This window comes from Triticum aestivum, chromosome 3D (assembly GCF_018294505.1).
Source record: "Triticum aestivum cultivar Chinese Spring chromosome 3D, IWGSC CS RefSeq v2.1, whole genome shotgun sequence".
Taxonomy (NCBI): Eukaryota; Viridiplantae; Streptophyta; class Magnoliopsida; order Poales; family Poaceae; genus Triticum; species Triticum aestivum.
The window spans coordinates 521,429,545-521,501,633 of NC_057802.1; the positions used below are offsets into that span (position 1 = coordinate 521,429,545).

A 72,089-nucleotide genomic window follows, 5' to 3' on the forward strand; every position below is an offset into this window, starting at 1 on the left:
GGAGGGACTGCGGATAACGTCGTCCTCCGAACCCGAACCGCCTGACAGGGACATCTTCCTCCAAATCTTCGGAGGCAGTCCTTTTCTTCCCATGGGGAGAAGGGATATCAGCTTCTTCTTCCCCTTCGTCTTCTAAAGAGGGAGTTCCAGTCTCCCCGGACATAGCGCCCAGTGTACCTTTAGAGTGGAGGCCAGCTTTGGCCTTTTTTCTCTCCTCCTGGTCCTCCTTCGCCGGCACTTGATACGGCGTCAGAGCTAGTATCCTTGTTAACACAGGATCTGTTGAGTCTTCGGGAAGAGGGGCCGAACACCTAATTCGTTACGCGTTCTTTATCCAGCCCTGGTCGAAGATAGGTTTCTTAGTATATTGTTACGGGATAATCAACTAAGCTGTGTTCAGGAGTCGAGTGCTTACCGAGATATCCGGATGGTTGCAGTCGAGGCCGATGTCCTCGGTTGTATCCGGCCACTGCTTTCGGGTCCCGAAGAATAACTTCCACATTCCTCTGTGCATCGTGCTGAAGAAGTGCTGAAGGGTCCGTGGTCCTTCCGGATTGAACTCCCACATACGGAGAGGCCGTTGCTGGCACGGCAGGACCCGGCGGACTAGCATTACCTGGATTACATTGATAAGGCTGGTGTCCTTTTCAAGGAGGCTCTGGATACGGCTTTGTAGCATCTGCACTTCGTCAATTTATCCCCAGTCCAGCCCCTTATTAATCCATGATGCGAGTCGTAATGTAGGGCTAGATCGAAACGCAGGTGTAGCTGCCACTTGGTACCACGGGGTTCAATGATGTAAAACCACTCCTGCTGCCATATGTTGGAAGTTTCCGTGAAGGAGCCTTTTGGCCAGAGAGTATTGGCGAGCTTGCTCACCATAGCACCTCCACACTCCGCTTGCTCCCCGTCGACTACCTTCGGCTTCACATTAAAGGTCTTGAGCCATAATCCGAAGTGTGGGGGAATGCGGAGAAAGGCCTCGCACATGACAATGAACGCCGAGATGTGAAGAAAGGAGTCCAGAGCTAGATCATGAAGTCTAGCCCGTAATAGAACATGAGGCCACGAACGAAGGGGTGGAGAGCGAACCCTAGCCCCCAGAGGAAGTGGGGGATGAATACGACGCTCTCGCTGGATCTGGGTGTGGGAATAACCTGCCCCTTGGCAGGGAGCCTATGGAGGATTTCCGCGGTCAGGTACCTTGCCGCCTGGAGCTTCGTGATATCCTCCTCTATGACCGAGGAGGCCACCCACCGACCTTGAGGGCTGGATCCAGACATGACTGGGAGGCTTGGAGAAATTAAGTTGAAACCTGGGTGCTGGAACTCGAGGTTGGAAAGGTTGAGGAAGAGGTAGGCGTAGAGGAGAAAGACGGGTCTGTGCCCCTTTATAAAGGCGATGAATATCGAACGCCTCCTCATGGGCCTTAATACTTGCCTATTCCCAAGGAATCATGCCAACGGAGCGGTTGGATTACCCACACTCGTATTGATGAAAATCCCGCAATAAAGGGACACGATCTATTCTTTGACAAGACGTACCAATAAAACCGCATCTTGAAACGTGGAGCGGGAGGCTAAAAAAAGGTTCGAAATAATGACCGGGTAGGGACGTGATGTCTCGCTACAAAATTTGTCAGCAGATTGGACTCGTGAAATATTATACTCTCTGCGGTTGTGTGTGGTACTTGTTTTGCAGAACCGGACATGTTTTCTGTTCGGAGACTGTTTTGGAGTATTCGGAGGAGGAACCCGCCTTGCAATGCCGAAGACAATCTGCGCGCCGAACACATCATCATTGAAGCCTGGTTCAGGGGCTACTGAGGGAGTCCTGGATTAAGGGGTCCTCGGGCATCCGGCCTGTGTAGCATGGGCCGGACTGATGGGCTATGAAGATACAAGACAGAAGACTTCTTCCCGTGTCCGAATGGGACTCTCCTTTGCGTGGATGGCAAGCTTGGCGTTCGGATATGTAGATTCCTTCCTGTGTAAACCGACTTTGTACAACCCTAGTTCCCTCCGGTGTCTATATAAACCAGAGGGTTAGGTCCGTAGAGGCAATCACAATCATACAGGCTAGACATCTAGGGTTTAGCCATTACGATCTCATGGTAGATCAACTCTTGTAACACTCATATTCATCAAGATCAATCAAGCAGGAACTAGGGTATTACCTTGAGAGGGCTCGAACCTGGGTAAACATCGTGTCCCCCGTCTCCTGTTACCATCGACGTTAGACACACAGTTTGGGACCCCCTACCCGAGATCCGCCGGTTTTGACACCGACAGCTGCCTCTATAGTCAGGGCTTGAGGCCCTGCCGGAAGTTGCTGCTCCCCAGCAAGCTTGGGGCACCCGACAACGTCCTTGCCGGTGGCCCCTGGGAGCTCAGCCGGAAAGTACTTGCCGGGGCCTCCCTTCCTTCATTTGTTCTGTCCTGCTAATGCTGTTCTCTGCTCGGGGAACATGCTCTGCTTGTAGACCGTCAAAATGCTCCTCCAACTTCCTCACCTCATCCACATAGGCCTCCATCAACGGGCTCTGGTAATCCTTGTCAACTTGCTTGACGACGAGCTGCGAATCACCTCTGATGATGAGCTTCCTGATTCCGAGGTCTGCCGCGATCCTGAGACCAGAAAGCAATCCCTCGTACTCCGCCGTGTTATTCGTTGATTTTTTTCGCCGGGGTACTTCCTCCCCTCTTCAGCCTGAGCACATCTATCGGCCAGAACATAGAGCTCGGCTACATCCTTAACTTTGTTCATCGCTAGCTCCTCACGCATCTTGCGGTTGCGCACATTCTGATGGAATGCATTGATGACAGCGGCAGGATGAACATCTGGAATGTTGTACCGCACATGGCTGAACCTTTGTATGTACTTGCGCAGGGACTCGCCGTCCTTCTGGGGGATGACATGCAAATCACTCACCTGGCCAGGAGCTTGGCGGCCTCCGGTAAAGGCGCCAACAAACTCGTGGCACAGATCCGACCAAGAAGAGATGGAATCCACTGGCAGGTGCATCAACCATGACATGACGTTGGGCTTAAGTGCCAACGGGAAATAATTGGCAAGCACCTTATCGCCGCGAGCCCCAGCGGCTTGCATCGCGATGGTGTAGATGCTGAGGAACTCCGACAGGTGAGTCTTGTTGTTGTATTTTTCTCCGACCTCAGGCTTGAACGTGCGGTGGGTAGGCCATTGGAACTGCCGCAGCTCACGGGTAAAGGCTAGACAACCCACCTCGTAAGGTAAGTCACCGGCACACCCCGGTGCTGGGCGGTCCATAGTGGGTCCCGCGCGCCTATCTGACTGATGGCGCGCGTCCCGCCGCCGCTCGATAGTGGTCCGAGCGTCTTCCTGAGCTCGCTCCCGAAGGACTTGGCGTTGGTCGCAGCGGGCTCGCGGGTCGTACGACGCCATAGAAACATTGTCTCGGGCGTCGTCCCGCTGAACCAGTGGCTGTTGTCGCGGTCGTGGAGGAGGAGAGTGCACCGTAGTTGCAGCATCCCCGGTCCCCCACCGCTGGCATGCACCGGCTCGACAGAACGCCGGCACGAGGGTCCCGCTGGGGGCGGCTCGTCTTTGTTGGCGAAGCTGATGAGGCTCCGGATGGTGGCTCTCCACTCGTCGAGCTTCTCCACAACGAGAGGGAAGTCGAGGAGCAGTTGCACGTGCGCCAACGCTTCCGCTGGCATGGGTGGCAGCGAAAGCTGCATGGACTGTGACGCGCTCTGACTTCTAACCACGTTAGAAGGAGCTCTATCACGGTCTCGCGGTCGCGCGCCACTTCCGTCAGCGTACAGGTGCGCACGCCGGCCTGGTGCGTCCTGAGAGTGACGCAAAGGGCTCTTCCGGTGGTGGCGCCCGGGGGCACCGACGTCGCGGTGTTGCTCATCGCGCACGGCCTGGGAAGGCCGCGGCGCAGGTGTCAACTGGGGTGTCATCGAGGTTGTCGCGCCGCCCGTGGGCAGCACGACCCTGCCCCCGGAGCCAGCGGCGTGTGGCTCGTCATCTTGGACCCGAACGACGCTGCTCGCCTGGCTCCGATTGCTAGAGTGTCGTGGATGCTCGCGGGCCGCGCCTCCGGCACCATCCATGGCCACCCCGTCGCCCGCCCGTGCTGGTGCGGACGGGTCGGCTCCGGACGACCCGATCGCTGTGATCCCCTTCTTCTTGGGGGCCATGGTGATGATGAAGTCGATGCGCTAACTTCCAAACCGGAATTTCACAGCTTGTGCCCCCTACTTGGTGCACCAAAGATGTCGGGGAACGACACCTATGGGATCACAGGGAATCCCTACTATGGTTGGCAGGGCACGGGGCTGTGGAAAGAGCGGGTTTAGAAGATCAACGCGGGGGAATTTTATCCAGGTTCGGGCCGCAAGCGATGCGTAATACCCTAGTCCTGCTTTGGTGTATATTTGGTGTTCTTGAGCTCTTGAACTAGCTGCAATGCATGCCCAGTCCAAAAAGTCCAAATCCTTCCTTAGTACGCCTCGGGCCTCCTTTTATAATCAAAGGGGTCGCCACAGTGGCACACAGGAGGTGGAAAGTATGTACAGTGTACAAGTCTATCGCCTGGCACCATAGGACAAACGCATTTAATGCGCTGCCGACGTGCCCTCTTGCTTTATCGGGGACGGCAAGGAAGCTCGTCCCATCTGTCGCCGCCTCGCCTCGCCTCGCTCCGACGCGCGTCCAAGCTGATGAGGCGTGCAGCGCCACGCTGGCTGGTTGGCTGCTGAGCTGGTGCGGTGGCAGTGTCTTCACGAAGATCTACATGCCACCACGCAGGTGCTTGGCTAGTTGGCCTAGAAGCTGCATGCTGCCACGCAGGCGCTTGCCTAGTTGGCGAGCTAGTCGCCGTGTTGGAACGGCCGCGGGACAACGGAGCCTTGGTAGGTGTGGGCCTGGTTGTGGCCCTACAGATGCCTCCCGGCAAGGGTCTTGCCAGGGTCTCGTGGGCGTCCCCGGCAAGGGTCTTGCCGGGGGCCTTCGTCTTCTGGTTCTCATCTAGTCTTGCAGGCCTTTGGTCTTCACAAAGATCTGCATGCCACCATGCAGGCGCCTCCGGAGCCTTGGTTCCAATGTTGTCGATGGTGTCGAAACTCTTAGGCTCAAGGGTGGCGGCCTTGCTGGTGTTGGGCAAGTTGCCCCGGCAAGGCTCTTGCCGGGGCTGTGTAGGCCGCCCCCGGCAAGGGCCTTGCCGGGGGAATCCACCTTGCCCCTTTGCTCTTCATGCTTCTGGCTTGAGCGCTGCCCTGGTAGTCTTGTATCTTTGCTTCCTCTGCCCCACCAAGCGTGGCCACAGGCGTGGCTACAACTGCCCGTGCACAAGTAAAGGGGTACAGAAGACCCCTACTTTGTACACCAACACACTATCTTGTACTACAAACTCTGTTTTTGCTTACTAGCTAGATGTTAATAAGTGTATAGGGTTTAGGGTAGTTGATGAGTGTTATGCACATGCCCGCTTAATTTATACACGCAAACGTATGCGCATGCAGGTACCACTGGATCTTGTTAGTCATTCAAGTTGAAGAAGGAATAGTTGAAGTACTGGACTCACTACTTAAAACACCTAGTGACTACTCAATCCTGAAGGGGATAGTCAACAGGTAATTTCAATCATTATTGAACTTTATGTCGGCCTCTTTAGTTCGTCATTTCCTGATATCAACTACTTAATAACTCCTTTATTCATTTTCTTTGTCGGCGGGCAGGGCTTGGCAAAAGTACATCAAAACGGTTCCAGGCAAATGGAAAAACAGTTGTATTGGTTTCGACCCAAGGTAAGTAATTAAGTATTACTAGCTAGCTAGCTAGCTACCATCTCTTTAATTCTAGTTTCAATACCATTAATTATCATGCTTGATTAATTATTATCTGATTGAATTCTATTCTCGTAAAGGCCATGAAGCAGGCGGCGGGGACTGATTTATGTGCATACCACGTTTGCGAGAACATTCGCATGATGGCGTCTGAAAGGACCAAATCTACTAGACAGCTATGGGTGCGTTTGCCAGAATACTATTCACAATTTTTACATCATTATCGATATCTAATCACACAACGACTAATACATGCATATTGATCTCCTTCTTAAAAGTTCAATGAGGTGCGGGATAAGCTCCTACAAACGGATCACGTAACGGCAATTCAAGAGGAAATAGCAGGATTTTTGCTCGACCAGGTCATTGATCCCAAAGGAAAATACCATTACCCGCTACCGCCGCCACCGTATACCAAATTTTATATACATACATGTGTATGTGTGAATGGTGGTGCGAGACATTCGATGATATATATATATATATATATGATCGGTTCTACGAGAAATTCTATTTATATATATGCATAACGTGTACAATATGTAGTATCGTAAAATACCAGCAAATGAAAAAGAATTAAATGGAAAACACAAAATTAAAGGAAAAAGAAATCATGAACCCAAAACCCCCCAAACCTTTTAGTACCGGTTGGTGTTACCAACCGGTACTAAAGGTCTCCCCGCCCCCGGCGCTGGCTCGTGCCACGTGGTGGCCCTTTAGCTGTGGTTCGTGCTGAACCGGTACTAAAGGCGGGGGGACCTTTAGTACCCACCCTTTAGTGCCGGTTGCAGAACCGGCACTAAAGGGCCTTACGAACCGGTGCTATAGCCAGGTTTTGCACTAGTGACCATGGATATATTTGGTTGATGTTTAGCCTGTTGTGCTTAACATGCCTTTATATGTACTCATGCAGGACAATATTGAGAACAATGTTGTTTTCCATCGAGGTTAGTTTCATCGCATTGCTTATATGTACTCACTGTTCAGGATATCGATAGCTGGTACCATATAGCCTGGGGCTGATAAGGGATTAATCGTCAAATCAGACATTTCACTGAATATATCTGTAACCCATTTATCAGTAGGTTAACTAGGGCCATATTTAATATATCTAAGGCTACATAGCAACATGCATTGTACTGAATGACTAAATATGCAATCCCAGGCTACATAGCAATAAGGACGAGTGTTACCTTAATGTTCTGATGATGTCTAGATATACATGTAATAAAATCTTATATAATGGGATGGAGGGAGTGTTGTACTAAATCATTTTTCAATTGTTGTTTAGCTTCTAATATTAACTTGGTGCTTTTAGGTACATATATCATTGCCAAAGATCCACACTTTGACCCTTTTGCGTATGGGGCAATGAGATATTCATGAACCAGCATCAAGTGAGGAAACTGATAAAGATTGTTATTGAAATGGGTCAAAAGATGTCAATCGAACTATTTGTTTACACTTTATGCAAGACAACAGTGAACTGCAGGATGGCAAGTAAGAACCCTGTAGCCTTCTTTTTACTGCCCGTAATGAGTTGTGTTAGATGACAATGTCTAAATCTTTTTTCTTTTGGAGTGGATCCTGAAGCGGTTTACTCAAGATTACCTCTCAAACTACATGATTGGCGTCCGGCCATCACAAGGGGTTGGACTACAGTCCTGCATGCCTTCTGCATCCAGGAGAGCACAATAGGGCCATTCCGCTTCACCTTGTTCAGCAACCGGAATGTCTGTCGCCTCTTTCTTTACCATCTGTAATAGTACAAGTATAGAACCCTGGTTCATCATTCTTTATTTGGTGCTTATGTAATTCTTAAACATATGTACCTGTGAATCGAGTAATGCATTGGTTGTTTGAACCTGATGGATATGAATAAAGCTATAGCCTACTTTCAAGTTTAAATTAGGTACAATTTTAAATAGCAGCAATTAAATTAGGGCGAAATTACGGTGTGCAGGTCATTACGGCGCACACGGTTAATAAAGCACAGCGTGTGCGATATACATCATAATCTGACACGGTTCACGGAGAGGAAACGTGTGTAACAATGCACATAGTTGCCGTTTGCAAATCGTGTGTGATGTCAGAGACTATCACATACCGTGCGGGAAAAGTAAATGTGTGTGATTGTCTACCTATCGTACACGGTTTATAATCATGAACTGTTTGTGATGTGCCAGGCATCGTAAATCTCTCGTGCCTGGAATCTGCCTGGAAAGCTCCCGTGCCTAGAATTTGCCTGGTTTTAGGTAAAACCACAAAACTCCGACTGCGATGGCAATGCGAGCACAAACGAGTAGCAAGGATGAAGCGTTTGGGATATTCGAGATATCGGAAACTGATATATAGGGACAACTGTATGCATCAAGGCTCGCTATCCCCGACGGTTTCTGGGTCGTGTGGGAAGGACCCCCCTGTCGCCCACACTCACTAGGCGGCAGTTCCAAATGCCGTCACAGAAAGGGGTTAAAAACCGTTTCTATAGCACCGACGCATACTAGTGCCTGCTGGCATTCATCGCCAACAAACGGGTTGTATCTTCAGGATTCGACTCTCTCAAGTACTCAGGGCCAAACACAGCAATAACAGCCATGCAGAACTTGTACGGGGAGTCTAGGCATGTAGACTCGCTCATACGGACGTACTCGTCAATGAGATCACCGGGCACTCCGTATGCAAGCATTCGGAACGCTGCAGTGCATTTCTGATAAGAGGAGAAGCCAATCTTTCCAAGGGTGTCCTCTTTGCACTCGAAATAATCATCATAGCCGACCACCCCCTGTGACACCCAAAATTTTTATTTGGCTTTTTCAAAACTTTTATTTAATTTGAGGGAGGTGATTTAAAAAAAATTCTTCTAAAGAACTCTCCCTCTCAAAAACTTTCTTTATGACAAATGTTTTGTTTGGATTCACCCAAGACTTGATCTTTGGTCTTGGAGGTTTTTCCATCTTATTTGGACTCAAAACCAAATGCTTTTCATTTGGGAAACTTCTTTTGAAAAATCTTTTTAAATAGCCCTATGGCATTTGGAGTGATCTTTTCCCCTTTTCAAAAATCCCTCTTGCCATGACCCAAGTGGAAATCCCCTCCCAAAAGCTTTTTCGCATCTTTGTGTCATGATATACTTCAAATCCAGTAGTTTGAACCTCCCCATAAATTTTCTTCCATTTAATTCTTATCAAAAATAATTTCTGCCCTCTACTTTGGCTCTTGGAGATTTACAAAGGAGCTACCCTTTCTACTTTGAGTCTTGACTCCAAACCAATTTCCCTAGCTAGTCCTTAGAGCCCTCAACCAAGATCCATGATGATCCACTGGTCTCCAGTTCAAAATTTTCAAATTGTGTTTGCTGCAAGTTTGGACCATATTTGCCAAATTTGATGAAATTCAATTGTTTTCTCCTCCTAAAAATCTGAGAAAATTCAGGCAGCCTCTGGATGCATTGAGAGGTCACCTCACCAAGTCCCAGCTCCAGAAAAAAATTTCTTCATGCCAAATCATTTCGTCGAACACCTGATGGGCACTGTTTCTGTCAAAGTTCAGATATTCACTAAACAGTTTCAGTAAACCACTGTCGTTTTCTTCAGAGCTCGTTCTCGATCTCGCCAGTACCATGGTGGTGCCTTGCTCCCTGTTCCCTCCTTATTATCCCTGCGCCGCACGATCGCCTGGAGGTTTGCGGGCGTCGGCGACGAGCAGGAGGAGGTGCGCCACCCGTGAGCAACGGCAGCAGCGGCTTTGCGGCTGCCAGAGAGAGGCGCAACGTGGACGGTGCCGCCCAGCGCCGCCCAAGCCACCGGAGGCCGCCGCGTGGCCTCCCACTCACCCGTGCACGCTGCCATCCGTCGTCGTGAACTGCTAGGCACGGAGCGCGCTCTCTGCCGCCGTCGTGCCCGTACGGCCGCCCCGTCGAGGATCAGCGCATTACGCCAAGCCCGACCAAAGTTTAGCAGGGGAACGGCACCAGTGAACCTCCCTGATGGTGCCTGGCCACTTAAACCCCCTGCCCAACCCCTGCCTCGCCGTAATCGCTCGCCGGAGCTATCCCGTTCACGGCCACCCCCTTGGATCGCCTATAAAAGGAGGCCCCGAGCTCGAACTCGAACCCACACCACCTCTGCACTCCACCAATACCACGCCAAGCCACTGGAAGAGCCCCGAGGGAGCCTTCTTCCCCAACTCCGGCCGCCTCGACCCGCCACGGGGTCCAGCTCGATTCACCCCCGTGCGTGCACCACTACCCCTCAACTCTTGCCAGTAGCTTCCTAATGCATCCACTCTTCTGACCCGCGCTTCAATTTGGAGTTTGCAGCGCCCATCGGAGTACTCCACCATCGCCCGAACCACCGTCCGCCGGAGAAAGTGTCGCCGTCGACGTGGTGCTCTCCGACGACCAAGTTCACCACCCACCGACGCGGAAGAACACCCTGAAACTCTTGGTACCCTCCGATCTCCCTGCCTCGCCGTGGTTCGACGCCGGCGACCACCGCAGCCTTCGGGCGCCGGCGAACTCCGTTGGGAGTTTTAAACCTGACGGGTGGGACCCCCCCGTCAGCCTCTCTTCTTTCCCCCCCTCGAACCGTTTTCTGTTGGCGCCTTCGGGCAATTGCGCTTTCCCTTTGGGCTGGCGCATTTCTTTCCGAACCATTTCCTGGTTTTTCAAACAAGTCCCTGTTTCTTTTCTGTTTCATCACAGATCAGTCCTTGGACAAAAACCCTTATAACTTTTTAATAAAAGATGCTTTTTGATTGATTCTTTTTCTGCCAGTCTTATAATTTTGTCTAGTTTTTTATAGTATTTATTTGGAAAATTTTTGGAACAATCTTTATGCACGCTACGATTTTCACGTTAGTGTACGGTTCCGTTATACCGTAGGTTCCGGAGGAGGTGACGGAGCCACGAACTTCGCCGAGCTAGACTCCGACTTCTCCGAACCAGGCAAGCATGTTTGAACCTTTGATATGATAGGTGCTTGCATGTTTGCTTGAATGGTTTGTGCATGGCATATGAGCATCGGTGAGTGTTACGTTGCATGCAAGGCAACTGACCGTGTGTTTCGAAGTTACTGTGATCTTCGATGAGAGATGACCTGATCATGTGGTGACATGAAAGGTGGTAAGATGGTATTGTTGTAGCATGCCAGTCTTACGTCATTCGATAAACTCCGACGTTAACGTGGTCTGAGCCACGTTACCGTTCTTTCCCTTTCGTGCTACCACATGTTTTCTGCAAAGAATACGGTTTAGTAAGTTGATAACCTGTTTCCGTGTACACACCAAATGGAGGGGCTGGGATGAGGGTTCCATGGCCCTGGATTAAAGCCGGTCATCCGGTCAGGGGGCATGGGTGTTTCTAGTTGGGACCGAGAGGGGGGCACCCCTTAGAGCGCGCGTATATAAATTTGATCCCATGCTACGCGAGGTTGTAGCCTCCCCGTCTCAAAGTTTTTCTTGAACGATGCCGAGGGTGATTCTTGGCATCAGAATGTTGAATGGGTGTGTACTGGTTAGATGTGTTTCTCCTAAAACACCGTAAACGGAACTAGTCCCTTGTGACTACTGAAATCCGTTGGCTGTAGTTAAGAGTACAAACTCTGCAGAGTCAAATCCTTCCGAATCATCGTGTCCATGGTCAAGGACCATGGCCAGTATATCCATATCTATGTCAGTCCTCGTGGTAAATCCCCGGTGTACAAGCTTCAGTAGTATACCCGGTTGAATCGTTATTCCCGTGGATGGACTAACCTTCTATTTATCTCGTACCTGAATATTCCCTTGCGATGATTTAAATTCATGAGCTACTGAAATATTAAGTTATGAAATATAAGCCCTTTATGTGATGTCGCTCAGACGTCCGACTGTGGCACTCTTGTCATTTATTTTCAATATAAGCCCTTTATGTGATGTCGCTCAGACGTCCGACTGTGGCACTCTTGTCATTTATTTTCAACATAAGCCCTTTATGTGATGTCGCTCAGACGTCCGATTGTGGCACTCTTGTCTTTTATTTTCAATATAAGCCCTTTATGTGATGTCGCTCAGACGTCCGACTGTGGCACTCTTGTCATTTATTTTCGATATAAGCCCTTTATGTGATGTCGCTTCAGACGTCCGACTGTGGCACGCACTGTCATTTATTTTCCATTATAAGCCCTTTATGTGGTGTCGCCTTGACGCCCGACTACGGCATTGTTATTTTCTTTTGTATCCTTTCGAGGAGTCATTCAGACACTCGATTGGCCTTCAGTTTTATTTTGGGATTTCGGGAGGACTACCGCCGGACTTCCCTTTTTATTTCCCATGCATTGTTATCTCATTGTTGAGTGCGCTCTATTAATATGTTCATTTGCATCATGTTTACATTTGTTATATCTTATGTCCGAACTGTCTTGCGAGTACTTTCATAGTACTCACCTGGCTTGTTGATTTGGCCAGATGTTGACGAAGGCAATCTCATGGATGAAGAGTTTGATAGTGAGTCCGACGCCTAGAGGAGTCCCAGTCAGTCCCGTGCGATCCTGGATATTGGTCACTTGTATTATATACGCTTCTGCCACCCACAATAAGTATCCTCGAGCCTCACTCCGACGCTCGAAGAGCTGTTAGATTTCAGGAGCCATGTCACCCACTTCGCTGTGATATATCCACCACCGCGTTTATTGTGAGTCAGTAGTTATGCCACCCTATCCGCCTTTATGTGTAATATCGGCGTGTTTGAAATAAATTGTTGAGCAGTCTCCGCTCAACCTTGTATTATATTTAGTACTCCTGGTTTCTCTTCTGTGATCAAGATTTTGTCTACTAGTGAGAAGGATTCTTCTCTATTGGTCCGTAAAAGGGATCGGTTTCTCAATAAATATTTTATTGGAAAACCGGTCGTGACACCCCCTCTCTAATATGGTTGAAAAGATGACTACTCATACGGAAACGGCGGCAGAATTTCTGATGTTTGAACAACGGGTTTGTTGTGTCAAGGTAGTCCTTCCAAAGAAGGAAATGCCCGCTCTCTCGGTTGCGATTCAACGCCAGAAGGTGCCCCAGAATGGAGCCACGAAACGACGGGCGCTGGCTATTGAGGTGGTGATGTACCAACACGGCAGCCAAGATCTCCTCCTCATCATCGGACGAGGAATCATTGAAGTCGCAAAGGAAATTGTGAAAAAATAACTCGTCGGCGGAGTCCATTTTGTACCTTGGCAAACTATCGAATAGTTTGCAAGCGTCGACGAAGGACACGGCCAGTGACGGGAGCCGCGCTGCCCTCGGGCCAGCTAGCTGCCCTGGCAGCGTCCGACGAGCGTGTCGGCGTCTGATGACCGTGTCGGTGAAGAGCTGGTCGGGACGGCGAGGCGGCTTCTTGGTCGCGGTCACGGCTGTGTCGGGGGAATGGGGATGGGAAGCTTTTGGTTCCCCGGCGGCAAGACGGCGGTGGCGGGCAATGGTGGGAGGTGGCGGCGTTGCAGAGTGGCTGTTGCGGCGGCGCCGGCAGCTGGCAGAGTCACCGGAGAAATGGGCGACGCGGCGGCGACGAAGGAGGCGGGCGAGTGTTTGTTGTTGGAATGGGAGAGGATGACCAATGTGCCATTGACCAGCGGGCCAGGGGGAGGAGTAGGCGGCCGCGCGTGCGTCCGTCGCGTGTCCGCACCGACGCAAATCCGGCTCAAAAATGGGTCAGGAATGGGTCGGCAGGCGGACGAAAAAGCGGACGCGCGTCCGTTTGGGTCGGCGCGTTGGACCGACTTTTCTGTCCGCGCCGACCCAAAGGGACGCCCGCGGACGAAATGGGTCGCCGCGTTGGAGTTGCTCTAAGATCCGTGCGCGTGCGTACACTACCAAACTCGTTTTTCTTGCATCCCCATACACTGATACACAACCTACAACTTGGTGCGTATGGGGACCAAATCAGCACATTGGGTGCAAGTTGTAGGATGAAATAGTTAGCTTTTTCAAGTTTCAGAACCAGATCATCACATCCAGGACAAGTTCCAGGACTCCTGGTGCTATTACCTCTCTCTATAGTACACTACTAAAAGAAGCAAGTTAACTAAAGATATACCAGTTGACTGAACTAAGCAAGTTAACTGCATCACTGAATTTGCTATTTTTAGGAAAAAGCACACATGCTATTTATAGAAAGAAGTACATATGTTGTACCACACATAGCCCTTATGTAGCAACATATCCTAATAACAGCAGCAGCAAGAACATAGCAAAGTGCAACATGGCAACATAGGAACACAACAACATCGGAGCATAGCAAAGCAACATGGCAACAATTTTAGCAGGCCACCCATAGCCTTAACCAGTCACTGGCCTTAACATAGAGGTAGTAGCAGTAGCGGAAGTTCAAACCTTAACAACAGCAGTTCAAACCATACCATTCGAAAGTACAAATAACTTATGTGCTCAACATATATGCAGCACACCTAACTACTAACTTATATGCTGAAACTTGATGCTGCTCAGCATACCTAACTACTTCATCTTCAGTTATGCAGTCTTCAGATCTTCAGTTGTTGAGGTGCTTTAGACGATGGGAGCGGCGCACCTCCCCTGCAAATGGCATCTTCATAGGCCTCTTCCTCTTCTTCCGGCCATCCTGTGCTTGCTCCGTCACGACCTCTGCCACCACCTCCTGCTTGACAATATCAGGCACCTCTGGCAGCAGCTCCACGTCAATGGGGAGGTCCCTGTCGCCCTCGTTGGCGCCGACGACGGGCGCCACCATCACGACCTCGTCTAGCTCGTCGTCAGAGAGGAGCACCACCTCTATCTCCTCCTCGCCTGAAGACTCGCTGTCCGGCTTGTAGCCAGAGTCAGAGTCGGAGTCCAGCTGCATGTACTCCGAGTCGTCGTCGTCGTATGATTCGGCGTTGGAGACGTCATCGTGGACGAGCAGCTCGGGCTTGAAGCGGTCCCAATACGTGGTGTTCACCGGCGCGGGGAGGGCCAGGACGACGCCGTGGACGCGCTACATCATGGACGCAACGCGAAACGGATCCGGGTGTGGCGACGGCGTGGTGGCGGAGCGGTACATCCACCATCGCGCGCGCTGCATCAGATCGTCCAAGCGCGTCTCAGCCATTGCGAAGCGCAAGATCATGGTCGGAGCTCTGCCGGGGGGGCAAGGCGCGACGCTTCTCGTCATCAATCATGACCATGACGAGGCCACGCGCATGGTGGACGAGCATTGCGCCTCACGAGAACCACCATGCTATCTCCTTCAGGTCCGCGTGGAGCGCCTCGTCGTCGCCGGCCAGATCCTCAATGGCCCTCTGCCATGCGGGGGTGTTGTCCATGTCGTCGGCGGCGGCGTGGAGCTCAGTGGCGAGGGTTTTCAGGAATGGGGAGCGGGGGAGCGGGGAGACCGAGGCGACGCTACGTGGGTGGACTGGGGAGCGTAGTGGAGACGAGGTGAGTGGAGGAGTAAAACGGTGGGTGGCCTTAAAGGCGAGGAAACCGAATCGGCAGACCGACCGAGCTAGTGAAACGGTGGGTGTCCTTAAGTACAGTGCGTGCTAGTACCTGAACAAAGCACTAGTACTATCACACTAGCAATGCAGTTACGTTTCCTACCCACAGATCCTGGGTTTGAGTCTAGGCCTGCACATTTTTTTATGTTTTTTCTCTGATCTTTTTTATTGGCAGAAATTTAGTCATTTGTACAAGCTTAGTGACCATCAATACTTAGTTAACTAAAACAAATATAAACCACAACATTTACAACAACAGTGTAATGTACCATTTTCAGAAATGCAGGAATGCAGTTAAGTACAAACTAGATAACTTTTTGAGAAAGGCAGTACACTAGAAACTAGATCATTTTCAGAAGTGCAGTGGACCTCAAACTAGCACATCTTCAGAAATGCAGTTGTCTACAAACTAGAGCATTTCACAACCAACATTCATGTGCCATCCAACATTCAGTAATCCCCTAGTTTTGCATCATAATATTTAGTTACAAAAAAGGCAATTAATGCCAATGTTTGCCATCAAAAAATTGGCAATTTAAGTAAATGTTTGCCATCAAAAAAATGGCAATTTAAGCCACTGTTAGGCTAGTCAATGTCTTACATCACTTTAGGCCTTTGCAAAAAGTTGGAACTGCCAACTCCGACCAAGTCAGGGATCAGGAGCCACAAATTCTTTAGGAGGAGCATTCAGGTCAGGAATTTCCATTCTCCTTTCCCCTCCAAACAGTAGCAGTATGCCCTATCACCTGGCATACCTCCTCTCCCTGATGTTCTTCCTCCTCTTCCTCTCCAAGCATGTACATTTCCTGCCCCTCTTCCTCTCCAAGGAGCTGCATTTGAGCCTCTTCCTCCACCTGCAGATGCATTTGCCCCTCTTCCTCCACCTCCAGCTGCATTTGCCCCTCTTCCTCCACCTCTAGCTGCAATTGCCCCTCTTCCTCTGCCTCCAGCTGCATTTCTCCCTCTTCCTCTACCTGCATTTTGAGTTGCTCCTCTTCCTCCACCTGCATCTAGATTCCTTTGTCTTTGCCTCCCCCTTCCCCTACCAGAAGCTTGAGAGCCTTCTCCTCTCTCAACTACTATGGTTGCCCTTGTTTGCCTACCTAAGTTCATTTCTGTAGTGACTCTTGGCTGAGGTATTGTAGCACCAGCAGAAACAACGAATGAAGACTGCTCTGGTAGTGGGCCATGAACTCTTTGTGGAGCTTTTCTTGAAATCTCTCTTTGAGCCATGCTGTAGACCATACTGGTTGGTGAATGTATTGGATCCAGTATAGGATTAGCCTGATTAGGGAATATGTTCTGCACAAAAACATTGAGCAATTCAAACATGTACAGTAAAAAATCAGACAACTACAGCAAAATTCTGACAACTACAGTAAATTCAGACACCTACAGTAAATTCAGTAAAGTAAAATGTTGTTTATATTGTGTTGAATTCAGTAACCTGAATAAATGTGGGGTCATCATAGTTTTCATCAACCAGCTCTACCCCTTCTTCAATGAGAGCTTCCTGCCATCTGTAATGCCCTTCCTATTGTGATCAGCTCTACCACAAATTGAGCAGTGCATTGTAACACCTTTTTTGTTCAAAACCCTAACACCATTCTTGATCTTCTCCTCAGGGGTCTTCTTCCTATTTTTCTTGGGCCTTCCCAACTGTTTTGTAAACATAGGTGGATGCACCTTATAACCATTCTGTACCTCCCACACATTTGGGTCCCCAAGAGGTGTACAAGAGTGTATCCATATGCTTTCAGATATGTCCTAACAGTGTAGCACTCATGTACCATTGTCTTTGGGTCAATCCTCTCCTCCCTACAACCTCTCTGACAAACTGCATGAAATCTGATCTTGTCATTTTTTAACTTCTTGATCTGCACTCTATTCCTTATTGAATATGCAGTAATAGCTTTCCTCAGCTCAACCACATCAGCAAATACCATCCCTATACTTTAAATACAGGGGATTTCATGTCCACCTTGGAATTGAAAGCTTTGAACTTGTACATCAGTTGCTCTTGTTCTTAAATTGAGAGCTTCAAATCTACATCATCAAGTACATAGTGAGGTTCCACCTCTTCCTCCTCTTGCTCAGCTTCCTCATCAACATCAAAGTCAATGTTGTCTTCATAAAGATCATCATCTCCTCATCTATGTCATAATCACTGTCACTGAAATCTGAATCTGAAAGCACTACATCTTCTGCAACATCAGTCAACAAGTGATCTTCTTAAGCAAAATCAGTCAGCAAGTGCTCTTCTACCGCAACATCAGTCAGCAAGTGCTCTCCTTGTGCAACATCAGTCAGCAAATACTCTTCTTCTGCAACATTAGCCAGCAAGTTGTCTGCTTCTGTCTCATCTACTGCAAACTCTGAAATTGGATCTTCAACATTGACTGAAATGATGTTGTGAGAACTAGCTGCACTGGCTGCAACAACATTTGGGTTTACCATTCTGTCAGGACTCTCAACTGCTGCCATTGTACATATCAAATCTTGCCTGAAATTACTGATGAAATCTAAATGATCAACCATGATTGCAAGCACTGGCTCTTATCATTTGCTGCACATCCTCATCACCTTTGATTCTGAACATACCATCTGAAATTGTTTTGTCAGGCATGCACCAATATATGATGTGTTCATTGACAGGATATCCCAACCATAGCAGGTGCTCTTCAATGGCTGCATATGAGAATGTGCCAGTATCAACATAGTCTAGCACCTCCACTGAAGGATTATAGTACTCCATGTTATTTATTGCTCCACGGAATAGTCCACCATGCTCCAGTTCTAATGTGAAGAAAGGGGTGTCCACACTTAGTCCCATTGCTGAATCACAAACTGCAGCCACAGAGTGCAGAATGTAAGCACAAGCATTAATAGAGATAACTGAATAAATACATTTAACTGAATCTTGCAAGTTAAGTGGAAGTTAACTGAATCTTCAAGTTAACTGAATAACTGATGTTAACTGCATCTTGAACTAAACTGAATAAATTCAGTTATCTGCACAAACTAACTTAACTGAAGAAATACAATAACTGCAACTTGGAAACTGAATTCACTTAACAGAAAATTCAGTTAACTACAGCTTGCAAATTAACTAAACAAATTCAGTAACCAACTTATTTAGCATTGCTAATCTACGAACTAAGTAGTAATGCACTACTTATCTCAAGCCACGCCCTACATTGCCTGGTACTACTACAAAGTTAAGATTTTTTACATTGCAATGCTGTCCCCTACGCCAAAACCCTAGGCCAAATTGCGCATGTGAGTACGAAGACAAGTACGCCAGAACCTGGTAGTAGGTTTATGCACGTACTAGCCATAAACCTAAAGCTTGGCCGAAAGAGCATTCAAACCAAGAACCCTAGCTTCTTGCCTAAAATCCCCAACTTCACAGCCCAAAACCCTAGACTCGAATCAACTACCAAATAACCAGTTTGACTTCGCGGGAAGCTCTACAACCACGAACTACCAATGAAAGGACCTGAAACGAGCTCCAAACTGGGCGATCCAACGGGGAGGAGGAGGACACTGGCGGACGATAAGAGCAGAGAGATGAGGAGGAACAGAGCAGAGAGGATGACGAACCATAATCGGGAGGGTTGACACCGAGCGGCCGAACTTGGTGCGCGGTAGGCGGCGAGTGAAGTCCGGCGACGACGCCATGGCTCACGCGAGAGCAGCCCGCGCGGCCTGTCGGCCAATCACGGACAAGAAGAGCGACGAATGATTGGGGGAGGGGAGGGAGACAAAATAAATGCAAGTGAAAATATTCGACGGCAACGAGGTGTAGCGCGGGTTGATAACTGCTAGGGTAAATGCAAAAAGTGCGGCGCTGACCGGCTCCGGTTGTTGTCGTCTGATTGGCTGAGGACCAAATCTGCACATAGGGTGCAAGTTGTAGGATGAAATAGTTAGCTTTTTTAAGTTTCAGGACTACATCATCACATCGAGGACAAGTTCGAGGATTCCTGATGCTATTACCCCTCTCTCTATAGTACCGCCGCTATTCAAATGCCGATGCCGTCCGTCGTTGTCTACCGAGAACGACCGCCCGTACACGTACGGAGCGGGAGTGGCGTGGCTCGTACTACTGCTCGCTCCTCCACCTGCACGGGCTCGCTAGTAGTTCAAGACCGACGCCGTGCACGACCATACTCTAGTTAGCTTGTGTCTTAATTCATGCCCACTCGCATTTGATGATGATTCTTCGTACTCACGCGACCAGTACAGTACTCCTACTAGATGCGCTAAACAAAAGGGCCAAAACAAAGAAAAACACAAAAGGGAGAGCCTGGAAGGCTGGAACACACACACTCTCTCTCTCTCTCTCTCTCTCGGTTAAAGCTGACTTTCTGCCTCCACTCCAAAAAAGGGGTCTCCGGAGCCAGAAACGCCCAAAACGAAAGCACACGCGACGCCACGGACGCCACCCGACCAGCGGCCGCCGCTCATCGCTCCCTCCGCCCGCGGCGCGAGAGCCGGCCCGACCCCCCGCGACTCGGGCACCGCCGCTGGACGCGACCAGCTGTCAGGGAGCGCGGCCGGCCCGGTCTCCCCCGCGCGGCGGCGGCGGCGGCGGGCGACGAGTATTCCTCTGTTTCTTGGCTGACGGGGCGATGTGGGGTGCCAAGGGGGAGGAGAAGGCCGGCGGCGCCTGCGAGGAATGGAGCTACCAGCTGGGGAACAAGGTGAGATTCGTGAAATCTCTCGTATGGATCCCTCTGGGCGAATGCTCTCCGCCGTCCTTCGATTGAGGGAGGGATTCTTTTGGCGAGTTCGTTCTGGGCGTCATCTCAGCTGCCCCTTCCGGCGCAGTTCCTCCGGTTTGGTGCTTGATGCTTCTTTCATCGCTTTCCTTACACGCCGCGCCTCTAAACTTCAAACACGGCGGATCTCGGCAGCTCCAAAATCCAAAAGAGATGTTTTTACTTGACTAGCGCCGGGCGATGCGGTCAGATCCAGAATCCAAATTAGTTCTTCATTCTCCTCCTTTTTGTTTACTTAGTGGAGAACAGTACTACAGTACTATACTTTACATAGTATAACACTTGAGCTTTTTCTCCGACATTCCGTTTCTTCTTTTTGGTCCAAGTTTTCTTTCTAGTACTAGTACATCTTGTTCCATTCAATACAGTTATGGAGTGTACTTGATCCAAACGTTTTTGTTGGTGAACAAGTTAGGAAGTCTGTACTCTGTAGTACTTCTCTTGTTTAATTTCCGTATTCATTGCACAGGTTAGGAGTAGTTCGGTTGGCTATACTAAGGTAGCGTTTATTTTGCCATCCATGGCTCTGCCCGTTCCTACTTTTAGGTCTGATCTAACTACTCTTTGGGAATTTTTTTCTTTCAAAACTGTGTGTTCTGATGTTGTTATTTGTTTTCCACTATTAAATTTTAGTAGCTCACTGCATTTTCTATTTCGATGGGGAACTCCTTTTTCCTAGCTGAAAAATGAGTTGGAATAGATCTTCAGTGGAGTAACGCAGTTTCCAGATGGAACATTCAAGAGTTGTACTTACTAGTACACATCAAAGGGGTTCTTTGGTTCCTTGTTCTATGTTCCATTATTATTGGTGAAGGAACAGTACATGGACCATTTCAGTTTTAACCTCAACACAATTGGGCTAAGCGACAAAGGGCAAGACCTGATAGTACATTGAGTGATTGAAGTAAAGTTTGTTTTAATAGTTTAACTCGTAGAGCCAGGCGGAATCGAATCACAAACACTCTGTCCCTGAAATTTGGAATTCTAATAGCTTTGATTAGCTATTTAGTTCGTTTAGAATTGTGCTGATTGGAGCTTATTTACAGGATACACTGAGTTTGAAAGCTCCAAAGAAGTCACCTCTCGCGTTGAGGATGGTTGTTCTCACCATGACTATGATCTGTGGGGTGTTTATTTGCTCAATGTGTATGAAGCAGCTAGGCAGCGACAGCTGGTCAAGGATAGTGAAGATTCAAGTTGCAGAACAGTCCTGCAATAAGTCTTTAATTCCTCCTTCTGAGGTTCAGTTTGTGCATTATCCACAACCACTAAATTACAGCAGGTGATATTTGTGCTAAAGCTCGTTTGAGCTATCTACATTTGGCTTGCATAATGATGTCTGATGGTAATTTTATTTTGTAGGAAAGAATGCACCTGTACCCCTGTCCGCTTCTTTGCAATTATCTCATCGCAGCGGTCTGGAAGTGGCTGGTTCGAAACCCTTCTAAACAGTCACATAAATGTTAGCTCTAATGGAGAAATCTTCTCGAAGAAAGAAAGGAGGATTAACATTTCATCTATAATAAAGACAATGGACATGGTGTATAACTTGGATTGGAATAGTAGCGCTTCCAAGAATGAGTGCACTGCTGCTGCTGGCTTCAAATGGATGCTTAATCAGGTGATGATTTTGATCAGTTCTTTTTTTGCTTCATTCTTTTTATTTGTAGGCATCATTATGAGGTTGCTGTTAAAAGCAATATGCACATGTTTTTAGAGCTGTTTAGGGTATTCATGTTAAAAGCAATATACCTAGTACGATCTGCTTGCTGGTTAAATAACTGTCCCTTGCATTCCGTGAATGCTCTGTTATGTGCACATTGCACTCATAATATATCGGTTTTGTTCCTGATTTTTGCATCCTGTTCCTCTTCTCAGGGAATCAGGAATATATTAACCTTGAATATCGTTAGCATAGTCTCCCTGAGTAATTTTGTTAACTAACATCTTTTCTATACAAAAACAATTGTGATACTAGTTTCTCTTTATTTGTTTCCACTACTCCATAGTTACCTCGATGGAGCATTTCAAATTACATTTTATTTTGAACAGTTTACAATCCTATGCATGGCTACATTTCTATTTGCACTGACTAGATCTTGGCAATGCTTATACTGTCCTGTACAGTCCATTTCTTGTATGACTGTTCATTTAAATATTTGTCGTCTCTTGTGTGGAACTCTGGATGAGGTCTGACAGTTCTGAATTTTTTAAATATAGAATATTTTATGTCTAATTGATTGCAATTGTGATGCTGGTATCTTCAGAATGATAAGAGCGGGCATCAAGATTGCCATCAATTGTTGATAGCATTTTGATTGTCTGTTAACCTTCTGAAGATATCAGCATTCTGAGAATTGGTGTCCATCTAGATCCTCCTTGCAAAAAAATTCTGACTACTGTTATCTGAGATATTTAAGTGGTATGCATATGTACATTCTTACGATCTCCATGGTATCTAATTTCCTTCTAGACTTCAACATATCAGTCCAATTATTGTTTTTGGGTAGACATGTTAAATTTTAAGTCATGCACACAGCTTAACCCTTGAGCAGAATAAGCGTTCTTCTGACAATATATGCTTTCAGGGTCTTGTGGCAAATCAGGCTGCTGTGGTTGATTACTTCAACCAAAGAGGAGTGTCTGTGATATTTCTGTTCAGAAGGAATCTCCTCCGTCAGATGGTATCGCAACTAGCAAACAATCATGACAGATACCTTAAGCAATTAAAAGGAAAACATAAGGCCCATGTGCACACAAAAGATGAGGTGGTTCTTGATAGCATATCTTTCAAGTTTCAACTCCCACTTGCAAATTTTTCAGTTTGTGAGTGAAGATGTATCTTTTGTTTCGCAGGCGAATATACTTGCAAAATACAAGCCCAGGCTCAACACAACAACATTAATGTGGAGTCTGAAACAGGCAGATGACTACACTCGCAAAGCTCTTGAAAACCTAAAGAGCGTCCGTCACATTACATTGTACTACGAGGATCTCGTCCAAAACAGAACAGTGAGTTACTCTTGATTAATCTGTTGCATGTCGGCATATGATGTTGTTGTTGCTTATTCGTACCACATTGACTTATACTTGCAGATGCTTGTTGAGGTGCTGGATTTCCTCAAAGTGCCAGTGAGGAAACTAGTCAGCCGGCATGTGAAGATACACACGAAACCACTGTCAGATCAAATTGAAAACTGGGATGAAGTCTACAATGCCCTGAATGGCACCAAGTTTGAAAGTTTCTTGAATGCTGACTACCGAACATGACATTATTATGTCTGCACGTTTCTTGTTTAGATATTGGCTCCCGTGTGTTTCTTTTATTTATTTCGTTATTTCTTTCTTATTAAAATGATAGCCTAGGGTGTGCCTGACAAAAGTTTTGACATGGGGAATGGCGGGGTTTGCACGGTGGCTCGCAAATCACAAGTTCTTTGATAGGTTCCACTAATTGTCTTGTATGTTCTTCTCAATTTTTTTCTTTGAAACTGATCAACAAGCTTCTAACCTCTTGCATCCACTGCTAATTATGACTTCTCTAGTCTTGCCGAGTTTTCTTTTTTTACGATTCTCCTTGCATGGATGGATATCTCTAGCAGGTTCTGAAGACATGCATCAGGGAGGTTTCTAACACTGTTTGTTTCTTTTCACACATCCCCATGTTAATTTAGACATGTTGAAATCTAAATGAGTCGCTTCCCTAAGTCCATTTTGAGAAATACAAGTGCAAATCATTAAAAAAAAGGAATACATGTGAATACAATTACAATGTGGACGGTGAATATTCCAGTCTAAATGAGGCACACATAGTGTCAGAATTGCGGTTTAATCGTTGCTGGGCTGGAGGTACAACAACCTCCTAACTGTTGGATCTTGATATCCAACTACCTGCTGGTTCTTGATATTTAGGACATGTTTGGTTCATGACTAATTTGCCACAACTAACCTTAAGCAAACTGTGGTTACCATAAAAAGTGTGTTGAACATAATGGCTACCGTGAGTGTATCTTGTTGTATGGGAAGGAGTTTTATTTAGTTGGTTTTGAGATCATACTTGCATTTTAACATTGTGGCCTAATTATGGCATGGACACTATGACCATGTTGTTTTGACACACACACACACACACACAGACAATATATAAATGTAATACGCCCTCCGCCCCGAATTACTTGTCTTAGATTTGTCTAGATACGGCTGTATTTACTGCTAGATACATTCGTATCTAGATAAATCTAAGACAAGTAATTTGGGATGGGGGTAATATTTAACAATTTTGGTACTGAAAATATCAATACATTTGCATCAGAATGTATTTCGGGCATACAGTAAAGAGTTCCTAACAACAGTGTTCAGAATCCATGTATCCTTCGTACTGCAAAATGCACGCCGTCCCCAGGTTGCAAGGCTCCTTGTTGAATGAAATGTGTTCATACTGCACGTCTTAAATAAGATACACCAGAAGAAATGGAAGTAGCTTAACATACTCCCGCCGTCCAGAAATGTTTGTCTCGAAAATGAATGTATCTAGATATATTTTAGTTCTAGGTACATCAATTTTTATGCATTTCTCTGACAAGTATTTTTGGACGGAGGGAATACAACAATTCTATGAAAGAATAAGATATGCCGGATGATATCAGGTGTGCAAGAGAACATCAGCACAACGCGGAAACTTCTCAAAAGAGTACCATCCCTTTGTATCCGAGGAAAACACTCGATTTTGAACTATCAAAACGTCATATCATATATTTAGAAACGGAGGGAATACATTGATTAGAAAGGGGTATTACAAAAAGGAGGAGTGCCAAAAAAGAAGGAAAAAAAGGTTGCTTGGTTTATTTGAGATGAGAAAAAACCCGGTCGGTGAGAGAAAACGGGCGGGCCGGATTCCTTGTTGTCCTCTGGACATAGCAAAACCAGAGCTAGTGGTTTCAACCGGAGGCTGCTCCGGAGTACAAGCTGGGTTCCGAGTGCATCGGAAGTTCGCTCTAGAGCATTCGGCTGAGATCAGAGCTACAGTAGTACTGATCTCAAACAACGGTGGATACTTCGAATGTCGAGCCGGAGGTTCGGTCCGAAACTTCCAGATATGCCTTTTTGGCCACAGTGACAAAACTGATGGGTTTATCTTCGGAGTGCTTCTCTTGAGCATTTTCTTGGCTCTTTTTCGTGGAACTTAGGAGGTGGTTTTAGCGTTTGTCAAGGGAATAGGATTACACTCCAAGTTCATTACGTGACCCCTCTTTCTAGTATGACTTATTTAGTCTAGAAGAGTGTTAGTGCTCTGATCACGTGTCGTTACGAACAGGAACTTGGAGTCATATGCCCTTTCATCGTGCACTAGGGTTCCCCCGAACATGGAAATCTCAACGGGGCCCCAAAACGGTGAGTTGTAGCCCACAAATTTTCCCAAATCAATGAAAAAAAAAGAGTTTTGATGACTTCCATGTACCCATGCAACATGGTTCCCTGAGCGTGGCAATTGCCCTGGACCCGAACCGTGAGCTACGATACACGTCTGAATCGGCAAAAGCAATGAGTTTTGGCGACCTCCCGTAGCTGCCTGTTGGGTACCCCGAATGTGAAAAAATCACCTCAAGACACTCAAAACAGAGAGCTGGCCCACAAAACGACATTGAATCGGTGAAAAAAAAAACGAGTTTTGGTGCCCTTCCCATGACTGTGGTGGCGTCCACTATCTATCACAAAACCGAGAAGAAGTCATTTGGTTTTAGTTATTGTTGGATGATATTAAATGACAAATCAAAGTGGATACAACTTATGGCCGATCTCAAGCCCGGCAAGAAGAGGAATGATGGCTCAAGCTTCCACAAATCAATTGGGTTGGACGAAGAAGATGAAGATGTTGTAGTTGAGAATGGAAGAGCCACCGTGCCAAAGGATAACCGGCAAGTCATGAGAAACAAGTGGGAGAAGGTAAGGGCCTCCCGTGATGCCGCGGCTACAAAAATGTCGTCCCCATGGACGGACATTTTTTCGGTGAGGGAGAACACGGAAGAGGAGAGGTACAAGCTCATGCTGGATGAGGATGGACTGAGACTGAAAGAGAGCGGAGAAAAAAATAAAAATTGAGAGGGAGAAGATCGTGTTGGAGAAACAAGAGGCGGCGATCAAATGGGAGCTCGATAAGGCCAAGACAGTTTTAGAGATTAACCTCAAGAGGGTCAAGTTTATTTTGAAAAAACTTCTGAATTATTTTGAACTTTTTGTAAGTAATGGGCTAAACACTCTTATATTTCAAAAATATTTTCAGAGTTTTTTGACTTTGTATTTAATTACTAATTTATTTTTTCATATAGGGTGTATACACCCGTGGACCAAAAGTTTCCCTCCAAGAAGCAAGAGGGTAACTATTTCCCAACAAACAAAGCTATTTTCCCAGTTTCAAAAACATAAGAGAGAGAAAAAGTTTATTAGACGGAGCATCCTACCCGTAGCATCCATGGAGTGAACGCAAGCAACCACCGCGCCGCAGACTACCCCGCCGAGCCGCCGGCCGGCCGACCGGTGCAGTTAATACAGTGGCGGAGCACCTCGGCCTCCCCAACCGCCATCAATACCGTGTTTGATCCTCTCGACAGACTCAACGGCCACCCCAAGCACAGCAGCAGTAGGAGTTCGAGTACGTATGCGATGAAGCATTCGCCTGTAAGGCTGTAACTGCATCTGCAAGTTCTACGGCGTAGCATCCATCGAACTGCACACCTACGATCAGCAGGCCATCAGGGCCGGCGGCGATCAAGTAACCCAACATACGAATGAATCAACCCCGTCCGTCGGCGATGAATCTGCCCTGAATCTTCTTCGCCTCCCAAATACCACCGCCGCACGCAACTTGGGAGCCAGCTGCAACCACCTCGAGCAGAGTCTGACACCGCTCCGCTCAGCTTTCTGTTACCGCCATTTAAAGTTTTAAACCTCCTCGTGTCTTTCCCGCCGCAAAGCAGATCGCCGGAGCAGCACCGTTCTGCTTCTAACTCCCTGCTTGCTTGCATGCAAAGCTTCTCCACACTACTCGGTGCTCGATCGGTCGGACGACCGATCTCCACCTATAAATACACCTCCTCACTTCTCTTCCACCATCATCGGTCGATCTCACACTCCAACGTCTGCAGTACAGCACTGCCTCAGTGCCTCGTATAGCCACTACAGCTCGTGGTGCACTGGTAGAGCAGAGCAGCACGATGGGGCAGCTCAGCAAGAAGCTTCTGCTGGCGTCCATGGTGGCGGCGGTGCTGGCAGTGGCGGCGGTGGAGCTGTGCGGCGCCATTCCGCTGGAGGACAACGACCTGGAGTCGGAGGAGGCGTTGTGGGACCTGTACGAGCGGTGGCAGACGGCGCACCGCGTGCCCCGACACCACGCCGAGAAGCACCGCCGCTTCGGCACCTTCAAGTCCAACGTCCACTTCATCCACTCCCACAACAAGCGCGGCAACCGCCCCTACCGCCTCCGCCTCAACCGCTTCGGCGACATGAGCCAGGCCGAGTTCCGCGCCACCTTCGCCGGCTCCCGCGTCAGCGACCACCGCCGCGACGGCCTCCCCAGGCCACAGTCCGTCCCGGGGTTCATGTACGCCGCCGTGAACGTGTCGGACCTGCCGCGGTCCGTGGACTGGCGCCAGAAGGGCGCGGTGACCGGCGTCAAGAACCAGGGCAAGTGCGGCAGCTGCTGGGCTTTCTCCACCGTGGTCTCCGTGGAAGGCATCAACGCCATCCGGACCGGGAAGCTGGTGTCGCTGTCGGAGCAGGAGCTCATCGACTGCGACACGGCCGACAACGACGGGTGCGAGGGCGGGCTCATGGACAACGCCTTCGAGTACATCAAGAAAAACGGCGGGCTCACCACCGAGGCCGCCTACCCGTACCGGGCTGCCAACGGCACCTGCAACGCCGCGAGGGTGGCCAAGAGCTCCCCCGTGGTGGTGCGCATCGACGGGCACCAGGACGTGCCGGCCAACAGCGAGGAGGCGCTGGCCAAGGCCGTGGCGAACCAGCCCGTGTCCGTGGCCATCGATGCCAGCGGGAAGGCGTTCATGTTCTACTCCGAGGGGGTGTTCACCGGTGACTGTGGAACTGACCTGGACCACGGCGTCGCGGCGGTCGGGTACGGCGTGGCGGAGGACGGCAAGGCGTACTGGACGGTGAAGAACTCGTGGGGGCCATCGTGGGGGGAGAAGGGGTACATCAGGGTTGAGAAGGATTCAGGCGCCGAAGGCGGGCTCTGCGGCATCGCCATGGAGGCGTCCTACGCCGTCAAGACCGACAGCAAACCCAAGCCCACGCCCAGGCGCGCGCTCGGCGCCTGGGAGTCGCAGTGATCGACCCAATCTCTCTGCGTGTCTGAATTATTTCTACTTTCATTCCTAGTTAAAATAGGGTGAAAATAAATTACAGCTGAATTAAGTGTTTCTCCGTCCACGCGCAAGAATTGGACGTGTATAGCGTGGGACCATCAATATTTGTTTAGATTTATATGGATGTAATGTAAAATGTAATAATGTAATGTGCTGGTAATGTATGTAAGCTTGCTAATGTGTTGTGTCTACTCCGAGTTGGTTAGTTCAAATTTTAAATTTAAACTAAAACCATGACAAGAATTATGAAGCAGATGGAGTACTTTATTTAGACTAGACGATATGATCCCGCAGGTTGCTGTAGAAGCGGTATATAGTTTTTAAATATTATGTAAAATACAAATTCAATCCTTATAATTTGAACTATGTCAGAAATTTCTGTGTAAGGAAAAAAATCTTAATATGGAAAATTATGCATGTCACAATCAAATGCAATGCAATTTAAACCCAACTTAGGATGCACTAATGCATGTTGAATGGTAGAGAATTCTCATGCGGTAGATCGCACGGATACTAGTGGATCAAGCTAGTAAATTTAATGGCTACAACAATATTGATGATGTGGAAGCGCACATGTCAAAATAATTAGAAGTAGCGGAGATAACTCACTTAGATATGTAGGATTCTAACTAAATATTATACTACTAAACTTATCCAGGAATCTTGCTAAAGAACTCATCTGACAAGACTCGGTTTGTCAATTTCATCAATCTCAACCTTTGTTTAGTGCCGCATAAGTATTGACTTTTTAAATAGATACAAATACTAATCATGAAGGCTTCACCCTTCTCAAGTGAGGTGCATAGGAGAAGTCCGTTGAGCAAGAAACCGGCAATCCAATAACATCAAAGTGATACGTATGGTGTTTTAAAAATTAGGCTTGATTTATAGATATGAATACAATGTTTTTTGCCGATAACATCATATACATGGGTTGAGCTAGAGAGATTGGGTCAGTTCTACTCTTTTTCTTGGAGTTCTTATAGCATTTTTAGGCACATTTGTATAATTCCCATTTACCAACCATGTGCAGTTGCCCAGTTAATTAGATGCAATTTATTTAGGGATTAATTTGGTATATGCCACTGCAATTCCGGTGACTCATAAAAATGCCACTACGAATTAGTTCTTTCAGAACATGCCACTCCAAGTTTGCAGAACTTCTCTATTTGTTGTATTATGCATAATTTTAAACCAAAATGCCCACATCTCCCTCTCCCGCTCCCTCCCTCCCTCCCTCCCTCCCTCCCTCTGTGTGTGTGTGTGTGTGCATTGCTCATCAGACCTTCAATACTAATGCCTAGAGGGGTCCTCTCTCTCCCTCTCTTCATGTGTGTGTGTCTGCGCGCGCGCTGCGTAGCCGCCCTTCCCCGCCTCTCCCAATTTCGTCACGAAGGCCATTTTCATGTACCCCTCATGCTCCCCATCTTCCACCTCTATTGTTGGGTCTCCTCCCGAGCTTCAATTCCCTAGGCTATTTACAATGTCATGTTGCACCATCCGTCCATCCATATCCGCCATAAAATCTGACGAGAAGCACCACAGAATCCTCCATCCCCCCATGGCCGTCTTGTTGGATCTAAAGAAGATGGGGAGACATGGATGTTGTTGAATCTTGCAGCGGGATCCATTTCGAAAACCGCCACAATCATCGGTTGTTGGCTTTAGAAGAGATGTGTGTGAGTGCATATATTGCCCCTAGCGGATTTTTATGATTCAACACAAACAATTGTGGGACTGATGTGTTTATTGGGTATACACATATGAGTAGTCCATGAAGATTTGGTTTAACCAAAGGATGTCGATTGATGAGTGGATTTTTCACTCATTTTTATACATGTTTAAATAGGATATTCTTAGATATTTTTTGAGATTATCTTTTTCATTTGCCAATTAATGACTAATAAATGCAAATGACTGCAAAACTTATTTTGTTTTCTTCCTTGCATAATTGGGCGATTGTAGATGGAAAATCAAGCCATATATGCGATATTCTAGATGTGAAGATTATTCCCATACGATTGGGAGCGCACAAGAGGTTCCATAGGAGAAGACGGTGCATGCAAAGGCTAATACTAGTCATACCACCTTCGTGACATCATCCTTAACATCTTCCGTAAAGGGACCCGAGCCTAATTCGCAGTAGAGGCGCCCGAAACCCTATTCTTCATCATTTTCCACGCAGTCGTCATCATCACCATTCCCATCTATGCAGCAGGCATCAAGGTCCCATCTCTGTAGTCATTTTCACCACCATAGTTTCGCTCCTCATTAGTTTAGTTACTTGTAATCGAGAATCCGTAGCGATCGGCCACGCTGTAGGATTTTCAACCATACATCTTCTAGTAAATTTCCATACAATGTCTACTGCTTGTAGTTCAATCGGGAGTTGCCCTTAGTTCTTTATGGTTTATTATCTTCTCCATCAGTAGTTAGAGAACTCTGCTTATGGAGTTGCCCTGGGTTATTTTCGGTTTACAAGTTTTCCCGCGCACTAATTTTGAATCCTTGTGGTTGTTGAAGGACTAGGTTCTTACGTGTCTTTCAAGTTGTAGAACTTTCGACACAACCGCTAGTTTTCCATGACGCGCCTATAAATAGCCCCCAACACCCTTCTGATTTTGGTAGATTCCCAAGTATTGTTTTACAACATACACTGTGACTTACCCATTTCTCTCGGGACAAGAATCCTAAGTGAGGAAAAGCCTAAGCGAGAACAATCCGAGTTGTGATTGAGAAGCACAGAAGAACTCCTTCGAACCTAGAAATCCCGCTTATTACTCTTGAAAATTTAGCATCTTCAAAATGGTTAGGCATCAATTTGTGAGTATCGAATTTGTGGATTTTGCCACAAACTGGTTTGTGTCGTTGCAGAGTTCACTGCAAGTGGAAGTGTAGCTTCCCTCCAAGGAAGTGAATACCAGGAATTCGGGATACATTCTCTGGAGATTCGGTTATTCCTAACCTTAGCTCTTTACTTGTTGTTTAATTTGGTAATTTGATCTTGCACTTACCATAGCATATTGTGTTGCTTATCTCACTGTATCATTGTTATCACCTTGTTGCTAGTACTTAAATCACCTTAGCAATTGTTTAGGCTCACATTTATATTCTGCATTTGCCCAAACTTGCTGATAAGTAATTAAAATTTGTAATTGTACCTATTCATCCCCCCTCTAGGTCCATCTCGATCCTTTCAGCAAGATCTATCGCAAGTGTTGTGCTAGATATGAGGAACTTAGCCTAAGGAAAATAAGGTGAAGTCCAAGTGACTTTAGAGCATCGAGCTCGGACTCTCCCATGAAGACGTAGAGTTGTTACCAACAACCTGAACTTCGATAAACAAATCCCGAGTCTTACTGCAATATTATTACTATCTCGCCCACTCTCGTTCATATTAGTTCATATGGTGTTCGTACTTAGTTGATAATATTTTTGCAGCGCTTCAGTGTTGAATCTCTCCCGTTTCAGTTTTCAGTTTAGAGTAAGTTATGTTCTTCATATGCTTGTACTTGTGCCAGCTGTTATTTGCATGTGTCTCTTCAGGTATGTCAGTGCTCAATGATATCTCTTTTACTGTTTTTGTTATTATCATTATCTAGACTTTTCATGTTGCTTCAATATGTTTACTTAGTTTCAATTCTGATTAGTCAAATCCTCTGAATACTCTATTTTCAAGTAATTTTTTATAATGTCCTATTCACCCACCTCTAGTCTATAAACCTCGAATTTCAATGTGAGATTGACTTTTCTCTCCACACGTCACATCACTGGTGATTTATTTTTGGTTCACTAATCATAGAACCCTTGCACGTCTCTCCTCCGACAATGGCGTCGACCACACCGACTATCTCCATGACCGCAAGGCATGGTAAGGGATGTGGTCCTCTCGGGGACACTTGATCATGCCACCAACCCACCACTTCTTCTGTTCGTCGATATACGATGGCAATCATCACCGACTTCTCAGATCAGGACGCCTCTGAAAGGACATGCTTTCCCATAAGTGGTCTTGGTGTTAATGAAAACATGATTAGTCATCTAACCGTGTTATCGAGTCCATAAACGGAGCGTTGGCACATTCTAAGGCGAGCATCCATTGGATGGTAACCCCCCTCACTCAAAAAGAGGAAAAGGTGGCACCTTATTATTTTTATTATTTTGTTAGTAGGTAGGAAAGTTGTGCTATAAATAGGGGTTAAGTTGGTGAATTCATGGAAATCAACTCACAAACAATTAGAAAAATGTATCCACTATCTCACCCGTGGAGAGAGAGAGAACCTTAAATTCTTTGTTTTGGATTTGTTTTTTGGACCTTGGAACCTCCAGCCAACCTCCAGGTTGTCAAGAAGCTAGAACCTCTTGAGTTATAGCTCTTTGGAAAGCTCAGAGTCAGCCGGGAAGCTCTGGGACCGGAGCCGCCAGGCTACCTCTGTACAACATCCAGGTTGTCAAGAGGCATGCAGTTAATGAGTTACTCCCATCTATTTTGGAATGGAGGAAGTACAACTCTTTGGAAATCCCAAAGCCTACCTGAATGTTGCTTGGAGCGTCCGGGGCACACAGAAAGACTCCACAATGATTGGATTTTGGGCCACCTATATAAGCTCGCCTTCTTCCCCACAAGGTAGGTGACGAATCCATTTCTCTCTCCTTCATTAAAAAAATCTCAAACTTTGTTATCCTCCCTAGTACCCCCAATCTCGCTCAAACATTAGGGATAGCTAGATGAGATCCTGATCTACACTTCTATCAAAGAAAAATTTGAACCGCCCTTGGATCCTAGGTAGATCTTGTTACTCTTAGAGTTTCTGGGGACGCTTGGACGGTAATCCTTTGAGGGATTTTCCTTATTACAATTTCTTCTGGAAAAGTTCGTTAATGTTCGATGGCATCTCGGGACCAACCACTAGTGGACTGAGGTCTTTCCTTTAGTGTGAGGTTCAAGGAGAATATGATGAGCATACGACAACATTCGAGAAGCTTTGGCTCCTGCCTCTAGCAGAGATAGGCACTCGCCCAAGATTGTGAACTTGATGATACACACTCATCTCCAACTTTTGGTTAATTTGTTCCCCACTCCTTTACTTTGTGCTTGTGCTTGTTAGTTAGTTGTTGCTCTTAGTTCACATGTGCAACTACCTTTGCCTTGCTATATAGGTTGTTCTCACCTTAGATATCATATCTAGAGAAATAATTTGTCCAAACTTATACTTAAAATTGTGAAGAAAAGCTAAACATTCGTAGTCCCTATTCAAGCCATGTAGTACCCTATTCAAGCCATGTAGTCGACCTATCGATTACTTTAGTGTCTGTCGTCGTTGTGCGAGTGGTGTGATATGTAGATTGTCATCGAGTTCGCCAGTACCTCCATCGATCAAGCAACAGGATGCCACAACGCCCCTTGAGACCATAGTGATATTGCCTCGTGGTCGATGCTAACAGTTGTTGCATCACCTCTTTAGATGTGTATGTAGCTAGTGGCCTCCCATGCCATTGCATTGACTTTTGAAAATTGCAGTTATGTTGCCCCCTTGGTCCGTAGTGTCTTCACAAACGGTCAACACCGCCGCCCCTTGCGTTGACTTCTACCTTGGCACCCCTTGTGCTGTCTCCCTAGGTGCATCATCACCATTGTCCGCGCATGGTCATTGTTACTCCATCGAGTTCTCCCTCGCCTACGTCGAGCACCTCCACCATGTTTCTATTGAGAATTAGCGTGAACCCTTCAAGGTACCCATAGTTCCGCCTACAACCCGTATTTTGACTTTGTCTGGTAAAAGCTCATCACCAATTTTGTTGTTTCCTACTGACTACTTTGTCTACTCTAGTAATTGTGGGCTACATTGTCACTTTTTGCCCCCATATCATTTGGCACCACAATTGTCCTAGAGGCCTCGTCCACTAGTCACTCCAACATAGCGTACAATTCATGATGATCCCCATCTACGCATGCCCGATACTAGCAACATTGAGGTGTTCCTTTGCCGCGACATGACCCCAAGCCTGCCAAACTCGGGGTGAAGTCTCGTCTACAATGGCTTCAACAACATCGTCTTCAACATCGACATCCTCTTCGACGATTATCGCAATAACGTCCGACTTCTTCTCGGGGCATCCATGCGTCCACGACACCACATGTGGCTACCTCGACACACTTACACCTGACCCCCAGAAATCAGCACAAGGGCTAAGAGCATCTACAGCCGGACCTCTCAAATCCGCCTCATACGCCCGGGCGGGCTACCCGTTCAGGTTTTTTTCAACCCAGACGGACACCTCAAACAGGCCTCAAACACTGCTACCTCTTGAGCATGCGTTTGTTTTCCCTTGAAGAGGAAAGGGTGATGCAGCAAAGTAGCGTAAGTATTTCCCTCAGTTTTTGAGAACCAAGGTATCAATCCAGTAGGAGACTACACGCAAATCCCCAGTACCTGCACAAACAATCAAGAACCTTGCAAACAACGCGATAAAGGGGTTGTCAATCCCTTCACGGCCACTTTTAAAAGTGAGATATGATAAAGATAATAAGATAAATATTTTTGGTATTTTTGTTGTATAGATTGAAAAGTAAAGATTGCAAAATAAACGGCGACAGAAATAGCTAGTTGACGGGAGATTAATATGATGGAAAATAGACCCGGGGGCCATAGGTTTCATTAGTGGCTTCTCTCAAGATAGCATATTTTACGGTGGGTGAACAAATTACTGTCGAGCAATTGATAGAAAAGCGCATATTTATGAGAATATCTAGGCATGATCATGTATATAGGCATCACGTCCGCGACAAGTAGACCGAAACGATTCTGCATCTACTACTATTACTCCGCACATCGACCGCTATCCAGCATGCATCTAGAGTATTAAGTTCATAAGAACAGAGTAACGCATTAGGCAAGATGACATGATGTAGAGGGATAAACTCAAGCAATATGATATAAACCCCATATTTTTATCCACGATGGCAACAATACAATATGTGCCTTGCTGCCCCTGCTGTCACCGGGAAAGGACACCGCAAGATTGAACCCAAAGCTAAGCACTTCTCCCATTGCAAGGAAGATCAATCTAGTAGGCCAAACTAAACCGATAATTCGAAGAGACTTGCAAAGATATCAAATCATGCATATAAGAATTCAGAGAAGAATCAAATATTGTTCATAGATAAACTTGATCATAAACCCACAATTCATCAGATCTCGACAAACACACCGCAAAAAGTATTACATCGAATAGATCTCCAAGAGAATCGAGGAGAACATTGTATTGAGATCCAAAGAGAGAGAAGAAGCCATCTAGCTAATAACTATGGACCCGAAGGTCTGTGGTAAACTACTCACGCATCATCGGAGAGGCCATGGTGTTGATGTAGAAGCCCTCCGTGATCGATTCCCCCTCCGGCGGAGCGCCGGAAAAGGCCCCAAGATGGGATCTCACGGGTACAGAAGGTTGCGGCGGTGGAAAAAGTGTTTCGTGGCTCCCCTGGATGTTTTTAGGGTATAAGAGTATATATAGGCGAAGGAAGTAGGTCGGTGGAGCTACGAGGGGCCCACGAGGGTGGGGGCGCCTACCCCCCTGGGCGCGCCTCCCTGCCTCGTGGCGCCTCGTTGCTTCCTTGACGTCCACTCCAAGTCTCCTGGATTGCGTTTGTTCCAAAAACGATCCTCGCGAAGGTTTCATTCCGTTTGATATTCCTTTTCTGCGGAACACTGAAATAGGCAAAAAGCAGCAATTTGCACTGGGCCTTCGGTTAATAGGTTACTCCCAAAAATAATATAAAAAGGTATATTAAAGCACATTAAACATCCAAAACAGATAATATAATAACATGGAATAATAAAAAATTATAGATACGTTGGAGACGTATCAAGCACCCCAAGCTTAATTCCTGCTCGTCCTCGAGTAGGTAAATGATAAAAACTGAATTTTTGATGTGGAATGCTACCTAACATAATTTTCAATGTAATTTTATTTATTGTGGCATGAATGTTCAGATCCATGAGATTCAAGATAAAAGTTTAATATTGACATGAAAATAACAATACTTCAAGCATACTAATAAAGCAATCATGTCTTCTCACAATAACATGGCCAAAGAAAGTTATCCCTATAAAATCATATAGTCTGGCTATGCTCTATCTTCATCACACAAAATATTTAAATCATGCACAACCCCGATGACAAGCCAAGCAATTGTTTCATACTTTGATGTTCTCAAACTTTTTCAACTTTCACGCAATACATGAGCGTGAGCCATGGACATAGCACTATATGTGGAATAGAATGGTGGTTGTGGAGAAGACAAAAGAAGAGAACATAGTCTCACATCAACTAGGCGTATCAACGGGCTATGGAGATGCCCATCAATAGATATCAATGTGAGTGAGTAGTGATTGCCATGCAACAGATGCACTAGAGCTATAAGTGTATGAAAGCTCAACAAAAGAAACTAAGTGGGTGTGCATCTAACTCGCTTGCTCACGAAGACCTAGGGCATTTTGAGGAAGCCCATCATTGGAATATACAAGCCAAGTTCTATAATGTAAAATTCCCACTAGTATATGAAAGTGAAAACATAAGAGACTCTCTATCATGAAGATCATGGTGCTACCTTGAAGCACAAGTGTGGAAAAAGGATAGTAACATTGTCCCTTCTCTCTTTTTCTCTCATTTTTTTTCTTGGGCTTCTTTGGCCTCTTTTTTATTTGGGCTTCTTTGGCCTCTTTTTTTGTCCGGAGTCTCATCCCGACTTGTGGGGGAATCATAGTCTCCATCATCCTTTCCTCACATGGGACAATGCTCTAATAATGAAGATCATCACACTTTTATTTACTTACAACTCAAGAATTACAACTCAATACTTAGAACAAATATGACACTATGTGAATGCCTCCGGCGGTGTACCGAGATATGCAATGACTCAAGAGCGACATGTATGAATGATGAACGGTGGCCTTGCCACAAATACAATGTCAACTACATGATCATGCTAAGCACTATGACAATAATGGAGCGTGTCATAATAAACAGAACGGTGGAAAGTTGCATGGCAATATATCTCGAAATGGCTATGGAAATGCCATAATAGATAGGTATGGTGGCTGTTTTGAGGAAGGTATATGGTGGGACCGGCGCAAGGTGCGCGGTATTAGAGAGGCTAGCAATGGTGGAAAGGTGAGAGTGCGTATAATCCATGGACTCAACATTAGTCATAAAGAACTCACATACTTATTGCAAAAATCTATTAGTTATTGAAACGAAGTACTACACGCATGCTCCTAGGGGGATAGATTGGTAGGAAAATACCATCGCTCGTCCCCGACCGCCACTCATAAGGAAGACAATCAATAAATAAATTATGCTCCGACTTCATCACATAACGGTTCACCATACGTGCATGCTATGGGAATCGCAAACCTTAGCACAAGTATTTCTCAAATTCAGAACTACTCAACTAGCATGACTCTAATATCACCATCTTCATATCTCAAAACAATCATAAAGAATCAAACTTCTCATAGTATTCAATGCACTTTATATGATAGTTTTTATTATACCCATCTTGGATGCTCATCACATTAGGACTAATTTTATAGCCAAAGCAAATTACCATGCTGTTCTAAGGGACTCTCAAAATAATATAAGTGAAGCATGAGATATCAATAATTTCTACAAAATAAAACCACCACCGTGCTCTAAAAAGGTATAAGTGAAGCACTAGAGCAAAATTATCTAGCTCAAAAGGTATAAGTGAAGCACATAGAGTATTCTAATAAATTCCGATTCATGCATGTCTCTCCCAAAAGGTGTGTACAACAAGGATGATTGTGGTAAACTAAAAAGCAAAGACTCAAATCATACAAGACGCTCCAAGCAAAACACATATCATGTGGTGAATGAAAATATAGCATCGAGTAAATTTACCGTTAGACGAAGACGAAAGAGAGGATGCCTTCCGGGGCATCCCCAAGCTTAGGAATTTGGTTGTCCTTGAATTTTAACTTGGGGTGCCTTGGGCATCCACAAGCTTAGGCTCTTGCCACTCCTTGTTCCAAAATCCATCAAATCTTTACCCAAAAACTTGAAAACTTCACAACACATAACTCAACAGAAAATCTCATGAGCTCCGTTAGCGAAATAAAACAAACCACCACTTAAGGTACTGTAATGAACTCATTCTTTATTTATATTGGTGTTAAACCTACTGTATTCCAACTTCTTTATGGTTCATACCCCCCGATACTAGCCATAGATTCATCAAAATAAGCAAACAACACACGAAAAACAGAATTTGTCAAAAACAGAACAGTCTGTAGTAATATGTATCAAACGCAAACTTCTGTAACTCATAAAAATCTGCAAAAATAGGATGACCTAGATAATTTGTTTATTGATCTACTGCAATTGGAATCACTATTTTATCACTTTCTGGTGATTTTTAACAATTGTTTTCGTGAGCAGAAAGTTTCTGACTTTTTCAGCAAGATCAAATAATTATCACCCAAGAAGATCCTATAGGTTTGACTTGGCACAGACACTAAATTAAACATAAAACCACATCTAAACAGAGGCTAGATGAAATATTTATTACTAAACAGGAACAAAAAGCAAAGAACGGAAATAAAATTGGGTTGCCTCCCAACAAACGCTATCTTTTAACGCCCCTAACTAGGCATAAAAACAAGAATAGATCTAGGTATTGTCATCTTTGGTATGCAATCCTTCAATCAAACACTTATAACCCTTAGGAGTTTCCTTCTTTTTATTAATGATCAAACTCCTAGGCAAGAAATCAAGAAATTCATTTGTAGCAAAAGGTTCCTTAATGATAGCAAAAAAGTTGGGGTGAACACTTATTGATTTGAGATCCGCAGTTTCCTTACTAGAAGATTTACCCTTATTTTTAGGAACACACATAGATTTGGCAACTTTGGTAGCAGGAGGATTTGAAGTATTTCTCACGGCAGAAAAGGCAGACCCTAAGTTGGTAATAATATCCTCAAGCTTATCAATTCTAGTGGAATCTTGATCTAGTTTTTCATTAACTATGGGTTCTTTTTCCTTAAAAAATTTCAGAGTAACTCCTACCTTAGATCCATATTGGGTAATTTGGTTATGGATCTTTTTATCCAAATTCTCAATCAACTCTACAGTGGCAACTTTATTTTCAATAATTTCAAGCCTTTGCATCACGTGTTCCAAAGTTAAAATAGTTCCATTAACCAAAAGAGGTGGTGAGCCAAACAAATCTATCATAGCATTATAAGGCCTTGTACAATGGGAGGTGCTTAGAGAAATAAACCAGGCTTTCCTTAAGCACCGCTGCTTATTTGTACTAGGTAGACGTTTAACTAAGCGTCTCTCCTGTAGAAATAGGCACCGGTGCTTCAGAAAAACTCGGTTTATTTTTCTAAGCACCTCCCATTGTACAGGGCCTAAGAATCAAAAGTGTGGCTACCCAAGAAATTCCCTCCGGTAATGGTGTCAAGAATACTAGATAATACTCCGCACGTTGCTGCGGGAATTTATAGTATTAAATTTCAAAAAAAAGAATATATGTGAATAATGCATCTCCACATTCTCCTCATATATGAACTGTAGTGGATCGGTGGTGGAGCCAACATCCAATGATCCAAACAATGGTGTTCATAGTCCTTGAGTTTTACAATTTTTCTCATGTTTCCTGATTTCTTGTTGTATATTGTTCTATATACATGAATGGTACAAAGGTATTCAGAAGTTTTGAAAAATAATAGGTGTATTTTTGTACACCCAAGTCCATACGTAGCTTTGCCCATAAATGTACACCCGAGTCTGTATGTAGCTTTACCCATGTAGGGAATTTAGTAGTAAATGGAGATTGGCTGGATGGTATAGTGCCTTTTGGCGTTCTGAATTCTGTGTAATAATTTGTTGCTTAAACATAAAAAATAATTTGATATAAAGAAACTATTATAAATTATCTAAAAGAAATACTTTTTATTCATGCGAATACATGCATCGGGAGTCCTATTTTTTACTACAATTGAAGATGATCAACATAGTGATCACTTATTCATGATTTAAGCAACAGTACTCTTCATTCTGGGAGCAAAGCAGAGTCGTTCATGAGATTCTTGCATGCATGGTTGACACTGTCCTGCATATGGCCGAAAAATAGCATTATTGCAAAGGTTAAACTTGTACAGTCAAACTTAGTGAGATAATAAATATTAGACTAAATGACTAACAGGATAGCTCAAAGAATTTTCATCTCTATCCATCTTTTCCAAAAATATAAATGGAAATTGCCTTAGGGGAAGCAGGTATTTTCAGGGAATTGCCTTGGTTTATAGTTAATTTGAAGAAATACATTGGATGGAAGAATCAAGGGGACTAAACTTTTATGCTATCTACTCAAAACAAAAGTTGCAAGCTTATCCAATGTAACTACCTAAATTCAGAGATGGGGGTTTCATGTGAACAACAAAATTAACATAAAAGAAGGCTAAAAGATGTGTGTGCTCCTTCAGTGTATCAGAAAATTAAGAGATGAGCGTGAATAGCAAGATACGTAAGAAACAACGAATCAGTGGTGGCTCTTGCCCATAAAACCTCGGGCTCCTTTCGAGTAAGAACGTAACCTAAAAAATTGAAAGCCATACGATCAATGATAAGAAGAAGCATGGGAAGATGAAAATTGGGAGCGGACAACTATTCCAGAGTGCAACCTGGTGGCAGAGACAACGACTTGAGCAGGTGGGGGCATCAAATGATGATCACACTATATACAAACTAAGAATTGGTGGTCATGGGTGATGTACATGCGTCCGTAGCCTTGATGGATCCTCGTTCTGATGGTCAGTTTAAAGAGATGAATGAAACTGAAGCTGAAACGATGGACCCGTTGAGCAGTTTCAGCAGGGGGATTTAATTGCTGTGGAGAACTATTTCAGATCAAGGTTGGAGAGAGACAAAAGGAAAAGATCTGTAACCAGTTAATAACAGCCGTTGCTATTTACTTGGATTCGTACGTGGACTTGTGTTTATTAAAAGCCATAATTACTTGATTAGTAAGTGGGGGAGATGAGAAACTGGTGCAGCACGCAGTAGGATCCTTTCTGGCTCGATCAGTCTGTCAGTTACGGCTGAAGCAGAAGGCATGAGAGGGCCGATCTCAATCAGTTTTGTACGCTTAATGTGACCTTTTTTGTAAGAAAGAAATACTGACGACTGAATAAATTCTTAAATTCTGAAGAACATATTATAGAACCTGTCGCCGCCCTTGCTGCAAACCCATCACGCACGCACAGGGGCAAGATTTCCTACTAACATGCAGGAGCTCAGCTTGCCAAAAGAATGGCTACCACTATGGCAGGTGCGGTGGCTCAACATGCCCTACACCACCTTTGTCTGTTTGACCAAAGAAAAATAATCTACAAGCATCACTGAATCAACCAACCAGTGATCGAGGTCGACGATGTACCAGCACTCGCGGTGCCCCTGGACGCAGTTCCGGTCGAGGTTGATGTACTTGACGGAGACATGTTGCAGGGCGAGGCCGGGGTGAAGGCCGCCGTTGACTGAGCCCCTAATGACTGGGCAGAGGTGATCTGGACAGGCCGTTGTGCCAGAGGCAGTGAGCGCGCAGGACGGGCAGATTGTGTCGGGGAACGCCTCACACGGAGATGGATCCGACGCCGGCTTGATGACGCACGCATCACACCGGCAAGGGGGAATCCTTGTAAGCGGCGGAGGTGATCTAGACCGGCGGTTGCGCTGGAGGCAGTGAGCGGCCTAGGACGGACGGATTGTGCCGGAGGAGTGCCGCACGCGGAGATGGATGCCCGCATCCATGGGCTACTGTAGAAAGGGGAAGGAAGAAGAGTTTAGGAAGGGAATTTATTTATTCCAGGAAGAAGAAGAAGGGATAGGGGCGGAGAGACGGGGAGGCGAAAGTAGGAGAAGTGGGTGGTTTGTCTCTCACGGTGTGAAAACTACTTGTAAAAAAATATTTCAGAAAACAAATGATGATGAAAATATTTGTTCAGACCTGAGTGTGATGTGGCTAGATGTGAATGGATGCTGACGTGTCTACGCTGCATGTTGAGATAAATCAAGTAGTGCGGATGAACTTCTTAAGTATATAGGATATCTGTTCCAAGGAGTGATGCCTACATAAAAATTACGAAGAAGAACGGAAGTAGATTGCTTCCTAGTGGATCTATTCTGAGCATTGCAAATTCTGTACCAAGCATCTTTTAGATTTTCTCCCTCCCTTTGTATAAAATTAAGAACTTCATGATCGGGGTACTAACAATGATAGAAGGACTAGCCATAACGGCAAAACAAACGATCTAACACACGGGCAAGCGAAAAGAGACGAACGGAAAAGAGCGAATAAAACGACAAGGGTGAAGTGGGGGAGAGGAAAACGAAAGGCAAATGACAAATAATGTAATGCGAGGGATAAGAGTTTGTGATGGGTACTTGGTATGTCTTGACTTGTGCGTAGACTCCCCGGCAACGGTGTCCGAAATCCTTCTTGCTACCTCTTGAGCATGTGTTGGTTTCCCTTGAAGAGGAAAGGGTGATGCAGCAAAGTAGCATAAGTATTTCCCTCAGTTTTTTAAAACCAAGGTATCAATCCAGTAGGAGACTACACCGCAAATCCCTAGTAACTGCACAAACAATCAAGAATCTTGCAACCAACAAGATAAAGGGGTTGCCAATCCATTCACGACCACTTGCAAAAGTGAGATCTAATAAAGATAATAAGATAAATATTTTTGATATTTTTGTTGTATAGATTGAAAAGTAAATATTGCAAAATAAACGGCGACAGAAATAGCTAGTTGATGAGAGATTAATATGATGGAAAATAGACCCGGGGGCCATAGGTTTCACTAGTGGCTTCTCTCAAGATAGCATATTTTACGGTGGGTGAACAAATTACTGTCAAGCAATGGATAGAAAAGCGCATAGTTACGAGAATATCTAAAAATGATCATGTATATAGGCATCACGTCCGCGACAAGTAGACCGAAATGATTCTGCATCTACTACTATTACTCCACACATCGACCGCTATCCAGCATGCATCTAGAGTATTAAGTTCATAAGAACAGAGTAACACATTAGGCAAGATGACATGATGTAGAGGGATAAACTCAAGCAATATGATATAAACCCCATTTTTTTATCCTTGATGGCAACAATACAATACGTGCCTTGCTGCCCCTGCTGTCACCGGGAAAGGACACCGCAAGATTGAACCCAAAGCTAAGCACTTCTCCCATTGCAAGAAAGATCAATCTAGTAGGCCAAACTAAACCGATAATTCGAAGAGACTTGCAAAGATATCAAATCATGCATATAAGAATTCAGAGAAGAATCAAATATTGTTCATAGATAAACTTGATCATAAACCCACAATTCATCGAATCTCGACAAACACACCGCAAAAAGTATTACATCGAATAGATCTTCAAGAGAATCGAGGAGAACTTTGTATTGAGATCCAAAGAGAGAGAAGAAGCCATCTAGCTAATAACTATGGTCTCGAAGGTCTGTGGTAAACTACTCGCGCATCATCGGAGAAGCCATGGTGTTGATGTAGAAGCCCTCCGTGATCCATTCCCCCTCCGGCGGAGCGCCGGAAAAGGCCCCAAGATGGGATCTCACGGGTACAGAAGGTTGCGGCGGTGGAAAAAGTGTTTCGTGGCTCCCCTGGATGTTTTAAGGGTATAAGAGTATATATAGGCGAAGGAAGTAGGTCGGTGGAGCTACGAGGGGCCCATGAGGGTGGGGGGCGCGCCTACCCCCTGGGCGCGCCTCCTTGCCTCGTGGCCGCCTCGTTGCTTCCTTGACGTCCACTCCAAGTCTCCTGGATTGCGTTTGTTCCAAAAACGATCCTCTCGAAGCTTTCATTCCGTTTGATATTTCTTTTCTGCGAAACACTGAAATAGGCAAAAAAACAGCAATTTGCACTGGGCCTTCGGTTAATAGGTTACTCCCAAAAATAATATAAAAAGGTATATTAAAGCCCATTAAACATCCAAAACAGATAATATAATAGCATGGAACAATAAAAAATTATAGATACGTTGGAGACGTATCAAACATCTCCAAGCTTAATTCCTGCTCGTCCTCGAGTAGGTAAATGATAAAAATTGAATTTTTGATGTGGAATGCTACCTAACATAATTTTCAATGTAATTTTCTTTACTGTGGCATGAATGTTCAGATCCATAAGATTCAAGATAAAAGTTTAATATTGACATGAAAATAACAATACTTCAAGCATACTAATAAAGCAATCATGTCTTCTCAAAATAACATGGCCAAAGAAAGTTATCCCTACAAAATCATATAGTCTGGCTATGCTCTATCTTCATCACACAAAATATTTAAATCGTGCACAACCCCTATGACAATCCAAGCAATTGTTTCATACTTTGATGTTCTCAAACTTTTTCAACTTTCATGCAATACATGAGCGTGAGCCATGGACATAGCAGTATATGTGGAATAGAATGGTGGTTGTGGAGAAGACAAAAAAAGAGAAGATAGTCTCACATCAACTAGGCGTATCAACGGGCTATGGAGATGCCCATCAATAGATATCAATGTGAGTGAGTAGTGATTGCCATGCAACGGATGCACTAGAGCTATAAGTGTATGAAAGCTCAACAAAAGAAACAAAGTGGATGTGCATCCAACTCGCTTGCTCACGAAGACCTAGGGCATTTTGAGGAAGCCCATCATTGGAATATATACAAGCCAAGTTCTATAATGTAAAATTCCCACTAGTATATGAAAGTGAAAACATAAGAGACTCTCTATCATGAAGATCATGGTGCTACTTTGAAGCACAAGTGTGGAAAAAGGATAGTAACATTGTCCCTTCTCTCTTTTTCTGTCATTTTTTTTCTTGGGCTTCTTTGGCCTCTTTTTTTATTTGGGCTCCTTTGCCATCTTTTTTTTCGTCCAGAGTCCCATCCCGACTTGTGAGGGAATCATAGTCTCCATCATCCTTTCCTCACATGGGACAATGCTCTAATAATGAAGATCATCACACTTTTATTTACTTACAACTCAATACTTAGAACAAATATGACTGTATGTGAATGCCTCCGGCGGTGTACCGGGATATGCAATGACTCAAGAGCGATATGTATGAATGATGAACGGTGGCCTTGCCACAAATACAATGTCAACTACATAATCATGCTAAGCACTATGAAATAATGGAGCGTGTCATAATAAACGGAATGGTGGAAAGTTGCATGGCAATATATCTCGGAATGGCTATGAAAATGCCATAATAGGTAGGTATGGTGGCTGTTTTGAGAAAGGTATATGGTGGGACCGGCGCAAGGTGCGCGGTATTAGAGAGGCTAGCAATGGTGGAAAGGTGAGAGTGCGTATAATCCATGGACTCAACATTAGTCATAAAGAACTCACATACTTATTGCAAAAATCTATTAGTTATCGAAACGAAGTACTACGCGCATGCTCCTAGGGGGATAGATTGGTAGGAAAAGACCATCGCTTGTCCCCGACCGCCACTCATAAGGATGACAATCAATAAATAAATCATGCTCCGACTTCATCACATAACGGTTCACCATACGTGCATGCTACGGGAATCACAAAACTTAGCACAAGTATTTCTCAAATTCACAACTACTCAACTAGCATGACTCTAATATCACCATCTTCATATCTCAAAACAATCACAAAGAATCAAACTTCTCATAGTATTCAAACCACAACAGTTGGCGCCCACCGTGGGGCTATCGCACGATGGTTTCAAGTTCTTAGAGGGAAGCTTCGAAGGACTCAAGGGCTACGCTGTGGGCCGGATGACCAAGAGTCGTCGTGGCAAGCTCTACATCGACGATGCAGGCTGGGGCCCCGAGGCCGGCTCAATCGAGTACGGGTACCGGGTCCCCTTTGGTGGCATACACGTCTTCATTGGCAAGATCGGCGAACGGGGCCCTGAGCCGGACATCAGCACCGACCTCGTCGAAATGGCTCAGCGTGCGAGATCTGCCCGGGTTAAGCCTGTCATGAAGCGTGCCTTTGTGGGAGTCATCCACGGAGGGGAATCTGAGGATATATCGGAATTTGGTGGTGAAACCGTCGTTTATTCCGGCGACGAGTCATCAACCGGAGAGACCGAGTCATTATACCAGTTGCAAGATGGCCAGATTAGGGGCTGTTCCGATGGCGATAGTATTCCGGACCCCTTTGATCTGCCAAACCGGGCTGCAGTCTTCATGGCCGGTACGCAACCAGTGCTCCACTCTTCGACCGCAACAGCGATGATTTCTGGATCAGCAGCAGCGACAGCGGCCGGGGCAGGAGGCCCTGTGCGACCGTCGGCTCAGGTTCTATCTGATTTATTTGACGCTTTGGCAACGCTGATGGCGGAGGCTAACCCGGCGGATCAAGATGCACATAATGCGGAAATCGCGAAGGTGAAGGATCAGATCACCCAGGCCAAAGCCAACTTGGCAGCTGAGGATACCAGGATGGCTGCGGAACGGGCCGCATTGGATGCACAAGCTTACCGACTTATGCTGGATCAGAGTGCGTCGAACGATGTCCTGAAGAGGAGGTACCGATCTCGCCTGCCGCCGGTTTATGAAGCTAGGAACCTCTTCAATACCCCAGGGGCAGGGACTAGTAATCTGCCGGTGATAAACCGGGCGGAGGCACCAGGAGCGGGGGCGCCGGTTCAGCCACGTTTGATGGATCCGCCTCACCAGAACAACGTTGTGACACAACATGTCCCAACACCACCGGGTCATTACTCTAACCCAATGGACAACATTGTCGCCGCCGCGTCACGGCCGGCGGCCATCCCGATCGAAGGCGAGTCTCCGGGGTAGTCGAGACACGACGGGTTAGGGAGCTTCTTCAGACAGCTTTGGTTCAGCAGGAGGCTTATTCATATAGTCGTGAGAGGATCCATTCTACTCCCTGCCCAAGCCAGAGCTACAGCAGGCGTATGGATGAACCGGCCGTGTCAAGCAATCCGCGGAACCGTGATCCACCCCAAGGCCATAAACCGGCGGGAGGTGATGCTCAGGAGGTGGTGGATCGCGCTAGAGCTCGTCGAGAAGCCGAGTTAGCAGCACAGCATGAGGCCCGCCAACTTACTCGGGTTCGTCCAACCACATCGGTGGAACCAGGGGTTACCTCTAGCTCTTTGGGAGTACCGTGTCTTGTCCCAGCGCTGCGCAACGTGCGTCTGCCCAAGGATTCAAAGGCCCACGAAAAGTGCCGAATTACACCGTCGATTTATCCCCCAAGTCATGGGTGGAAAGCTATGAGATGGCAATGGAGATGCTGGATGTGGATGATGCGGCGTGCGCTAAATACTTTACCATGATGTTGGAAGGAACGGCTCGAACTTGGTTGAAAAAGTTACCAGCTAACTCCATTGGGTCATGGGCCGAGCGGAGGGCCCGGTTTATCCAGAACTTCAAGGATACGTGCAAGCAGCCCATGTCAATCGTGGACCTAGCTGCCTGTGTCCAGGAGGAGGGAGAGTCAACAACCCATTGGGTGCACCGGGTTTCGGAGATTTTGCATTCATCGGACCGCATTAACGCTGACACAACATTTTTAACGTTGGAAGGCAATTGTCGGTTTGCACCTCTGAAGCTGAAGTTGGGACGGCTCAAACGCCACTGCAATGATATGGGGACTCTCATGGCTGCTCTGGTGAAGTATGCCGACTCTGATGGTACCAAGGACCCCGAGTGTGACGATGACAAGACAGGGAAGGGAAAGAAGAGCGGACATACCAAGGGGCAGCAGCACAACCCAGCGGGCATGGAAACAACGGTAAGCGTAAAGCGGATAATAGCTTGGATTTTGTGGCTAATACCAGCGCGCAGGACAAAGGCCAACAACGTAAAGGTAAACCGCCCCAGCGCGGTGGAGGACCAAGTCCAAATCCAGACCGCCTGTCTTATCTGTTGAACCAGCCTTGCCCAAAGCACGGGACGAAGGAGAACCCGTCCACGCACCTCTGGAAAGATTGTTACATCATGCAAGAGTTCAAAAATTCTGATGTTTTTTGGTATGATCATGGACCGAGTGGCGGTTCAGGCCCCGGATCTCATGGGCTGGGTTACGGTGGAGGTAGTTCCGGTTCAGACTTTCACGGCAACCAGAGTGGACAGGGTAATCAAGGCAATCAGGGCAACCAAGGTGGTTATAATAATCAGGGGAATCAGCAACAGCAGCAGCAACAGTCGGGTTACCAGAGCAACCCGAAGCAGTTGAATAGCGGGCAGTATCATGTCTTCACCACTAGCCTGGACAAGCGCGATCAGAAGCTTCATAAAAGGGCGGTGAATTCCGTTGAACCGGCGGTTCCCCGATACTTACGCTGGTCTGAACAGCCTATTGTGTGGAGTCGAGAGGATCATCCGCCCCGGGTTGATAATCCGGGTCATCTGGCGTTGGTGGTGGCACCTCAGGTGGGAGGTTATAAGTTCACCAAGGTACTCATGGATGGGGGGAGTAGTATCAATATCCTTTATTATGAAACCTTCCGTCGCATGGGGTTAACGGATAAAAATCTTAAACCGTCCAACACGGTCTTTCATGGTGTGGTACCTGGTAAATCAGCATATCCCATTGGTAAGATAGTTCTGAAAGTTGCTTTTGGCGACGAGCATGATTCAAGATCAGAGAAGTTGACCTTTGAGGTGGTGAAAATCAAGAGCCCATATCATGCCTTGTTCGGACGACCGGCTTATACTAAATTTATGGCAAGGCCCTGTTATGTCTATCTACAGCTCAAGATGCCGGGTCATAAGGGGACTATCACAGTGCACGAGAGTCGCAAGATCGCTTTGGAATGTGAAGAGGGCGATGCGGCATACGCTGAGTCGGTTTGTGCAACTGAGGAATTGAAGTTCTATAAGGACAATGTTGATCCAGCAGATATGACTTCATTAAAGAAACCAACTACAGAGCATGATCCGGCCCTGAAGTTTAAGTCGGCTGATGAGACTAAGCTTGTTGACTTCGTGCCCAGCTATTCGTCCAAACAGTTTAGCATCAGCGCTAACTTGGATCCGAAATAGGAAAGCGCGCTCATCGAGTTCATCCGTGAGAATCGGGACATCTTTGCGTGGAAGCCTTCTGACATGACAGGTGTACCGAGAGAACTCGCTGAGCACACTCTCAATGTTGATCCCAAGTATAAACCGGTCAAGCAATTTCTTCGCCGGTTCAATGAAGAAAGACGCAAGGCTATTGGTGAAGAAGTAGCCAGGCTCTTGGCGGCTGGATTTATCATTGAAGTATTTCATCCTGAGTGGCCGGCTAATCCGGTGTTGGTGCTCAAGAAGAACGGCACCTGGCGTATGTGTGTGGACTACACAAATCTCAACAAAGCCTGTCCAGCAGATCCTTTTGCCCTCCCTCGTATTGATCAAATCATTGATGCTACGACGGGTTGCGAGCGTTTGAGCTTTCTGGATGCATATTCTGGCTACCATCAGATCAAAATGGCAGTTAAGGACCAGGAGAAAACAGCCTTCATAACTCCTTTTGGAGCCTTCTGTTATGTGTCTATGCCCTTTGGGCTCAAGAGTGCACAGGCAACCTATCAGCGGTGTGTGCAGAATTGTCTTCATAATCAGATCGGCCGCAATGTTCATGCATATGTAGATGATATTGTAGTGAAATCAAGCAAGAAGGAGACATTGATTGATGACTTGAAGGAGACCTTTGATAACCTGCGGGTTTATAAGATGATGCTTAATCCGGCCAAGTGCGTTTTTGGTGTACCGGCAGGCAAGCTCTTGGGCTTTTTGGAGTCTAACAGGGGCATTGAAGCTAATCCGGAAAAGATCAAAGCCATTACTTCTTTGGCCAAACCGAAGTGTATCAATGATGTTCAACGCTTGGCAGGCCGGATTGCCGCGTTGAGCCGGTTTATCAGCCGCCTTGGCGAGAAGGCCATCCCTTTGTATCCGATGCTGAAGAAAACTGATAACTTCGTCTGGAGTGATGCCACTAATGAAGCATTTGAGGATTTAAAGCGGCAGCTCGCTAATCCGCCGGTTTTCGCTGCTCCGGTTGACAAAGAACCATTGTTGCTATATGTGGCAGCTAATGCCCGGGCTATTAGCGTGGCTATTGTGGTGGAGCGCAAGGAAACCAGAAAGGAATATCCGGTTCAGCGGCCGGTTTACTATATCAGTGAGGTACTTATTGATTCCAAGCAGAGGTACCCGCATTGGCAGAAATTGGTGTATGGAGTTTTCATGGCAAGCCGGAAGCTCAAGCAATATTTCCAAGGTCATCCCATTACGGTGGTCAGCTCTGCTCCTTTGGGGGATATAATCTAGAACAGGGAAGCAACCGGCCGGATTGCTAAATGGGCTATCGAGCTCGGACCTCACGGGTTGAAATACATACCCCGAACGTCGATCAAATCTCGGGCACTTGTGGATTTCATCAATGATTGGACAGAACTACAAGCGCCAGAAGAGAAGCCAGATAATACTTATTGGACTATTCATTTTGATGGGTCCAGGCAATTGGAGGGCTCGGGGGCTGGAGTCGTATTAACTTCCCCACAAGGTGATAAGTTTTGTTATGTTCTCCGTTTAATGTTCCCTTGCACTAACAATGCAGCTGAATATGAGGCTTTACTCCATGGTCTTCGGATGGCTAAGGAGATGAACCTAAGCCGAGTTAAGTGCTTCGGTGACTCGGATCTGGTGGCTCAACAAGTGTCCAGCACTTGGGATTCCAAGGACCCACTCATGGCTGCATATCGTCGTGAGGTGGATATTGTTGCAGGTCACTTCAAAGGTTATCAAGTGGATCATGTGGACCGGCGGAAGAACGAAGCGGCGGACGCTTTAAGCCGTTTGGGTTCCCAACGTAAACCGGTTCCACCTAATGTCTTCCTGGATGTGTTGCATAATCCGTCCGTCAAGCTCCCTGGTGAAGAGGATTTGGCTGTTCCTGATCCGGAAGCTCAGTTGGTGGCGGCTCTTCATGTTATTCCGGATTGGACGATTCCATATTTGGTGTATATGAACCGGGGCGAGTTATCATAGGATGAAACTTTGGCCAGGCAGATAATCTGGCGGTCCAAGTCCATGACTATTATCAATGGAGAGTTACATCATTGCAGTGTGACAGGGGCGTTTCAACACTGTGTGTCTCCTGAAGAAGGCCGTGAAATTTTGCGTGAGATCCACGAAGGAGATTGTGGTCACCACGCCGGTTCAAAGTCTTTGGTGGCCAAGGCATTTCGTCACGGTTTCTATTGGTTGACAGCTCATGCTGATGCCGAGGACTTGGTCAAAAGATGTGATGGCTGTCAAAAATTCTCAAGGCGCGCTCATGTACCGGCTCAAGAATTGAGGATGATTCCAATCACCTGGCCATTTGCAACTTGGGGGCTGGATATGGTTGGGCCTTTCAAGAGATCCAAGCACAAGAAGACCCACCTATTGGTGGCGGTTGATAAGTTCACGAAGTGGGTGGAGGCAGAGCCAGTTAGTAAGTGTGATGCAGCTACGGCGGTTCAATTCATCAAAAAGGTGATCTTCCGGTTTGGCTTTCCACACAGCATTATAACAGACAATGGTACCAATCTATCAAAGGGTGCCATGAAGGAATTCTGTCAACGTGAGCACATCCGGCTTGACGTATCATCAGTGGCTCACCCCCAGTCCAATGGTAAAGCGGAGGGGGCCAATCAAGAGATCTTGAGAGGCATCAAACCCCGGCTTATGGTTCCTTTACAACGGACGCCGGGTTGTTGGGTTGAGGAGTTACCTTCTGTGTTATGGAGTATCAATACCACACCCAACAGGTCGACAGGGTACACACCGTTCTTCATGGTTTATGGAGCGGAAGCGGTTCTTCCTAGTGACATCCGTCATGACTCAGCTCGTGTAGCGGCATATGTTAAAGCTGACAACAAGAAGGCACGGCAGGAAGCTCTTGACTTGTTAGATGAGGAGCGCGACATGGCAGCAGCCCGTTCGGCGATCTATCAGCAAGATCTGCGTCGTTATCACAGCCGTCGGGTTAGAACCAAAACCTTTCAAGAAGGCGATTTGGTGCTTCGACTCATCCAGGACCAGACGGATATGCACAAGCTTTCCCCCCCTTGGGAAGGACCCTTTGTGGTCAGCAAGAATCTGCACAACGGGTCATACTACCTAATTGATGTTCGAGAGCGCAAAGACTCACGTAAATCGAAGGAGGAAACCAACCGGCCGTGGAATATTGCTCATCTTCGGCCTTACTATACTTGAGCCATAGGCTATGCTTATGTACATATTATGACTTTGTATATATTATGATCAATATAATAAACCGGAACCTCAGCTAAAGCGGGGTATCTGTTGTTTTTCTTACATCATGTGAGGTTACATGGAGCTTCTAAAGCGATGTCAGGTTTACCCCTTGATTCAGCTTCTCAAAGCTTTATATTATGTCACTTGGGGGCTTGGTCGTATCCGAACCATAGCTACACCTCTTGATCGGCGCAATGCCACAGCATCACTTGGGGGCTTGGTCATATCTGAACCATAGTCACACCTCTTGATCGGCTCAAAGCCAAATCAATCCGGGGCCAAAGAGAGTGTTATAAAACAACAACTCAGACATGGACACCCACTGAGCACAACTCAAAATGTTACTTGGGGATTCTTTGCTGTCGAAATGAACAAAGAATCTACACTTGTAATAGGCTATCAAGCCATGGCTTGGAAGCCTGGTGTCTACACCTAAAACCCCGGGTTAACCTGCCTATTTAAGTAAGTCACTCCGCCCAGGTAAACCTGGTATGACCCTTCGAACTTTGACAAGTTACTCTAAAATAAAGACCCTGAACTTGTCAAGTTAAAACGATGATTGGTTAAGGATTGAGGACCATCTTAAAAGGCTTTGTGAAATGGTTTAACTCAGTGGCCTGGCAGCCCATGAAAAGCCTCGACTTTGGGGCGTGGCAGCCCATGAAAAGCCTCGACTACAACGGTTTTTATTTGCCTTTGCAAAGTTTTTCTTTCTTTTGACAAGATTTGTGATATTTTCAAACCGGTGTTCATCAATCCGGTTAGGCTGTCAACTACAAGTTGTCAGTACATGATCAAGTTATAATCCGGAGACTATCTGCCCGGTCTGGTTTCGATTAAAAGTCACCAGTATTGAATAAACCGGTGTTTATCACAACCCGGAACGGTTTTATTATAAACCGATGTCATATAACAGGAGTTACTGATGCTCCGGATTAGGGTTGTTACCCTACCTACAAAGTTGGTCAGCCAACATAAACCGCCAGGGCGCTTTAAAGCTTCTTATCTGCAGGGATAGCTTGAATACATGGCTAGGGATTATGAATATCATATCTTAAGCATGGCGGATTAGCAAGCATCCGTCACAGATAAATATGCACGAAGGCATAACAGACCAAGTGTTTTAACTAGCCTATTACAAGGCGTTTTAGTGCCCAAAAGGATAATTGTTTTCTCAAATACGTGTTGCAGCATGTAGAAGACTAAACCGGCCTCCGGATCATGATTCATCACCGGCTTGGCCTGACAGCTGCGGATCATCTCGCACCGGTTCAACTCCCTCCTCTCTACCCAGTGGCTGGAAGTCAACAGTGGCCCAGTCGATCCCAGTTAGGGCTTGGAATACAGCTTCATCGCTTATAAGCGTGGACAGTTCAATGTCAGGGGCATAAGTGTGCTTACGGATTGGTGGGATAAGATTTTGCGCTTCCGGAATTGGTGCAGCAACCCGTCTGTTCTTGTCATCATAACTTGCCTGGTAGTACGAGAGATCCGCTTCTTCAGCCAGTTGACAAAGCCAATGGACGTACTTCCCGGTTTATGGTTCGGAGATCATCATTGCCAAATTATGTTCCGTCTTCTTTCAAGCTGGGATAGCCTTGGGACGCTTCCACTGGATCAAAGTCAGGTACCCATGCTTTTGCCTGGGTTAGTGCGGTCAGAGCGCCCGCTCTTGCGGCAGACTTTTTTAGCTCTTCTACCCGGGCAGGAAGCATAGATAACCTTTCTAAGGTTTCCTTGATCAAGGTGGGAGGAGGCTTATTGTGTGAAGCGGTATAGATGATCCGCTGTGCGCCGGTGTACAACTGCTCTATCAGAGTGTAGGCAGCCTTCAGCTTCTTCTGTACATCAGAGCCCAAATGGCTAATGCAAGTTCCTGAACCATTGTACACATCAGTAAACCGACAACACATGGGAAGGCATGTTGAAAGTATAAGGAAAAGATGTTTACCGAACACAGCAGCAGTCATGGCATGAATCTGCCGCTTTACACCGGTCAGTTCATCAACCACCGGTTTAAGAGCTACTTCTGTGTCTTCGTCCCTTTTTCACAAAGCGGATTTTTCTGTCTCCCAATCCGCCCGCTCCTTATTGAAGCCCTCTTTCAGTTTCTCCATCGCGCCTAGAGCGCTGGTCAACTCTTCCTTGGCTTTGGAGGTTTCGGCTTGCTGAGATTTGAGGTTCTCTTGCAGATCAGCGGTTTGGTTTTCCTTCTTACTCAGCTCAGCCTATAAAGAGACAGATATATAATGAGTTGACAGTGCATATTTGAAGTACCAAGCACATAACAAGTTATGCCCTTGGTACTTGGGGGCTAATGCATATTTGCTCTTCATCAGAAATTTTTACAAGTCCCAAGCACAATACAAGTATTAATCTTGGCACTTGGGGGATAATGTGTGTTTGCTCATAATTGCTGATATGGGAATTTTTCTACAGTCCCGGCTCATCTTTATAAAGTTAAACCGGCCCTTGGGGACTATACCAGTGAAAAAAGATGCAGTGTTGCAAATATAAAGATTGTTACTAAAAGTCCCAGTTTAGATTGATATCATAAACCGTCACTTGGGGGCTACTGGAGTTGATATTTGGAATTCACAAGAGAGACAGTTAAGCAGAGTTGAGTATTAATTACCTCATATTGCTCTTTCATCAAATTTACTAAACCGGCTTCATAGTCACGACTGGTGTACAGACGGTTCAAGAAGCCGAAGTGAAGGTCTTGAGCATTGAGATGGGCATAATTTGACAAATCGGCGTTCCATTTGCCTTTGCCGATAGCAGAGAGCTCGTCCTTGGCGGTATGCTTTGACAAAGCGACATGATTGCCAGGAGTGGTGTGGCCAGTGCCAGTAATCATAATGTCATCATCTTTGTAATCAACAGCCGTTACTGGGGTTGGCGGTTTGTCAGTATCTTTAACTAGACTGACCGGTTTGTTATCAGTTCGGACAGGGCTGGTTGGCTGGTCAGCATGGCTTGTGGTGTCAACTTCTACCTGCTCAGCAACAAAGTCATGATCTTGAGGCGGTGGGTCGTTAAGCATGGCGTCAACATCGGTCTCTTCAGGATCTGGAGTTGTTTCCGGTTCAACAGCCATGTTATCATCAGCCGGTTTATTCAACCGAGCCTTCTTGCTGGGTCTGGGCTTGGCGCTGAGAAAAATCAACATGACGATCAGTACAGTATACAAAAATAACACATCAAGGATAAAAACAAGTATATAGCTCACCCAAGAACTGTTTTGAGGGGTGGAAGTTTTGTGGCCGATGACTCGCCACAAGATGAGTGAGAAGTACCCTGATAATTTGAATCAGACGGGTTAAGAGGCTAGCGGAAACAACCCGCTTTGGGGCATGAAGTGTCAAGGGGATAAAAGACCTCTGATCGGCGTTTCCGAACCGGAGTGTTCGGTAAACCGGCGGAGGTAACTACCTGGCCGCTGTGCCGGGTTGTGCGGCGAGCCTCATGCTGCTGCGTCTTCAAAAGAAAGTTTGGGTCCAAGTAAGCAAGGGGGTGAGAAAATTTTACTTTCCGGTTTGCTCGACGGATTTTTGATGTTGGCAGAGGATCTGAATCGGAGGAAAGAATGATTACCTCTACATCATCAGCGTGACTGCCTTCAGCGTCGTCCTGATAATAATCATTGTCAATGAGGTGTACGAAAAATGAACCAAGAGAGTCAAGTTCTACCTCTGATTCCGGGTTACCCACATCGTCATCAGCATTTAGCTCGGAGGATGCAGCGGTCCTTTTCTTGGCAGGTTTCTTAACAACTTTGGTCTTGGGGCGAAGTGCCTTGGCCGTTTTGTCTTGCGGCTTTGCCGGTTTGTCTTGTGGTTTCTTGTTCCAGAACGGATCATTACCCTGTCAGAAAATAGTCTATCTTTTAGAGAATATTTTGACAGAAGCAACTTAAGATAAGAAAAGTTATATGATTCTTACAGCTGGCGGTTTGTTGAAGGTACAGAAAGGGAGTAGTCCGGTCTGGCCACAGACAGCCTCCGGTTCATTCAGCATCTTCTTTACAGCCTCAGTAACTTCTGCATCTGTAAGCTGAATATTAATGTGTCGTTGAGGATCCTTCAAACTCCGTGTGTACTCACACATCAAACTGGGGCGCCGACTTAAGGGCAGAATAGTCCAGCTTATCCAACAGCGGGCAAGGTCAACTCCTGTCAAACCGTTCGCCATGAAGGCTCTAAGCTTTGATAGTTGAGGGGCATAGTTGGCCCTTTCTTTTGCAGTCAACCTCTGAGGAAAAGGATGTGTATTACTAAGGCGGTGAGGGCGGTAACCCGGCAAGGGGTTTTCATCGGTTGGCGATGTATCTTTGTAGTAAAACCATGTCTGGTTCCACTCCTTGGGGTGACTGTGGAGCTTGGGATGAGGGAAAGTAACTTCCTTCCTTTTTTGAACCGCCATTCCACCCAATTCCGTATTGGGTCCATCCGTGAACCCTGTGTGGCGGTTTAAGTGAAAGAAATCCCTAAACAGTTCGACTGTAGGTTCCTCTTGGAGATAAGCCTCACAGAAGACTTGGAAGTGGCAGATGTTGGTTACAGAATTTGGACCGATGTCTTGAGGGTGCAGCTGAAAACTGGCCAGTACATCTCGGAAATTTTTTGAACCAGGAGGGCTAAAACCTCGACCCAGGTGATCAGCAAACACGACTACCTCTCCGTCCTTGGGTGTAGGAGGATTTTTCGGGCCAGGGACCCTCGAGTGGATGACATCTTTCTTGGCTAAAGCGCCCGTTAAAACACAGTTGTTTAACTGATCTTCGGTTACTCGAGAAGGAGCCCAATTGCATTCATAGACTTGCTTGGCCATGGCAATGAAAATCTGAAACATGATTATTGCTGGTTTAAGATTTACAGTGGACAACTATAAGGCGGTATAAGGATGTAAGCATATTGTTAAACCGGAGTTGGTTATTCGTAAACCGGGGTCTGACAATGGAGACAGTACAATGATGAATGCATTGGCGGTTTAACAGGGGACTAATGGTATCTACCGGGTCATCATTTTTTCTATGAAGTTAAACCGCCTAATCTGGTATTAAAGGTATATGTCTAAAAGGTGCGTAAGTGAAGGAAAAACAAGCTTCACATCTTGGTGTGGTAATTTCAGATCTACCGTGCGTTGGAAAAACAAAAAATATTCTGACCTAAATTCCAGTGTGTTAAGAGTTCACCAAGTTCAGATGAGTTTTTATATGAGGCAGATGTTCTAACAAGGAAGCAGGAGTTTAAAGTACAAGGGCATTAGAAAAAGCAGATCTAACTAGCCATTGGTACTATTGAAGATAAACAAGGAAGAACAAATTCAAGAACTTTGAAGAACTATGAAGAACACCGAATCCTAATGGTGGATCTGAAGTGAGAAAAGGAGGAACGTACCGGTTCTGAGGAAGCAGCGGAAGATCGCCGCGTTTTTCTGGCACAGTCAGGTTGATGCAGCGGCCGTCGTTGAGGCAGAGGCGAAGGACGACGGCGGCGGCAGAGCTCGAAGGTCGGGCGGCGCGAGGAAGAAGCCGACACAAAGAGGCACGAGGGGGAAAAGTGAAAGGGACCCCTCGGCTTATTTATAAGGTGAATGGATAAAAGGCAGGCGCGAGAATCGAGGAGCCCGAAAAATGGGGTATGTGACAGCTCTGTTGCCTCGATCGTCGGAGACCCATTAAATAACAGATGATGTCATGGCGGTTTACCATGGTCCTGGAAGGTGACGTCACGGCGGTTTAGAAGATTACGTGAAGATGTTGAAGAAGAAAGTTTCTTATGTATTGAGGATTGACATGAACCAGTTCAAATCAATCTGGGGCCTAATGTTGGGGATATTACCATTGGGCGTAAACCGGCCAGGAGAGGCCGGGTTAACCCCATAGTAGTTCACTATGTCTGAAGCCCATGAAGACAGACGGTGACGCTTTATGAAGGCCCGGGGCCCAAAGCCGGTTTAAGGCCTGTAGACATAAACCGGCATTGATATATAAACTTGTATTGTATGATAGAAAGAGCAGAGACCGAGCCGGACACGTTTATGGGCCAGCCTCGGGATTCTGTAAACCGACGGGCGTCAACCCGTGTGTATAAGGGGACGACCCGGCGGTGGTTCAGGACAACAGACATCAACTCGAGACTCGGGCAAAGCGTATTCGCTCCCTGGTCATCGAAACCCTAGCAATTCCACAACAACTGGATTAGGCTTTTACCTTCACCGCAAGGGGCCGAACCAGTATAAACTCTCTGCGTCCCTTGTCCGCTTTAACCCCTTTAAGCTAACCCGCGCGATGGCTCCACGACTAAGTCCTTTCCTTAGGACATCTGCCGTGACAAAACCACGACAATACCCATCTTGGATGCTCATCACATTAGGACTAATTTTATAGCCAAAGAAAATTACCATGCTGTTCAAAGGGACTCTCAAAACAATATAAGTGAAGCATGAGAGATCAATAAGTTCTACAAAATAAAACCACCACCGTGCTCTAAAAAGGTATAAGTGAAGCACTAGAGCAAAATTATCTAGCTCAAAAGATATAAGTGAAGCACATAGAGTATTCTAATAAATTCCGATTCATGCGTGTCTCTCCCAAAGGGTGTGTACAGCAAGGATGATTGTGGTAAACTAAAAAGCAAAGACTCAAATCATACAAGACACTCCAAGCAAAACACATATCATGTGGTGAATAAAGTTACCGATAGACGAAGACGAAAGAGGGGATGCTTTCCGGGGCATCCCCAAGCTTAGGCTTTTGGTTTTGTTTGTCCTTGAATTTTACCTTGGGGTGCCTTGGGCATCCCCAAGCATAGGCTCTTGCCACTCCTTGTTCCAAAATCCATCAAATCTTTACCAAAAAACTTGAAAACTTCACAACACAAAACTCAACAGAAAATCTCATGAGCTCCGTTAGCGAAATAAAACAAACCAGCACTTTAAGGTACTGTAATGAACTCATTCTTTATTTATATTGGTGTTAAACCTACTGTATTCCAACTTCTCTATGGTTCATACTCCCCGATACTAGCCATAGATTCATCAAAATAAGCAAACAACACACGAAAAACAGAATCTGTCAAAAACAGAAGAGTCTGTAATAATCTGTATCAAACGCAAACTTATGTAACTCAGAAAAATCTGCAAACATAGGACGACCTAGATAATTTGTTTATTGATCTACTGCAATTTGAATCAGTATTTTATCACTTTCTGGTGATTTTTAACAATTGTTTTTGTGAGCAGAAAGTTTCTGACTTTTTCAGCAAGATCAAATAATTATCACCCAAGAAGATCCTATAGGTTTGACTTGGCACAAACACTAATTAAAACATAAAACCACATCTAAACAGAGGCTAGATGAAATATTTATTACTAAACAGGAACAAAAATCAAAGAACAAAAATAAAATTGGGTTGGCTCCCAACAAGCGCTATCGTTTAACGCCCCTAGCTAGGCATGAAAACAAGAATAGGTCTAGGTATTGTCATCTTTGGTATGCAATCCTTCAATCGAACACTTATAACCCTTAGGAGTTTCCTTCTTTTTATTAATGATCAAACTCCTAGGCAAGAAATGAAGAAATTAATTTGTAGCAAAAGGTTCCTTAATGATAGCGAAAAAGTTGGGGTGAACACTTATTGATTTGAGATCTGCAGTTTCCTTACTAGAATATTCACCCTTATTTTTAGGAACATACATAGATTTGGCAACTTTGGTAGTAGGAGGATTTGAAGTATTTCTCACGGCAGAAAAGGCAGACCCTAAGTTGGTAATAATATCCTCAAGCTTATCAATTCTAGTGGAATCTTGATCTAGTTTTTCATTAACTATGGGTTCTTTTTCTTTAAAAAAATTCAGAGTAACTCCTACCTTTAGATCCATATTGGGTAATTTGGTTGTGGATCTTTTTATCCAAATTCTCAATCAACTCTATAGTGGCAACTTTATTTTCAATAATTTCAAGCCTTTACATCACGTGTTCCAAAGTTAAAATAGTTTCATTAACCAAAAGAGGTGGTGGGCCAAACAAATCTATCATAGCATTATAAGAATCAAAAGTGTGGCTACCCAAGAAATTCCCTCCGGTGATGGTGTCAAGAATATATCTGTTCCAAGGAGTGATGCCTGCATAAAATTGCGAAGAAGAACGGGAGTAGATTGCTTCCTAGTGGATCTATTCTGAGCATTGCAAATTCTGTACCAAGCATCTTTTAGATTTTCTCCCTCCCTTTGTATAAAATTAAGAACTTCATGATCGGGCTACTAACAATGATAGAAGGACTAGCCATAATGGCAAAACAAACGATCTAACACACGGGCAAGCGAAAAGAGACGAACGGAAAAGGGCGAATAAAACGGCAAGGGTGAAGTGGGGGGGAGGAAAACGAGAGGCAAATGGCAAATAATGTAATGCGAGGGATAAGAGTTTGTGATGGGTACTTGGCATGTCTTGACTTGTGCGTAAACTCCCCGGCAACGGCGCCAGAAATCCTTCTTGCTACCTCTTGAGCATGCATTGGTTTTCCCTTGAAGAGGAAAGGGTGATGCAGCAAAGTAGCGTAAGTATTTCCCTCAGTTTTTGAGAACCAAGGTATCAATCCAGTAGGAGACTACATGCAAATCCCTAGTACCTGCACAAACAATCAAGAACCTTGCAACCAACACGATAAAGGGGTTGTCAATCCCTTCACGGCCACTTGCAAAAGTGAGATCTGATAAAGATAACAAGATAAATATTTTTAGTATTTTTGTTGTATAGATTGAAAAGTAAAGATTGCAAAATAAACGGCGACAGAAATAGCTAGTTGACGGGAGATTAATATGATGAAAAATAGACCCGGGGGCCATAGGTTTCACTAGTGGCTTCTCTCAAGATAGCATATTTTACGGTGGGTGAACGAATTACTGTCGAGCAATTGATAGAAAAGCGCATAGTTATGAGAATATCTAGGAATGATCATGTATATAGGCATCATGTCCGCGACAAGTAAACCGAAATGTTTCTGCATCTACTACTATTACTCCACACATCGACCGCTATCCAACATGCATCTAGAGTATTAAGTTCATAAGAACAGAGTAACGCATTAGACAAGATGACATGATGTAGAGGGATAAACTCAAGCAATATGATATAAACCCCATCTTTTTATCCTCGATGGCAACAATACAACATGTGCCTTGCTGCCCCTGCTATCACCGGGAAAGGACACCGCAAGATTGAACCCAAAGCTAAGCACTTCTCCCATTGCAAGAAAGATCAATCTAGTAGGCCAAACTAAACCGATAATTCGAAGACACTTGCAAAGATATCAAATCATGCATATAAGAATTCAGAGAAGAATCAAATATTGTTCATAGACAAACTTGATCATAAACCCACAATTCATCGGATCTCGACAAACACACCGCAAAAAGTATTACATCGAATAGATCTCCAAGAGAATCAAGGAGAACTTTGTATTGAGATCCAAAGAGAGAGAAGAAGCCATCTAGCTAATAACTATGGACCCGAAGGTCTGTGGTAAACTACTCACGCATCATCAGAGAGGCCATGGTGTTGATGTAGAAACCCTCCGTGATCCATTCCCCTCCGGCGGAGCGCCAGAAAAGGCCCCAAGATGGGATCTCACCGGTACAGAAGGTTGCGGCGGTGGAAAAAGTGTTTCGTGGCTCCCCTGGATGTTTTCTGGTAATAAGAGTATATATAGGCGAAGGAAGTAGGTCGGTGAAGCTACGAGGGGCCCACGAGGGTGGGGGCGCGCCTACCCCCCTGGGCGCGCCTCCCTGCCTCGTGGCCGCCTCGTTGCTTTCTTAACGTCCACTCCAAGTCTCCTGGATTGCGTTTGTTCCCAAAACGATCCTCGTGAAGGTTTCATTCCGTTTGGATTCCATTTGATATTCCTTTTCTGCGAAACACTGAAATAGGCAAAAAAAAGGAATTTGCACTGGGCCTTGGTTAATAGGTTAGTCTCAAAAATAATATAAAAAGGTATATTAAAGCCCATTAAACATCCAAAACAGATAATATAATAGCATGGAACGATAAAAAATTATAGATACGTTGGAGACATATCAAACGCCCGGATTGACCGGCACCCCACATATCCAGCCCAAATATGCGGCGGATATGGGGTGGCCCGGGCATGCCCTAGCGCGCCCGCCTGACAAGCCCGGCCCACCTCCGACCCCACGGATGTCCCACAAAAAAACCCCGTCGGCATCATCGGTCCAAAACCCTAGCTTACTCACTCTCCTTTCTCACTCTGTCCTCTCCTCTTCCCTCATTGATTTCAATCGAATCCGGCGCAATGTCGAGCTCCGGCAGCCGCTCCGACGACGAGGTGGATCCGGAGTATGAGCTTGCCCTCCGCATCGCCTTGGAGCGGTCCAAGGTGGACACCGGGAGCAGCTCTGGATCTACAGCCTCGCCGCAGCCGCCCACGCTTCCCAGTCGGCGCATCTTGGACGCCGGCGCTGGCCCCCTCCCGGCCCATGGGCAGCTCCGACATGCGGCCAGCGCAATCGGCGCCTCCCGCGCGCCGTCCCATCGCCCCGCCGTCCCATCGCCCCGCCGGCTGCTGCTTCCTCTTGTGGGCAGCGGTGGGTGCTTGTGCCCGCCCCGCCGGCCCGGACGCATACGTCGGAGTCGGAGGCGCGCGCCGCCCGCCGCGAGAGGCAGCGGGCAAGGGAGACGGGGCTGTGGAGAGCTCTGTCCGCTACCGGCGTGAGTTACTGGTGAAGCCCGATGAGGACCAGTGGCTCCTCGCGTGGGTCTACCGCCGGTCGCTTACGACGGCGGAGACGGACGCTCGGCGGCTCCACCGGAAGAACGCCAAGGCTCTTCGGCTTGCCATCGAGCAATCCGAGCAGGAGGCGTTGGAGAAGGCGAAGGAGGCGACTCGGCTGGCCAAGCTCAGGCGCCAGCAAGACCGGCCAGTCCAGCGCCTGAAGGGCCTCGTCATCATTGACTCCTCCTTCGACGACGACGGCTTCTCCTCCGATGAATCAGACGATCCTCCACCAGTCGACGACGGGTACAGCTACGCCGGCGACTAGAAAGGGAAAGGGCCGGCCCGGAAGTGGTGAAGTTGATTTTAGTTTCAAGTTCTAGATGTAGTATTTAGTTGTCCGTCGTTTGTGTGAACTTTGGTGGATTTTTTGCAGAACTATTGTGCAATTTCTATGTCTGGAGATGATCTACATAGTTTGATCGACGTTGCATGCTATAGTATAAATATAGGGGTTCGGATATGAGAGACACGGATGTGAACGATGCGATTTGAGGAGTGTCTGGACACTGTGTGCTGACGCGTCCGGACACGTCCGCGGGCGTTTGAGGGTCTGGATTTGCCGAATCCGGTTGTAGATGCTCTAACACCTCGCCTACGCACCTCGTTAACTTCCTCTACAATCAAGGCATTTGGGACACGACATTGTCTACGACACTCCTGCTCCGATTGTGGAGCGATGTCAGCCGGTTGGTTCTACCTTTGGTCTCTCTCGAGTTCAACCGTCCACAATACTCCCATTGTCTGCGGTACTACCACTAGGGGATGCTAGAGATATACATTTGGTAGTTAGAAATTGCACCGGATTAGACAAAAATAATTTTCATCTTATCCCTATGAGGCTTCTTTCCTTAGAAGTCTTGCACCTCTATCTATATTGGTCCTCGAAGCGTACGTATACACACATTGTATTACAATTCTTCTCTCTTTTAATCCTTTTACAAATTAACTTGATTTATTCACATGTTCATCACGGCTTTGGTGTCGCTTATGGGTGATTTGGCGGGCACACCGAAAAGCTATACATCAACATATTTTCCATGGACTAATATCCACGTCGTTTTTCCTAAAGAAGTTTCTTGCGGATTTGGAGCTATGATCACGGGAAAAGAAGCTACTATGATCAAGAATCCCGGAGTCGTGTGTGGTTGGTACTATGCCATGCATGCATTCATCGTATGTCATTGCTTCACGCATTCGTGCTACATTATTTGTCTTGTTTCAGATTATTACGTATGTTTCATTGATTTTTCTTCTTATTTCAAAGTGTACCATGGTGTTTCCTTGTGTACCAAAAAGCAAGAGTGGACTAATTTCTGATCGAATTTGCTGGTGCGCGGTGGTAGACAACAACAAATTATGTTATACTTCGAAAAATGAAAAAGGGAAACTAATGGAACACTCCAAAATAAGATAAAATTTGTTAAAACCATAAAACGTAGCATGAACCAACAGTGGACGATGGATCCACGGTATATCCGTGCATGGTAAAAATGCCAATTCTCCTAATTACAGTGTGTCTCTTGACACTTGAGAGAGGTAGGCGAAGGCGAGCAATACCGCGGCAGACTACCCCGCCGGCGGCGGCCAGCCGGTGCAGTTACGATCGAGCACCCCGCCCCCCGCGACTGCCATTAATACCGTGTTTGATCCTCTCGACCGGCTCAACGGGCAACGTCGTCATCCGCCATGATCGAGAGTATCACCAGTAACTGCATCTACCGATTCTACGGCGGCGCAGCATCCATAGAACGGCACACCTACGGTCAGCAGACTATCACGGCGACCCGATCCAACGACGTAGGAATGAATCAGGCCTGCACCTCGGCCACGAACCGGGAATGGTCAGTGAATCTGCCCTGAATCTTCGTGGCCGCCCAATACCAGCGCCGCCGCACGCAACTTGGCAACCGCCCCGAGCAGAATCTGACACTCCTCCGCTCAGCATTCTGTTACCGCCATTTAAACCTCCTCGTGTCTTTCCCGCCGCAAACCAATCCATCGGTCTGCTTCTGCTTGCTTCCAAAGCTTCTCAGTGCTGCTCGATCGAGCTGACGACCCGACCTATAAATACACCTCCTCCCTTCTCCTCCACCCTCATCGATCTCACACTCCAAGCTAGCCACGCCAGCTACTGCTCCGTGACCAGCAGTGCACTACCACGTACACGGAAACAACTCGTGGTACTGAACTAGTTTGGTAGTACGTAGCAGCTAGCACGATGGGGCAGCTTAGCAAGAAGCTTCTGGTGGCGTCCATGGTGGCGGCCGTGCTGGCCGTGGCGGCGGTGGAGCTCTGCGGCGCCATCCCGCTGGAGGACAAGGACCTGGAGTCGGAGGAGGCGCTGTGGGACCTGTACGAGCGGTGGCAGACCGCGCACCGCGTGCCCCGCCACCACGCCGAGAAGCACCGCCGCTTCGGCACCTTCAAGTCCAACGCCCACTTCGTCCACTCCCACAACAAGCGCGGCGACCGCCCCTATCGCCTCCACCTCAACCGCTTCGGCGACATGAGCCAGGCCGAGTTCCGCGCCACCTTCGTCGGCGACCTCCGCCGCGACACCCCGGCCACGCCGCCGTCCATCCCCGGATTCATGTACGCCGCAGTGAACGTGTCCGACCTTCCGCCGTCCGTGGACTGGCGGCAGAAGGGCGCCGTGACGGGCGTCAAGGACCAGGGCAAGTGCGGCAGCTGCTGGGCCTTCTCCACGGTGGTGTCCGTGGAAGGCATCAACGCCATCCGCACGGGCAGCCTCGTGTCCCTCTCGGAGCAGGAGCTCATCGACTGCGACACGGCGGACAACGAAGGGTGCCAGGGCGGGCTCATGGACAACGCCTTCGAGTACATCAAGAGCAACGGCGGGCTCATCACAGAGGCCGCGTACCCGTACCGCGCCGCCAAGGGCACCTGCAACGTCGCGGGAGCGGCCCAGAACTCCCCCGTGGTGGTGCACATCGACGGGCACCAGGACGTGCCGGCCAACAGCGAGGAGGCTCTGGCCCAGGCCGTGGCGAACCAGCCCGTGTCCGTGGCCGTCGAGGCCAGCGGGAAGGCGTTCATGTTCTACTCCGAGGGGGTCTTCACCGGCAGCTGCGGCACGGAGCTGGACCACGGCGTCGCGGTGGTCGGGTACGGGGTGGCGGAGGACGGCAAGGCGTACTGGACGGTAAAGAACTCATGGGGGCCGTCGTGGGGGGAGCAGGGGTACATCAGGGTGGAGAAGGATTCCGGTGCTGCGGGCGGGCTCTGCGGCATCGCCATGGAGGCGTCCTACCCCGTCAAGACCGACAGCAAGCCCAAGCCCACGCCCGCGCCCAGGCGCGCCCTCGGAGCCAGGGAGTCACAGTGATGACTGATCGATCCTTCTGCGGATCTGAATTATTACTACTACTATCGTTCCTAGTTAAATTAAGGGTGAAATAAATTAAAGATTGAATTAAGTGGTTCTGCGTGGGCACGCGGCAAGAATTAGGCGTGTGTAACGTCGGACCAGGTCGATCGATATCTATTTGGATTCTGAATGTACTGTAAAATATAATGTAATGTAATACACTGCCAGTAATAGTGTATGAAACCTTGCTAATATATTGTGTATTCTGTTCAGAGATGGAGTAAGTGGTTTGAAATTTTGAATTGATTTGCTTTTGCGGGTAAGGTCACATTTTTTTAAGGGATTACGGGTAAGGTCACATGGTTTGGACTGAAAAGATAGTTGGGCCGTGTTTTGTCCTTTACTTGGGAGTTCTTTCAACCTTTCAGGCCCACTAGCATCAAAGAAGTGCGGAGCCCATGACCGTCTCCGTCTGTATTATGTCAAAATAGGCAAGAAAACAATGTGTATTACGGGAGAAAATAAAATGAGAAGGAGAACAAGGATTCTATATTTACCCCATGTGTAGGTATGTAACAAACATTACATGATTTAACAAATTATTAAGTAAACCGACTGGCCTATTAATATTTTTTTCATAAGCACATATTTTCCCCTTCTGTAAGTTAAAAAAGTGCGATGGACGCGGTAGCAATATGTATTTGGATTCATTCTCATATGGTCTGATTGATCAACAGTGAGAACAAAGATTGTTACCAATTTATATAGACCCTATAGTAGGGAAACATTTCTTGTCCAGTTTGCCCATCTTTTTCACCTACATTTCATATACAGTTCCTAGTCGGCACTATTTCATTCTCTCTCAAACATGAATTTATTTAATAAAATTAATTTTTTTTAATTTTTTAAGTAATTTAAACCCCAAATCCATCATGGTGTAAAATTAAATAGTAATTGGTGAATAGCTTATTTAAACGTAGTATCTATGAATGGTTAATCTGATAATAGGATGTTCAACCCAGTGCGCTTTTCAAACTATCATATAGGATAGGTGGTATATCCATACTTCGGAAAATTTTGGCGCTAAGGAATAACTGGTTCTATAATAGTTTTTTGAGCAAACACTACCCTCTACGGATGATCCACTATCTTGTATTTTTTTCTCTTTCTCTTTGAGTCGGTCAAAGAAATAAAATAGGGAATGGAGTGAAGAGGTTGGTCGAGTGATATTTTTTGTTTTTATGTTCTCTCTTCTTGTTGGCTCCTTATAGAATGTCCTAATGGAGCGTGTCAGTGACCACATTTTGGTTGAAGCCTCGATCTGGTTGGCCAGAGGGAAGGAGAAGGCGAGGTAGATGATGGCAACAACATCGACTATTCTCCTTGCATAGGTGAATGCACCGAGGGAGAAGGAGTCTTAGTTTTTTGTATTTCTTCTGACGCGAATGCGCAGTGCTGATTTACTGTTTTTATTGTTCCGGTTTATTTTGTTGTATTGCTCTGGGTTAGAGTTTGGTTGCTGTTTCGGCTTATGGTTCAGGTGAGTAAATATTTCGGTTTATTCAGGTGTTGTTCTATACTACTGGTTTTACTGCTTCAGGTTATTCGGGTTTGTTGTTTCGGTTTATTCGTGCTATTGTTTCGGTTAGCAGTTCTGGGTTCATTTGAATGTTGTTCTAGTTTTTGTTCTGATAATTGTTGGTGCACTGTTCACTGATGTCGTGGTGTAAAAAAGGTAGTAATCAGTCAAGGACTTATTTATCCCACTATTTGCTTCTCCTGATGGTTGGTCAAATAATAAAAATGTTTCTGTTCCGGTCTACTATTTTGTGCAGTAGACACTATTCACTGATTGCGCGTACTTGAACAGTAAAAGTTAGAAAAAACTAAAAAAAAAGAGAAAAGGGGAATGCTTCCCGCTTTAGTAAAATCATTGTTGGGGTTGAGCAAATACCACTTAGATGCCACTGCATTTTGGTGCCCGTTACTTTGGGCATAAATCCGAGGATAGTTTTCACAAAGAAGTTCCATCTAGAGGTATGATCACCGGGAAAGAAGCTACTTCATCATTGAGGAGCGCATAATCTCGAAGTCATGTTTGGTTACCACGGGCGTGTGGCATGCACAAGATGAATATCGATGCAACAGTGTTCCGCTTGGCTCGGCATTAAAATGGGCATGTGCAACTATGAGCGTGTTCTTTTCAGTTGTAGATCCCCGCATAAGTAGATTATGTTGGGCTGCCGAGGGAATCGGCTCTGGGTAGAATCCCCTGAGAAACTTCAATCCAGTTCTTTTTGGCGACTTCGGTATGAGTTCGTTGTCTGAGTTGACCAATGAAATGTATGTAATAACCCTAACAACCACATCTAATGTTCTGCAGTACCTTGGGAGACCGGTTTGAAAGATCGTGGATGTCGCCTAGAGGGGGTGAATAGGCGCTTTAGAATAATTACGGTTTAGGCTTGAACAAATGTGGAATAAAACTAGCATTTAATTTGTCAAGCAAAAAACTTAAATCGACTAGGTTCACCTATGTGCGCCAACAACTTATGCTAAGCAAGATAAACAACTAGGTGATAGCAACATATACATCATGAAACACTATGGCTATCACAAAGTAAAGTGCACAAGTAAAGGGCTTGGGGAAGAGATAACCGACGCACGCGAAGACGACGATGTATCCTGAAGTTCACACCCTTGCGGATGATAATCTCTATTTCGAACGGTGTCGAGACACAATGCTCCCCAAGAAGCCACTAGGGCCACCGTAATCTTCTCACGCCCTCGCACAATGCAAGACGCCGTGATTCCACTAAGGGACCCGTCAGAGCGGTCACCAAACCCGTATAATTGGCAACCCTTGAGGAATGTCACCGAACCCATACACTTTGGCAACCCTTGGGGGCGATCACCGGAACACGTACAAATTGCTCGGGGCAATCTCCACAACCTAATTGGAGGTCCCGACGCTTGCCCGGAGCTTTACACCACAATGATTGAGCTTCGAAGCACCTCCAACCGGCTAGGGCTCCCGAGCACCCAAGAGGAACAAGCTCTAGGGTACCAAGCACCCGAGAGTAATAAGGTTCTCAACTTTTCAATTCCACGTATCACCGTGGAGAATTCAAATCGATGCAACTAATGCATTAGTAAGGGCACATGGAGTGCCCAAGTCCCTCACTCTCAAATCCCACCAAAGCAACGAAAGCTATGGAGGAAAATGAGAGGAACAACAAGAAGGAGAACACCAAGAACTCCAAGATCTAGATCCAAGGGGTTCCCCTCACATAGAGGAGAAAGTGATTGGTGAAAATATGGATCTAGATCTCCTCTATCTTTTCCCTCAAGAACTAGCAAGAATCCATGGAGGGATTAAGAGAAAGCCAACTCAAAGAAGGTCAACAATGGGGGAAGAAAAACGAGCTCAAAGGATAAGAACCATTGGGGTAGATGACCCCCTTTTATAGGAGGGAAAAATCCAACCATTATGCCTTCAGCCCGCACACAAGTGGTACTACCGCTCAGGAGAGCGATACTACCGCTTGGAGCGGTAGTTCTAGGTGTATCACTGAGAGAATGCAAGTTCAAGTGCGGTAGTGCCGCCGGAGCGGTACTACCGTCCTCACAAGCGGTACTACCGCTTAGTGTCTCAGGACACAGGGAACTAGCGGCAGTAGAGGGAGGGTAGGACGGTAGTACTGCGTACATCGGTACTACCGTGCCCTACTACCGCTCTACTACCGTGGAGGCTGCGAGGGACTACAGAAGCAAGAAGATAAGCGGTAGTGGTGACGGAAGTCCATCAGCGGAAGTACCGCAAAGAGGTACTACTGCTGGGCAGGTGAGGTACTACCGTGCCCAACTTCCGCTCCACTGCCGCTGAAGCGAAAACGAGTCCAGAAGCCCAAAAACAAGTGGTAGTGGCCGTGACACTGAAACCGCGGAAGTACCGCGCAAGCGGTACTACTGCTGCCCAGGGCGGTACAACCACTAGTGAGCTTCAAAATAGCCCAAGCAAACAAATGGAAGTAGGAAAACCAGAACTGCCATAACTTCTGCATATGAGCTCCGAATTGAGCAAACTAAAACTTGTTGGATAGATGACGATAAATACTATCCAATAGCGATAAGATAGTAGAGTCTATGATATAGAGATGTGAAACCTCTATGAGAGAAGAGCCGGCAAAAACTCCAACATCGAAAACATCATAGAAGATGCATATATGGACTCCATTTTTGATGAACTCGAGCTTGTCATGAAGATGACCATAAGCTCTAAAACTCACGAAGAAAAACACCAAACACGAACCAAGAAAGATGATGCAAGGTGCAATGATTTGAGTTCTCTATGAACGATGTGATCAAGCTACTAATCTTGAGAGCCCCCCTTGATAGTACGTCAATTGATCCTATAACCCGGTCTCCCAACTAAGCGCATGAGACCGGTAAACTAGAAAACCTATCAAGGGCAAACCTTTGCCTTGCACATAGTCCAATTGAGCTAGACGATAACGATGTTGACTCTCTCAAGTTGGACCACCTTTCTTGATTGTGTTGGCTCGATGAAGACTAGTTGATTGCTCCCCCATACTCCACTATGGGTGAGCCACTCTTCGCACATCTTCACAAGTCCATTTCACCACAATGGGTGACAAGCTTCAAGCATGATCTCTTCGTGATGCTCCACTTGAACTTACACACCGCAATCTTGATGACGATCACCACTTGATGTCATCCTCCATGGGTTGTATGAGATCTTCCTCTTGACGCAAGCCCATGGAAACATGCCTAACCCCACATAGAACTCTCACATAGACCATGGGTTAGTACACAAAGCATAATGGACAATGGTTACTGAAAGAACATGTGGTGCCCCCATGTGTGGTTTTGGTAATTGATGACATTCTCTATGGACTAATGGTTGCATTGAGTTATATTTGAAGGATTTGTCCATAGACATTTCTTGAAGTCCATGTGTTGGTTTCAAGGAGTTTATGAGTTGACCAAGGTGCTATTAAGGAATTATCCAAAGATTGGTCATGTGAGTGTTGAGCTTATTGCAAGCATGTCATGAAGAAGAAGATTGTGTGATCATTCATGTTTACCTTCAAGACATCATCCAAATAAAGAGAGTTGGAAA

The 72,089-nt window shown here is 46.2% G+C and overlaps 3 protein-coding genes across 3 annotated transcripts; all 3 read left to right on the plus strand.

Annotated features, from left to right (window-relative positions):
- Positions 1-19,688: 19,688 nt before the first annotated feature.
- LOC123080177 (uncharacterized) lies at positions 19,689-23,644 on the plus strand. The gene is made up of 6 exons (XM_044503073.1): positions 19,689-20,022; positions 21,147-21,382; positions 21,463-21,721; positions 22,689-22,868; positions 22,957-23,112; positions 23,197-23,644. The coding sequence occupies exons 1-6, from the start codon at positions 19,951-19,953 to the stop codon at positions 23,368-23,370; spliced, it is 1,077 nt and encodes a 358-aa protein (XP_044359008.1). The 5' UTR covers positions 19,689-19,950; the 3' UTR covers positions 23,371-23,644.
- Positions 23,645-27,227: 3,583 nt separating this feature from the next.
- On the plus strand, positions 27,228-28,649 carry LOC123075194 (cysteine proteinase EP-B 2-like). Its single transcript, XM_044497856.1, has one exon. It carries the CDS (start codon positions 27,312-27,314, stop codon positions 28,443-28,445), a length of 1,134 nt encoding a protein of 377 aa, XP_044353791.1. The 5' UTR covers positions 27,228-27,311; the 3' UTR covers positions 28,446-28,649.
- Positions 28,650-65,728: 37,079 nt separating this feature from the next.
- Positions 65,729-67,218, plus strand: LOC123075195 (cysteine proteinase EP-B 2). Its single transcript, XM_044497857.1, has one exon. The coding sequence runs from the start codon at positions 65,837-65,839 to the stop codon at positions 66,962-66,964; it is 1,128 nt and encodes a 375-aa protein (XP_044353792.1). The 5' UTR covers positions 65,729-65,836; the 3' UTR covers positions 66,965-67,218.
- Positions 67,219-72,089: the final 4,871 nt, after the last annotated feature.

Bases quoted from the DNA above. Each gene is read 5' to 3' on its own strand.
- LOC123075195 (XM_044497857.1), top strand. From the start codon at position 65,837: ATGGGGCAGCTTAGCAAGAAGCTTCTGGTGGCGTCCATGGTGGCGGCC.
- LOC123075194 (XM_044497856.1), top strand. From the start codon at position 27,312: ATGGGGCAGCTCAGCAAGAAGCTTCTGCTGGCGTCCATGGTGGCGGCG.
- LOC123080177 (XM_044503073.1), top strand. From the start codon at position 19,951: ATGTGGGGTGCCAAGGGGGAGGAGAAGGCCGGCGGCGCCTGCGAGGAA. The intron at 21,383-21,462 runs GTGATATTTGTG...TTTATTTTGTAG, and splicing joins CAACCACTAAATTACAGCAG to GAAAGAATGCACCTGTACCC. The intron at 22,869-22,956 runs GTGGTTCTTGAT...TTTGTTTCGCAG, and splicing joins ATGTGCACACAAAAGATGAG to GCGAATATACTTGCAAAATA.